Source organism: Nannobrachium achirus, assembly GCF_963921795.1.
Source record: "Nannobrachium achirus genome assembly, chromosome: 9".
NCBI classification, from domain to species: Eukaryota; Metazoa; Chordata; class Actinopteri; order Myctophiformes; family Myctophidae; genus Nannobrachium; species Nannobrachium achirus.
The window spans coordinates 54,446,654-54,510,271 of NC_137818.1; the positions used below are offsets into that span (position 1 = coordinate 54,446,654).

General features: G+C 42.9%; 2 protein-coding genes across 2 annotated transcripts; one reads left to right on the forward strand and one right to left on the reverse strand.

Annotated features, from left to right (window-relative positions):
* Window positions 1-970: 970 nt before the first annotated feature.
* On the forward strand, window positions 971-20,107 carry irf10 (interferon regulatory factor 10; the record flags this gene model as incomplete). Its single annotated transcript, XM_080733909.1, has 7 exons — window positions 971-1,135; window positions 3,356-3,548; window positions 11,420-11,470; window positions 12,176-12,280; window positions 14,510-14,896; window positions 18,852-18,970; window positions 19,985-20,107. 7 exons carry the CDS (start codon window positions 971-973, stop codon window positions 20,105-20,107), a joined length of 1,143 nt encoding a protein of 380 aa, XP_080590035.1.
* A 4,295-nt stretch (window positions 20,108-24,402) lies between these two features.
* On the reverse strand, window positions 24,403-30,722 carry LOC308291777 (uncharacterized protein; the record flags this gene model as incomplete). Its single annotated transcript, XM_080733910.1, has 3 exons — window positions 24,403-24,540; window positions 24,616-24,936; window positions 28,959-30,722. The coding sequence occupies 3 exons, from the start codon at window positions 30,720-30,722 to the stop codon at window positions 24,403-24,405; spliced, it is 2,223 nt and encodes a 740-aa protein (XP_080590036.1).
* Window positions 30,723-63,618: the final 32,896 nt, after the last annotated feature.

Below are 63,618 nucleotides of genomic sequence, written 5' to 3' on the forward strand. Positions count from 1 at the left end.
AAAGCGACTGCACGGTCTAGCCGCTAGAGAAAAAGTGGCGGAAGAAAAACATGATGAAGTCCAATATCAATGAGTGGCCATTTGCCACTTCGTGGCCTTGGCCACTAATAAACATTGGTAATTGTTGGGCTAAGACTCTAGATCAGCAGTCCGTCTCTGACATGACATACTTGATAGGCTACATAAACTCCCTGAAATTGGGGTTTCAAATAATTCCCATGATCCATGTGTGCAGAAATGTGCAGCCAAGCACATGCATGTGTGCTTGGCTGCACAGTGCACACATTTGCTTAAACATGCTTAAACATGTTAAACATGGTGACATTCCTGATATAACAGCTGATTACATCATGAGAACATCAGGTGTTGATCTGTAGGCTATTTATCTATTCTCTCTTTCAAGATTATTGCAGGGAATTGATGTTAGTCAAGGTGGTATTAGCCAACAATGGTGGTGAATCATTATTCTATAGCCTACACCTTTTCTTTTATCAATTGCCATTTCCAGTCTGTCACAGAACTGTTAGCCTGCGCCCTGCAATCAATCACCCCACACTGTCTGCTGTTCTGCTCAGCAAGCAACAGCCCAGACAGGAAACTGAAAGCATGAACGTCTGTTAACTTTCGCTTTCGGTTTTTGAAGCGCTCCTATGCATTTGCGACGTTTATGCCACATTTTTACAAAATGCTTTAGGTGAGGGCAGGCTCTTCACTGTATAGCCTAATCTACGAGGAAATTATCTGGTACTGTATTTACCTTTTGGACACATGTATTATAATTTACACTTTAAATGGACAATTCTGCAGGCTATGTTAAAGTATAGGGAAAGTGGTTATTTCTCATTGCACAGATAGTGCGCGGGTTGACAGTGTGATAAATAGATATTGTCAGTCAATATCATATTGTCAGTTTTTTTTCTTCATTTATACCTGGCAAGAAGAGGATCATTGATAAAGTTATGCGCTGAAGATGGAAGCAAAGATGCGCCTGAGAGAATGGCTGATAGCTCAGATAGACAGTGGACAATATGAAGGACTGTGTTGGGAGAATGAGGACAAAACCATGTTCAGAATCCCATGGAAACATGCGGCAAAGAAGGATTACAACCAGGACGAGGATGCAGCTCTGTTCAGGGTAAATATTTGAAACTATATTTACTTACAGTATGTTGCTGCATGAACTCCATGGTAATCAGGAGATATAACTGTTTTAACTGATGGTGTCCCTATTTGACGCAGCTGTCAAATATTATTATTTTAATTATTATTACGTTTTTTTTTTAAATGTAAAAATTGCAGTTGTGAGCGACTTCGTAACGCGACACCTTCTTACAACGAAGTAGTAGGTCTTTAAGGTTATCATGATTATTGTCAAAACGATACTCGGTGAGGGAGTTAGTTAATCAATTTCACAATGAAGCATAGTCACTTACACACTATTGAATGTATCCTAATGAATAGCCTAGGCTAATATAGGCCTACATACAAAGAAAGAAAATAAAACATAATTAGGCTATGATGAGTAGGCCTATAGGGCCTGTCGAAAGTATTTAAATTACATGTTAACCATTATGTAGGCTATATTGAATGTATTTAAATTACATTAACTCAATACTGTATCACTATGCCTAAATAGGCCTAGTTTCTGGATCCGCGGACCCCCAGCAGAGGTCCTTGAGGAGGTTCCAGGGGGTTCCCAATCCCAGTGAAAGGAGTTGCATAAAAATGTGTTCAACCACTTTAACCCAATGTAATACTTTGGTTATTCGGAAATACAAGCTCACAATTGTGATGTGTGATGATGAGTTGCCTAACATTTCCGAAATATATTTTTTTTCTTTTTTTTTCTAACAAATTTGTCATAATTAGGGGGAAATGAACAAACCTTCTCTTATGGGGTCCCTGGCAAAAAAACATTTTCAAATAGGGGTCTGTGACCACTAGGGATGTTAACAATAATTAATCAACTAATTGTTCTGATTTGCAAGAATTCATTATCCCAATTAAGTAAAGGCTACATATTATCTGAGCAGCTCAAAATGTTATTATAAAGAAAAATGTACTTCTTTCCACTGTGTCTGTGTGTCTCACTGTACACGAGAGGTTCATTTCTTAGAGTTGACAATGATTGATGCAACACTAGTTTAGAGGGGGAAATGTGTTTGGTTAATTTAAGCATTATTTTCAGGACACAATGTTTGTCTGTCTCAGGTGCTACTAAGCAGTAACCTATTAGTAAATTAAGGTTCTGAGGAAAATCACAGCTTATCAATTAATCGATGATTCGATTCAATCGATTGATTAGGTGAATTAAGAAATTGGATCATGATTTAATCGATAATTTGCATCCCTAGTCGCCACATACATATCAATTTGGGGGCCCTTGACCTTGAAAATGTCTGAAAGCCACTGCTGTAGGCCTGTGGTTCTCAACTTTTTCAGGCCACGACCCCCAAACTAATCATATTTTAACTGGGGACCTCCCGGCCACCCTGGCGAGCACTAAGAGTTGAGGCGTTGCATTTTGTATAACATTTTGTGAACATAGCAGATCTATGTGCTCATGTATGTAGCATGTAGATCTGCTATGTTCACAAGTTCTGCCTCTAATATTTGACAGTTTGGTCAATGTTTAATTTGTCATTTTAGAGGTATTAAAAAGTCCTTGAATTGTCACTCTAGAAATATGCAGCCACCCTCTATACGCTTAAACTTTATGTTGGTTTGTTTACTGTTGGGAGAGAAAACAATGTTGCACATTAAGTTAATCATCTGAGGACCCCCCCCCCCCCCCCCCCCCCCCCCCCCCAAAATAGTTTGGAGACCCCCACAGGTTGAGCCACTGCTGTAGGCGGTAACTGGTCACTTCGCCAAAAATCCAACTCGCCAAATTGTCCACACTCATTGGGCAGGCTTGTCAATGCTCCTGGATTCGCCAGGAGGATTGGCAATTACATCTACTATGTTAAATATTGTCTGGGGGAGGACCCCCAGATGAGAAGTCATTATTAAGGATGTCTTACTTTGCTTCAGTCATCAAATTTGTACACCTACATTTGGCATTTTAAGGCTGAAATTGTACCCATGCTAGAAAAGCAAGCCTGATAAAAGTATCAAACATGCACAAAATTCAACAGAAAACAGGAAAATATATATCTGTTAAGAAGTTCCGCACACCCCCTAAAAAATAAATCTCCTGGATTCTCCTGGACTGACAGTCCAATGTTGACAACCCTGCTCATTGGCGAGGTGTCCTAGCAAGTTGATTTGGCGAGTTGGATTGTTGGCGAAGTGACTGGTATTCCTGTAGGCTATAATACCAAAAGTGAGTCATTTGTCCTTGCCCCCCATGCAGGCCTGGGCTGTGTACAAGGGTAAGTACAGGGAGGGGAGGGACGTGGCTGACCCCACCATGTGGAAGACCCGCCTGCGCTGTGCGCTCAACAAGAGCACAGACTTCCAGGAGGTGGTGGAGCGCAGCCAGCTGGACATCTCTGAACCCTACAAGGTCTACCACGTCCAGCCGGACACCAGCCTGGTCATAACAGGTATATAGACCTGTCATAACATTAAAGATACAGTGCCATGATTTGTTTCCCCCCTAAAACATGATGATCATGGTATTGTGATTATACTAAAAAAGTCTACAGAAAGTGTTAAAATTGGGTTTCTACCACTTTTTGTGGTCACATGTTCAGATACTGGATTCTGATTGGCTTAAAACAGTGGTAAATCAGTCAACAACCTTGAGTTGGCTCATGGACCCCGCCCACTGTTGTGTTGCAGTTGATTGTAACTAAATAACCTTGCAAGTTACAACTGTGTTTTCTATCATTTATATGGTAGAAGTGGTAGAAAAGCAATTTACCATTCAAGGATTGTGGGTTGTTGGCTGATTTACCACTGTTTCAGGGTTGTTTGGCACTTGGCTTCGCCTCGTGCCACAACCCTGAAACAGGGGTAAATCACCCAACAAACCACTCCCTCTCATGGTAAATGGCGTACTTTTATGTGGCCACACCCACCAGTTCATTAAGTATGCCTGGTTGTCTGTGGTGATCCAGCTGAAGTTAGCCACACCCACAGTGTTGGGTGAATGGTAAAAGGGGAGGGGATGAGTTTATGATGTAATTTAATCTGTGTCATTCAGCTTTCAGGGAGTAACCAAAAATACACAGGGAAGACAGATCTGCACATTATAACCACACCTGGGGGTCTATTAGAGTAAAGTCAACTGCACACACAAAACAGAAAAAGTACAAAACTATGGCACCACCTCTTTAAGATTCTACATCAGTGGTTCTCACACTCTCAAGATTTCTTTATTTTTATTTAAAAAACAAATAGCAGTTGTACACGCTCGCTGATGTGCTGTGAGCTTTTACAACTGCTATTTTTGAATAGGCAACGCTCAAATCTAAAATGACACAGATGCTTTCTCGGTTTTAATGGGTTTTTAAATTAGGCCAATTGGGGACCCTCTGGCCTACCGGTCCAGGCGCATTGAGGTTTTACTCTTACTTTGAGTAATTTAAATACTAAATACTTTACTTTGAGTAACTTGGACAATGAGTAGGAGTTAATTGATTTTTTTTTTACATAATTATGGAAGCATTAGGACTGCTGCTCGCTAACCCCAGCAGGTAGCAGTGGTGCAGGATTATGTGATGAGTCAGACCATGAATATTTGGTTGAGGTTGTTTTAGAATCATTAACAACTCTGCTTTGGTTACCTTACCTCTCAGCTGGAATGTAGCCCATCTAATTAAACAAAACAGGTCTTTCTGAGTTTTCATATTCCATCCTGATTGGCTAAGATTGGCTTCCAAAGTTTGCAAGAGTGCTCCCTTTTGAACAAAATGCATCAAATCAAATTTTGCACGCACATTCCCACTAGGCCGAGGAAGAAATGCCGCTTCAAAATTCTCAAATCAGCCTCATGATGGCACTATAACAGGCCGATTCATGTTTTTATCAATAACCCCACTGATCAGTGTACCGTAATTGCTGGACTATAAGCCGCACCTGACTATAAGCCGCACCTGCTAAATTTAGAACAAAAAACAAATTTTTACACATATAAGCCGCACCTGACTATAAGCCGCAGGTGTCCTTACTGCTTCCTGCTAGAGTGCCCCTGGTGGCCGTTAGCTGTAAAAATCTACATATAAATCCTTGTTAAAGACCATTGTAAAACAAACTAACTGGCCCTTAGCTGTAAAAATCTATATATAAGCCGCACCGTTGTATAAGCCGCAGGTTTCAAAACATGGGAAAAAAGCCGCGGCTTATAGTCCGGCAATTACGGGTAAACGTTTTTATTCACACTCCCTAGACAGGCCAAGGAAAAACCTTTGACCTGCATTTTTCAGATCTGCTTTTTATAGCGCCACCAGGAGGCCGACTTATGTAAAACAATATTTATTGATATTACTACTTCAGATTTATTCCAAAAATCACGCAAATCAGTACAGTATCTCTATAGTCATGTGATCAAGACTGATCTGGCAGATATTTCAGCCCAAATGCCTCAAATCATAAACGCAGCTTGTGATTTCCGTGCAATTTTGCACGCACATTCCCAATAAATAGGTCAAGGAGCCACCATGCAGCTCAACTTTAGCAAAACACATTTTTGGAACAAAATACCTCATATCATGCAGGCCTCAGATGACATGGCACCCTTTTCACATTTGCCTATTATAACGCCACCAGGGGGGCCACAATAACCTACCTGACCTGGCGGAGACCTGTGCTCGGAAGAGCACTGCTTCTAGTTTTATTTTATTTTATTTATGTGTACATGTGCAGGCTATATGTGTGGTTGCCTGGGAGAATTAAAATGTTAAAATAAATGTCATTAACAGTGGTTTTCTGAATAGTATTTTTCTCTTCCTGGTTAACTCATTTGTAGCCGATCCCGAGTATACTCGCGAACAGTGGCGTTTCTGAAAATTGTGGGGCCCCCCTGCGAGGAGGTGGGTGGGGGCCCTTTTGCAAATGATGCGCAGATACTCTACCGACTCGTCGGGTCGAGGGGAGCACATATAAATACACAATTAAGCTTTTAATACCACAACTTTTACACCACCAACAAGCGGAGTATGAACATGATTAGTGCCAACTCTACCAGAGGGAGCTTGACACTAGAAACACAGCTGTAAACACAAAGCAATCTGTTGGACATTGTGTTTGATATGTCCATTCTAAACAACTGTTGCAGTGGGCCGCTAGGCTAGGGGGCTGCCCAGTGGCAAAAAAAAAAAGAAAACATTTTTTTTTTCTCCCCTACGCCATTGCTCGCGAAATATACTCGAGTATTCATAGTGCCGATCCCGAGTATACGCGCGATATTTACTGTATATACAGTAAAGCTGGCAAGGGCTACGTACCGTCCGTTGGCACGGGTGGACTCGCCGATTCATCATCATCGCGCATCCACGTGCACACAATAGTGATCCCTTAACATGGGATCACTATTGGCCTTCAAAATAAGAGACTGGCCACGGACGGAGCAGGCGGCCGGCAGCTTGGTTTTTTAACCCGTTCATTTCTGGAGCACTACTTAATGACATGATTGACGTCTATTGGGACAGCTTAGGTAACAGGTAACGTGTGATATGTATAATTAATGTAAAAAGGGGGGGGAGTACTTTTATTTTTTACTCACAGGGTAGTTTTAAAAAGGCTTACTTTCACTCTTAAGCCCCTTTTTCACAGAGCCAAAGTTCTGGAAGTTTTTTCAAAAGTCACAGAAATTTTGAAATTAACGAAAACGGACACTGATTTTGTGTGGCGGATGTTTTGGCGTCCGAATTTTCTTGGCAAACTACCTAGTAATTTTTGCTGAAAATACCGGGAGAATACAAATTTCCCACCAGTGAAAACGCATATCGTGATTTTCGATAAAATACAGCTTCACCTTGCATTATGGGATTCATTATTTAGGCTAGAGTCGCATTGTGTCCATGGCTGGCTGTGTGTGCAATGATTTCTCAAAGTAGCTCCTTTATCCCTCTGGTATCTCAGAGCTGTGTAGTGGAGGGAGAGGATCCGAAAGGAGCTGTTCTCTTCTCAACGAGGTGCATCATTAGTTTCTCGTCGTTGTGTGATGATTAAAAGTGTTTTACAGAGCAGCGAACGAGTCTGGTTACTGTCCATAGTTTTTGACGGTGCCGTGTGAAAAACCACAGCTAATCTACAAGCCTACAAGTGGAACACATTGGATCAGCGATCCTTTCTGAACCATGTGTTGTTGCATGAAGAATATGTCTTGTAACTTGTTAAATCTCCATTTGTAGGGTTCAGGGTGAGAGAGAGAAAGAGACAGACACCAAACCGAAGCGACTTGAGTAAGCGACCAGTGTGTCGCTGTTGCCATGTCTGCTAATTATAAGCGACTCTGGGCTTGTTTTCTGTGAAGTTGCTTGTAAATATTGATAGCTGCTGGTTGCTTTTTATTTGTTGTGAGCTTGTAGATCGACTATTTTCAAGTAGCTGATGCGGCTATGTGTATAGTTTTAAAGTATGGCCTAGAATAGATAATATAACTTTTTGGAGCTTATTTTTGTACACTTCTGGCAATCTGGCAACACTGGTCTTTACTTTACTGCTATGACATTCATACCGCCACAATGGTCTAATGAAAACGGTGGCTTATGAGGCTGCAGAACTTTTGCTGCCAATGATGGCACGTTATGCTAATAGCCGGGGAGCCACAGGCCCAAAAGCTCAAAGAATAGGGTTTTACCTGTGATGTCATGACATACTTTTTATTTTTGTTTTTTCTATTCATTTGGTCATTAAGGTACACAGAATGAGAGGCCTGCTCTGCCGGAAACTCTGCGAAAAAAAGTTATGGCCATTTGTATATTCACTCCATCGACTTCAATATACAGGAAAGAAACACACCAAAAAAATATGCTTTAAGTAGCATGTGAGGGGTCAAACTAGGGGTTCTTGATGATTCTGAATCCATTGCAAGCATTTGTTTTGCATGAAAAACATTCCTTGGGCTAGAAAACGGACCAAATTAACGGTGAAAAGTGATGACTCATCACTTTTCACAGGTTTGAGAGGCTGAAATCTAGCCCAAGGAATGTTTTTCATGCAAAACAAATGCTTGCAATGGATTCAGAATCATGAAGAACCCTTAGTTTGACCCCTCACATGCTACTTTTTTTGGCGTGTTTTTTTTCCAGTATAGTGAAGTCAATGGGAAACTTTTTTTCGCAGTGTTTCCGGCAGAGCAGGCCTCTCATTCTGTGTACCTTATTGACCAAATTAATAGGAAAAACTAAAATTTGGAGTATGTCATGACATCACAGGTCTTCTCTCATTTTGGCACAGTGGCTCCCCGGCTATAATTATTTTGCATGAAAAATTCCGGAACTGTAATGAAAACATGGCTTTTGAGTAATTTCCAACATGTTCACTAAAGTAATGTACATTTACTTGTGAGTAGGATTTTCCAGTACTCTTTCCACCTCTATGCATACCATATAGGCTCAGTGTAGCATGACAGTGTGTCGCTGGTTTGATTCCCGACTACCTTTGCTGCTTGTCACTCCCCATCTCTCTCCCCATTTCCTGTCAGTCTACTGTCCTATCAATAAATGCATAAAAGCCCAAAAACATATTTAAAAGAAAATAGGCCAATTGATTAGTGACTCGATGAAGTGTACATACAATGATGAAAAAAGATAATATACTGTAAGTTCACATCTAGTATTTAACCTCTTAGCGCTCTTTAATTTGCTCATATAGCATAGGCCCCTACCGTATGTCTTGTTAGTTTATTTAGCGTATACCATACATACACTTAAAGGTGTATTCAGTGATAATGAAAGTGGCCGGGGGTCATCTTGTCCCTTACTGGTCTTACAGCGTGGAAATGTTTAGTTTTTTATAGATTTTTTACACCATTATAATGTTCTCGTTTTGATCATTAGACCCAATCACTGAATATCGGTAGGCCTACGTCTCCAGCTTCAGGATATGTATGATACTGATTTACTACGAGACTGTGGCATTTTCTGAGTTCAGTAGTTTACAATCTAGGCATTTAGCAGACGTTCTTAATTCAGAGCGACTGTGGTTCACAAAACTTTTATTTTGACCATCATAACTAAACATCATAACATAACTACGGCCATACTCTATCCTGATTGGTCGAGGACTGGCTGGCCACCCCTGAAAACCGAATCTAGCTAAGCTCGTAACACGGGCCATGGTGGAAGTCCTTATCTGGTCAGCACACATTCTAGTGAGGAGAAAGAATGGAAAATGTACCAATTATATTTTTATTTGAATTAAATACAATCACTGAATATACCTTTAAGGGCTGTCCGTACTGTCTCCGACCTCTGAACTTTTTCGTCGGAGAGTCAGACCTTTCCGAACTCAAATTCGGGGTAATGCTTTTCAGAAGTTGCGAGTGACGTCATTTTATAGTTGAACCGGACCTTTCAGACGAAAAGTTTGGTGGTCAGAGACAGTATGGACTGCCCTTTATTAGGGCTGTCAAAAGATTAAACATTTAAATCTGATTACGTATTTTATTTTACTTAGATAATCTGGTGGCCATCCAGGCTAGTGGGTCCAGCTCCCCTGCCAGGGGACCCCTGCACCCACAGGGACCCCAGCGCCTACAAGGTCCCACACGCCTACAGGGACCCCCACACCCACAGGGACCCCCACACCCACAGGGACCCCCGCACCCACAGGGACCCCCACACCCACAGGGACCCCCGCACCCACAGGGACCCCAGCACCTACAAGGTCCCACATGCCTACAGGGACCCCTGCACCCACAGGGACCCCCGCACCTACAGGGACCCCCGTGCCTACACGGACCGCCGAACCTAAAGGTAACACGATTATCAGGGATTGACCTGCCAATATAACGCTGAACTTTAAAAAAGTTAAACATTAACTCTTTGAGCGCCTGCGCCCTCTAGGGGCCAAAGAATGCCAGCGCATCTCTCATAGGCGAGCGCTTTAGCTTCCAGGACTTCAGCTTCCAGGACCTGACGTCCTCACGTTCATGCACGGCATGGAAATGTCCCGGATGAAGATGCTAACAGAATGGCTATTCCCATTTTGTCATCTAAAAGATCATTTTTGGGCGATTTCGCCGTAAATAAACCTCGCGCCGCTTTCCTAAAACACAAAAAAGAGATATAAGCCTTTAAAGATGCGGTCTTTCATTGGATTAGGCGGAGATTGGCGATTGCGTTCGCAAATTACGGCCGGCCGGGACGTTGTTAGCTTTCGGCTAGTAGCTACAAAAATCAAGCCAGGCTTCAGAAGGCCTCTTATCATTTTATTCATTTAATTAAATAAAGCCGAACTACTTCGGGATCGGCACACTCGTGTACTCATCGGAAGCGGCGCCGAACATCGGGTGAACATTGGAGAGCTCAAAAATGTATTTTAAACCATTTTTAATGGAATATATCGTCGGACAGAGTAGAACGGCTAGCTGGCTAGCGGCTAGCGAGCCAGGACCACCCACGACTCTACAAGCAGCTCGGGGTAAGTGAATTAATAAAAAAAAGATTGTATTGGATTGAAATAAAGCCGAACTAGTTCGGGATCGGCACCAGATGAGTTAAAGTACTGTATCCAACTTTTTTTAATGTTTTAATGTTGCCAAAGACTGTCCCTGGCTCATAAGATGCGTAAGGTTTCAGCCCAAGCTGACCTTGGTGTATGGGAGTGAATGAAAGACAAAAAAACACAACTAATAAATTATGTTAGTATACATGTTTGTTATTATATATATGTTTATTATACAGAATATAGTAGGTAAATATACAGTATACTAGTCGTCTTGATGGTCTCCTCTTCAAATTGTACGAAATCCTGTGGGAGGATGAGTACCAGATCAACTTTGAACTGAAAGCAGAAAAGTCATTTGTTAAATTGTTAATTACAGCCTGAAATTTAGAAACAACAAAACAATAAATAAAAGAGTTTGTCTAATTTAGTTGTTGGGAGGGTGGGGGGTCGGGGAAATAACATGTCAGATACAGTACAATGTATGTTTACTGTCTGTAAAGCTGGTTGCACACTGCTGCATTTTTTTCTTTGCGCTTTGGAAATCCGAAATCCGAAAAAAAAATTCAGGCCAAGAAGAGAGAGAGGAGAGAGAGAGAGAGAGCAAGGGACCTAGTGGCGACAGTTGCGAAAATCGGAAAAAAAATCACCCTGGTCTAAAAATAAATACGAAACGGGCGACGTGTGCCCAGACTTGGAACGCATTATAACGTGAAGTAGATGTTTTTATTTACATGCTCCGAAATTCGCTCCTATATTCGTCCGAAAAAACAACAACAAACAAAACGCAGCAATGTGCAAAGACCTTTACACATGAGGAAAAAAATGTTAACATGTATTTTTTCTTCTTCTTAACTCTGTCAGAAGGAACCGTTAAATGATGATGAAAATGAAGCCCCAAATGTGAATGGTAAGGAGCAGCACATGTTATTAAGCTAAACACACTGTTGAAATAAAGCTGTAAACAGTAAACTTAATGAAGCATAGCGTTAGTTCATGCAGGACATGTGAGTCTCGCCCACCTCAGCTGTAATCAGCTGTCAGTTTTCCTATATTCCTCATTCACAGATCTGCTGATCATTATCTCACACTGTCATACTCCAATCAGAGCTCTCACTCCATAAGGGAGGCTCCTTTAAATACGGCTTGCATTCACTATAGCTCTGCTTGACTTGGATCCGAGCCACCCCAGCCTCGACCTTTCGATCAGAGTCTGGCATAGGCTCAAATATTTTATGTCTGCTGATTCAAGCTAATATGTCAATGTATAGCTATTGTTCTACTATTGTATCCCTATGGGGTTGCTTTTCTTAGCATTCCCTGATTTTGCATAGCAGCTGCTTGAACCTCTCCGAACGCGGAGCCCTTTAACGCCAAGTTTAACTGTATTCCATTTGTGGCAATAAATCGTTAAATCTACTTTGACGTGAGCGTTCTTGACTAAATTTAAATGAATGAATGGGTGCACACTTTTTTTCAAGTGGCACCCGATCCAGAAAGCGTTGGGAACCACGATCTAATCATTAAGATCACGGCATCATACTGTGTAACACTGAAAAACGGCCTGGCCCAAATGTTTGTATTTACGTGGAGAATTATTTCTGCTCCTGTTCAGATGCTCATATAAGGGAGCACATGTACTGCTGGTTAGACGGAGGAAGACCTCGGCATCACAACTCTCCTCCGCCAACTTTCCTCAGCCCAACGCTGGCTATAACTGGTAAGAACCCTAATGCAGTCATTCTCAAACCTTCTCATGTCAAAGAATCCCCACTTTGGTGGCAGCAGTGTTGATTTCGTCGACTAAAACTATGACGAAAAATGTTTGTCGACTGAAAACGAAATAAAAACTAAACAAAAACTAAGCTGTGGTGACTAAAACTAAGACTAAATATATTGACAATTTCTTCAACAAAATAAAAACTAGACTAAAACGTTAGGGAGGGACTAGTGGAGAAGAGAGTCATTTTATGTTTGGTTGCTCTCAGGTGTATGCATGCATCGCAGATTCGCATGCATGCGGCGTTAGTCAGGTCGCCGCACCGTTGTGAGCTTGTAGATCTGCTATTTTCATCACGCAGCCAAGTGTAAAATCAGTCATTACGATGCCATCAAGGCCTGCCAAAATACATTTTAGTTGACTAAATCAACAGTAGATTTAGTCGCCTAAAAACTTAATGATATTTACAGTATTTTCTGGACTATAAGGCGCACCTGACTATAAGGCGCACTGTCAATGAATGGTCTATTTTCAAACTGTTTTCATATATAAGGCGCACCTGACTATAAGGCGCACATAATAGACGCTACCATTGCGTTATGCATCCAACAGATGGAGCTGTGCTAAAGGGAATGTCAATGTCACTGAATGATCCATATATAAGGCGCACTGGACTATAAGGCGCACTGTAGTTCTTTGAGAAAATTAAAGGCTTTTAAGTGCGCCTTATAGTCCGGAAAATACGGTAGTCGACTAAAATTAGACCAAAACTAAAACTTTTCAGGTGACTAAATTATGACTAAAACTAAATGACATTTTATTCAAAAGACTATGACTAAAACTAAATCAAAATTCTCTGTCAAAAACAACATTGGGTGGCAGTGACTCAGGGGTAGAGTGGCCACTTGGCAACCTGGCAAACGTTCCCAGTTTCATCCTGGACTCCCCCAGAGTTAGTGTCGAATAGGGATGTTAATCGACGCATTATTTGCGAATTGACGCGTCGCGGCCGAAAATCGACGCGTCGATCGACTTTTTTTCACTTTTTTTCTGCTAAGCAGCAGCTGAGAGGAGAGCACAACGGCGCATTACTTTAAGCAACACAACTTATGCAGCTGCACCCATCAGAACTTGCATCAAAGCCCTAATAATAATTGCTCTTCCTTGCGTTAGCAGCACAGAGTCTGTTCTCTAGAGACTAGAAGCGGAGTGACAAAGTCCATGGAACGTAGTATAGTGGGAACGCTCTGGCTGCCGTGGCTGGCACCCCAGGCTGGTGTATCAATGTGGAGCTTTTGTCTGCCCCGCTCTCCTTCCCCGACCGCGTCCACGGGTGTTTCGCATTAACAACGAGTAATGTATCTTGTGTTGTTTTATTGTCAATCTTGACAAAATCACTGCACACGAGGCGACGCTGCCAAGCGAGCTTTCGTGTCAAGCATGCATGCACACAGGCACGTAAACAAAACAAGTCAGCGCGCACTGCTATGACGCGCGCATCAGACCAGTCCAGCAGTGTTTCTCAACCAGTAGTCCGCGGACCTGACTAACGCCGCATGCATGCGAATCTGCGATGCATGCATGCACAACACAGACATGCACTCGTCCCCGACACAGAGACCCACACACCGGTCCTCTCACATTTGGAAAACATTGACGCTTATAACGTTTTTGAAGCGATTAAAACATTTTTGGGGGAAAAACTTTAGAAAAATTGTATTAAAAAAATAATAAAAAAATATTCGTTTTTTCGACTCATACTTTTTGAGTCGCCGTGAGCATGAGTCGATTTTCGAGTCGATTTTTTTCACATCCCTAGTGTCGAAGTGTCCTTGAGCAAGACTCTGAACCCCTAATTGCTCCCGATGAGCAGGTTGGTGTCTTGAATGGTTTCTTCCCCCATCGGTGTATGAATGTGTGTGAATTTGTGTGTGTGAATGTAATGCACAATCTCTGTAAAGCGCCTTGTATTAAGGCGCTATATAAATGCACCATTTACCATTTACATTAGGCCACAGACCAATATAACTCTGACTTACAGACCCATAAGAATTTTTTTTTTCCTAAATATCAATCATTCAAGGACTCCCTCAAGGACCCCTGGGGGTCCCAAACCCGTATAATTTGGGAACCACTGTGTAACCAATATGCATTTAAAAAGCAAACCAAACACTTGTCTTCCACTGGTAGACTAGTAACGAACTGAGAATGCGTGTTGTGTCCGTGCAGACTTCCGTATGAAGGTGAGGTTGTTGTACCAAGGCCGCATCGTAACGGAGGTGTCCACCAGCAGCCCAGACGGCTGCTTCATCCTGCAGGGCTCCGTTCCTCTGGGAAACGAGAGGATATACGGGCCTTGCAGTGCCCAGCAGCTCTCCTTCCCTTCCCCAGAGGTGACGTTCAAGGACCCGGCTCTGACGGAGGCCATGGGCTGCCTCCTGTCCCACCTGGAGCGCGGCGTCCTGCTGTGGGTCGCCCCCGACGGCGTGTTCATCAAGAGGTTCTGTCAGGGCCGGGTCTACTGGAGCGGCCCCCTGGCGGAGCACACCGACAGACCCAACAAACTGGACCGGGAACGGACCTGTAAGCTGCTCGATATGCCTATATTTCACAAAGGTAAGTGAAGTGCACTTTGTCCGGGGCCTAGCTTATCACATTCGCTCCTAATAAAGCAGTAACAACTTCCACATTGTGGCTGTTTTTAATACATCCCTGTGAGAGTCAGTCATATCACTGTTGCTCTGGTTAAATTCTGAGTCTTGTTTGCTGTGTATATGTTGCTTGGAGATGGTATTGGGCCAGAACGTTGTCTGTATTTTCCTTAAGGTGCACTCCCACCACAAGATAAAATATCTTTCTAGTCGATTGAATCGCTTCACTTTGGTCGTGGTGGTCAGTGTTGGCCAACGTTATCTCAATTTGGATACTCCAACAGAAGCGAAGATACACAGGCGACGAAATACTGTTCGTTTGTGTCCCCTCATGGGCATGTGTGTGGGGGTGCATGTGCGTGTGTCTGGCTATAGGCTGGCAAGCCAATTATTCCTCATGAGGTGGAGCTGCCTGTACAACTCTGCTTCATCTACTCAATACTCATCAAGCTCAGCGGTTTAAAGCCTGGTCTAGCCAGTTCATTCAGTTTCCAATACTGTGGCTCAGCTCCTCAGTTTTGTTTGTGCTTCAGATGGTACCCAGTAACTATCTATGCCTGCCTGCTTAAGCCACTCATTCTTTTAGGATTTGGGTTGAATTAAAGACTGATTGGATGTTTATTCTGGTTTTGAGCTCTGCTTTTTGGGTCCAAAACACAAGCTCCCTGGCAACTCGATGTAATCACACCACTCTAATTGCGACCGTAGGGAGCAAGTTTACTATGAGAACCGTCACAGCTTGACCGTATCTATGTATGTATACATGTAACGCCTGCCGTTCCCCTGACAAATCACTGTGACATCATAGGTGACATTGCAGTGATGTCAGATACTCAGAGCAGGGATCTCCATATAGGCATAAACAGGTGACATCACAGTGATGTCAGATACTCAGAGCAGGGATTTCCATATATGGGCATAAAGGGATTCTGTTAGGGATCTCCATATATGGGCACAAAAGGGATTGTATCCCAGATGATGCCCTGTTAGGAGAACCACACTGACAGAATCCATATATGGCCAAGACAGATGGCACGACCTCGCCCTAAGCTTTTCGCCCTTTGGCGTCTTACTGGTAATTAATTATTATCTTTTGGTGTGTTTATTATTATTATTATTTTTTTTTTTGTGTGGAAGGCTGACAACTGTGGAGTTGTCCAACATTCTTCAACATTCATAGCCATATAGCAGGGTGAACAGGACACAGATTAAATGAGTGTAATTTGAGACAGGGTAATGAACACTTCATGCGTTGCATGCAAGGCTGCCACCACCATTTGTGTGTGTGCAAACCTAGTATGGCCAAAACAACAAATTGTCATGAAATTAATAAAAGTTATGAGAGTGATTATTATTATTAACAAGCCCTAACACTATTCGATGACCTGATGAAGATGTGTTGACAGCGAAACGTTGTCACGTTATTTTCCTGCATCCTGTACAAAAAAATAAAATAAAACAAATTGTCAGAGTTTGCTCTAGTGCCTCCCTTCTACACATACCAGTCCCGTTCCTGAGATGCACCGGACCAGCCTGAATTTGGCTTGAGGCACGGTGGAACCCCTTTTTGTAAATACATCAAAGATGAGATTATAATCCATTTCTATTGGGTAAAGCCTTGGCCTGGAAGAGAGGTCATCAGGTGGTCCCCAACCTTCTTGGGAGTGTTTGGACCCTTAACCACAACACTCTCCAGTTGGCGGGTCAGCAGTGATTGGCCAAATCACTGCCCCTCTCCAAGTGCGGGAAATTAAGTACATTTTTTTGGAAGAATCGTGATTTGAATAGTTTGATACAAGCACCAAATTTTGCACAAAGTTTCCCCTGGACCTACTTTTTCCAAAAAGCAAGCTAGCCACTCAATTAAAAAAAACTCTCTATCCACAAGTTTCCGCGGGAGTTTACTGGAGACTATCAGGACCAAACTTCCGGGTTTAAAGGACAACTTTAGTTTTTTACAACAAGGGTTCATATTTTAGATAGTAATTAGAGAAAAGAAAAAGTGAGTGTTAAAATGTTTTCATTTGCTTCGTTCTATTGTTTTATTGCGTTTACCGTGATAAAATGTGGGGCATGCGTACGCATGGGGGCATGCGTACAAGTGGCTAAATATGTATTTTTAGACACAATAAGTCAGCTGTTTCTTTATTGCTATTTACAGTAACACTTCTAGCCCCCATAAGTCACATCCAACCATGAAAGGTTGCGTTGTATCTTGGGAAGCCCTTATTCTGTGTAAAATGACATATTTAGCCAATTGTAGGCATGCCCCCAACCACTGAAATAGGAATCTCTAAAACAATAGAAAGAAGTAAATGAAATCATTTTAACACTCATCTTTTATATTCTTTAATTACAATCTAAAATATGAACCCTTGTTGTAAAAAACTAAAGTTGTCCTTTAACAGCAGACATACAAGCTCACGTCGCGTCGCAGAGGCAACCCGTTGTGAGCTTGTAAATCGGCGGCGGAACCTCGGTGCAGACGTTTGCGCAATGCACTATGGGGCGTAGGAAACTCGTGGATACAGTAAAATAATACAAAAAAATAAATCTGCTTTAAGTAGTATGTGAGGGGTCAAACTAGGGATTTTTCATGATCCTGAATCCAATATAAGCATTTGTTTTGCACAAAAAACATTCCTTGGGATAAAAATCGCCCCCACACAACTGTGAAAAGTGATGACTCATCACTAAACCATAGTTTTGTGGGGCCTTTTTTAGCCCAAGGAATGTTTTTCGTGCAAATCAAATGTTTGCATTGGATTCTGGATCATGAAAAAAAAACCTCACATGCTACTTAAAGCAGATTTATTTTTTGTATTATTTTACTGTATAGAAAGTAAATGGGATCCCAACCCTATTTTTTTTTTTTTTTTAAAGTAGGTCCAGAGGAAACTTTGTGCAAAATTTGGTGCTTATAATAATTTCCCGGGCTTTATAGACCTGTTTCTTGTTTACAAACATTGAGACTAAATGCACAGGTGACTGTATCATGTAATCAATTCCTACCAATCCCCAAACCGCTGGTTATTGGCTCATTTGGTACCGAACTGCGCGCGCATCTAGGTTTTTATCAGTGTAACGTGGACCAGAAATGCATTTATTGTCCAATCCCCTATGCCAGAGCCAACAGGAAGCTCTCTCTGCCTTGTGTGTACTTGGGGGATTGCAGGCACATCTCTAATAATGGATTGCATTTTTATAGCGCTTTTCTAAGCAAGTTGCGAACTCAAAGCGCTTTTACAATGGTCCATTCATTCATACATGGGAAATCTCTAAGACTATGGTTTTCTTCCTGCCTCTAATACTATTCATTGGTTAACCACTGCATCTCTTCAAACAATTAACAACTTGTCACATGCGTTGTGTCCTTGTAGATCGGCTGTTTTTGTAAAGTGTGAACAGTAGCATTCGTCTGGAAAAAATACTGTATATATGGAGGGTTTCTACCAGACAGTGTTACTAGATAAATGTAGACCATTTACTACAGGGACGTGCAGAGAATGTTAGAGAGGCAGGGGATGACATTTCTAGCTTGGAGGTCGGCTATTTTCAGTACTTGATACCACACAAAACTAAGCATAAAAAAGGCAATACTGGAGATGTGGCGTAACGGCATGGGTACACAGAGAGGGCAATTCTTTCAACATAAGATGATGCATTCAAGTTCATGAGAGTTTGAACAAGGCAATTCTCTTGAATGCTGCCTTCATGTATGGCATGAAAAGAGGGCATTTAAATTTCTTTCACCATAGTGAAAACTGCATTCATGGTCTGGAGAGGGCAATTTTTACAGAGGGATAAAGGGGCAGGGGGCTCAAGCCCCCTTTCATGTCTATGTGTGCACGTGCCTGAGTTACCATGTTGATACTGTCAATCAGAATCTTGCCTGTCATTTTGTTCATGTCGGTGCACAGAGCTCCAAGACTACATCCATGGCGAGGGCTCCAGACCTCACTATGAGATTGAGCTGTGCTTTGGGGAGGAGTACCCAGACCCCAACATCCCCAAATGTAGAAAGCTAATCGTGGTAGAGGTACGTAACCATGCACGCTGTCAGCGTCTAAGAATAGCTTGAAACTTTTGATACTGAAGTCCAGCCTTATGTTTTCTCTCACTGCATAACTTTTTAAATGTGAAAAGACTTACGTACGTCGTACACACACAAAAAAGACAACCATGGAGTATATCGTCGTTGTCGGGTGGAAACCTTGTATTTACAAAAAATCTGTTCTGCATCTAGCATTTGGTAAGACCCAAATTCAAATTTTTAACTAAAATATTTGCTCTTGGGGTCCGTGGAACAAAATATTTTGAGATGAGGGGCTTGAGAACCACTGATATATGCAGATTCTACTGATATATGTCTACAAATCCTAACAGTTTTCTGCACAACTTATGTTGTTATATCAGTGGTTCTCAAACTTTGTCATGTCAAGGACCCCCAGATTGATATTTGTAGATCTGCTATTTTCACTACTTTTTTTTGCAACACTCTTGTATGATGAAGTAGGTCCTTAATTTCTATATTTCCAGATATAGGAATAATGGTATAAAATATAGATGATGAATTATTGACCTTGGAAATAAATGTTCCTGAATGTATTATTCTTTTTATAGTCCAATTAAAGTATAGTTTACATCAAGTGTTTCTCAAAGTGGATTCCAGGGACTCTGTGTGTTCCTTTAGGGGAGTCTAAATTGACCCATACAAGTCTGTAACTCTGACAGTGTACAAATGGAACCAAATGGACCCTAACGGGTTCATTTGGTTCCATTTGTACACTGTCAGAGTTAAGGGGAGCAATTGAAATTTGAAAGTTTGAGAAACACTGGTTTACACCGCGACATGAGTGTCAAAAATATATATTTCTTTATTCATTTTTTAAAGTTAAATGTTCGTCTTCCCAATAAAACAGTATATTTCTTAATGTGAATGTTCTCAGTAAAGGTTGGTGGACGCTTTTATGAGTCGACCAGGAGAGGGCGCCATAAACCTACTCAATGCTTTTCTCGTGTGTATTCCCCTTGGTGTTATACTTGTGAGCAGGTGGTGCCCTTGTTCGCTGTAGAACTGCTGCAGAGATTCCACAGAAGAGGAGGAGAGAGCGAGGAGGAGAAGAAGCTGCGAGCTCACACCCTCAACACCGCCGACAGGGAGGAGAAGGTGTAGAGGAGCACCCGGGGTACGTGAGGGGATGGATGTCATCACCCCCGGCATCACCACTATTTATGTTCTCCACCCAGCGGCGTTATAGCGTTGACACGTCTGGCTGAAACCTCGTTATTATGTCCGAAACTGTTTCTGTTCAGGGTTAAAATGAATCCTTTTAGGCAGGGGTGGGCAACTTTGATGATGGAGAGGGCCACATTGCATATTGCTACGTCCTACTATCTATCTAAGTATCTCATACAAAAGAAGCAAAAATAGCAGATTTTTGAGCTTGTAGAGCGGCTATTTTTGCTTCTTTTGAATTGGAATCCGGAATAATTTTTTGTTCTTTTTTAATTGGAATCCTGAATGTAACATTTTGATTTAATTTCAAACGCATTTAGTTATATACTCATGTTAACATTATGAACCTGAATACAAAAACAATGGACATAAAAAAATACATTTGAATACTACTATACTAGTCATTAAGCTACTAATAGCCTATAGAGTGAAGGAATTAAAGCAGGTCATGTTTGGAATTGTAACAGCTGAAATCAATAATATATCAGTATTCTGGTATTAACCTGTGGGCCGCATTAAGTGAAGGTGGGGGCCGCATGTGGCCCCCGGGCCGCCAGTTGCCCATGTATGCTTTTAGGCCTGAAAAAATTGTTTTCACGGTTTATAAGAAATAGCAGTTCTACAAGCTCACAGCTTGTAGATCTGCTATTTTTTAATAGTTAAAGCATAAAATAATGGTTCATGTGGTGAAAATCTAACGTAACAAAGCTGCGTTCCTGCTCTTAATGGGTTAAAAAAGGAGCAAAAAAAGCAGATCAACAAGCTCAAAATGTGCCATGTTTTGAGCTTGTAGATCTGCTATTTTTGCTCCTTTTGTGTGACGCTGTAGTATGACAAGAAGGGCATTGATTTACAAAGAAAATACATAAAAAGTACCAGTAAGACTCCCCAATCGGGAGATAAGCGACCATCAGGTCGCATACACAAACTTTAGAAGGCAATGGTAACCAATCAGGAGGGAATATGTGAAATGGGACAGATCCATGTTGATGCCGTGACTTTAGAGATACTGTGTACCGCTTTGCTTGATTTTAGGCCAAAATCTGTAGGAGCAGTGTCCAGGCGCTGGAGATGTAGAGGTTTCTGCCCTAGAGAAATGATAACATACATGATAGAAGTGTCTTCTTTGAGCATGTATACATTTGCTAAGGGAAATGTGAAAATGCTAATTGCAGTGTTGTAGCCATGATTAAAAGTATTATTTTACTGGATGCCATAGAACTAGACTAACAATGATACTGTATGTTCTTAAACTGAGAATTGTATTAAAGCACAGTTATATAATAATCAGTTAAGTAGTGGCATAACAATGTTATTTCTTGATTTATATATATTGACAAATGAATGCAGAGTGGGCCATGGTCACTATCGACATTTTAAATTAATATTCTTTTTAACTTAAATACAGTACATGCTATGCGGAGGAGAATAAAGTCACACCTCGAATTAAATCTATAAAGCCGTTTCTTCCTTTTATTTCTAGCGAACATCATATAATAACAGATTCACAATTTTAAAAATATACATTTTTATAGCTATAACATTTACAAAGAAAAAGAATCAACGAGTAAGGTTTTTTGTTTTTGAAAAAAGAAAATCAAGAAACAAACAAACAGAAACAAAAACAAAAAACCAAAAAAAAAAAAAAAATCACTAAAGTGAGAGAGTGTGCTGAATCAGAGGAGATTAATACCCGTATCGGAGTTTTTTTTTAAAATACTTTCATCGTTTTCCCTGCTTTCGAAACATATACAGTACATTAAAAAAAAAAAAAAAAAAAAAAAAAAAAGAGGAGAAGAAAAAGAAAACGGGAACAGAAGCGTTGGGTACACAGGGGTCAAGAGGATTCACAAAGCATCATGTTTCCAACGTGTTATTAGCACCTATTTCTCTTTCCAGTCATTCAGCTTTTAATGGAAAAACACCATGAAAGTGTAGGAGGCGAGAGAGAGAGAGCTGACACACAGACACTGTCTGTGTGGGCGGGGGATTGTCCGTTTAGAACGCAGTTAGTTTTCATCTTTAGTGTTCTTCCCTTTTTCGACAAAAGAGACAATGTTAAGAACATATTGGAGGATATAATGCCTTGAAGAACAGAAAACAGTTGGACGCGATCGACGACCCCCTCCCCCCTCCTCCCCCGGTGAAGATGATGAGAATAAAAAAAGGCTTTTTTATTTGTATTTTTCTTTTTACATTCACCTTGCCTACCCGAGACCGACAACACGCCGGTCAGAAGCAAGAAAATAAAAACCCGGAAAACGCATTTTGCAAAAAATTAGACAGTTTGCATTAAATCTGTTTTTAGCATATTTACTGTATATATATATAACATCTGTCATGTAATATATATATTAAATATATATATTTATATATAGTCAATATTGTGTGTGTGTGTGTGTGTGTGTGTGTGTGTGTGTGTGTGTGTGTGTGTGTGTGTGTGTGTGCGTGCGTGTGTGTGTGTGTGAGAGTTTACTTTCATAACACTGATTGAAATCGTTACCCTGCAGATAAAACACTGTCAGTAGGCGTGGTGTGGGACGAGCATACAAAATAATAACAAAGAAGTACAAGTGCTTGATTGTCTCACTAAAATGTCTCAGTGTCTCCTGGGAGACCGCGCCTCCATCCTCCATACCTGCTGATGCTGCCGCTGCCTCCTTTAGCTGCGAGAGGACAGGAACGCAAAAGGAAAAGAAAAGACAAGAAAGGGAAAGTAAATAAAAGAAGAAGCAAAGAAGAGAGGAGAGGAGAAGGGAAGAAAAACGTAGTTGTCGGGTGGAAACCTTGCATGTCCAAAACCGTTCGTTTTGTATTTGTCGTTTAAAAAATGAACTAAACTAGTGAAAACAGCCGATCTACAAGCACACAACGCCTCGCACCGTGAGGCGTTGTGTGCTTGTAGATCGGCTGTTTTCACTACTTTTGTGCGACGGCCTTGTATGATGACGCAGGGCTTTACTTTGCGAAAAAAAAACATACGAATATGAAACTTGGAGATACGAGGTTTCTGCCCGACAGTGACGAAAAGCAAAGAGAAAATAATAAAATAAAATGCTGAAATGAAATAAAACACGAGATTAAAAGAGAAAAGAAAAGCAAGAAAACAAGACGTGATGCCTGATTCATAGTTCGCAGCATGACGGTCGTCGCTCCCCCGCCAAAAAATAGCCGATCCGTGTGCTTGTGCTTGTAGATCGGCTATTTGGGCGAAAAGAAAGGAAAATAAAATACAAAAAGGACAAGAAAAGGAGGTGTAAAAGCCTGATTCATACTTCCGCCGTACGGCGGCGCCGCTTGCCGATAACAGCCGATCTACAAGGCTCGTAGATCGGCTATTGTTGGCAAAAGCGCCGCGATGTACAGCAGGTTTAAAAGAAGGACGCGGAGGGCTCAGCCGGGTTCAGACAGTGGGCTGATGGGCAGCAGTGTGGTGGACACCCGTACAGTTTGACAGTTAGATTTATATGATATAAGGTTTTCCTTCCCTGCAACCCTGCCTTTAGGTCTCTCCATTGTGTATCTTGGTTGGGTGCAACAGAGACAAGGAGGGTGTGTTTGTGCTTTGTGTTGTCTGTGTGTCTGTGTGTGTGTGTGTGTGTGTGTGTGTGTGTGTGTGTGTGTGTGTGTGTGTGTGTGTGTGTGTGTGTGTACTTGTATTACTACACTTGTAAGGGCCGAATGTGGAGTAGAATTTGAGAAATATCTTTCAAATAAACTATGGTTTAAATGTTGCTTTTGTTAGGGTCTGAGGTCAACGTTGGATTGTACCTGAGATCTTGATTAGCACGGCAGTGTCGCACGCCGAAGATATCAGATTCACAAGCTCACAAGATGTCGCACTGCGATGTGTTGTGAGTGTGTAGATCGGCTATCTTCGTTGCACGGCACTGGCATGCAACTAAGAGTAAATCAGGCTTTCGAGTTGAGGTTAACTTATATGGCAAAATCTGTCAATAACAATAAAATCACACCTAGTGTGAAATGAGCGGTGCTATTTATGAGTTAATTTCATTAAGCGTCACGCGAAGCTTGGCCAATGTGACCCTGGGCGTACGACAAACTTGGAGCACTTTGTGCCAAGATCTACATTTTGCCAGATGTAGGCCACACTTCAGAGCCCGGACAACTAACTGCTCCTTTGAGCACCGCTCAAAAAAGATATATGTCCTAAAATGTTGACCTCACAAGTATAGTAATACAAACTTGTGTGCGTGTGCATGTGCGTGCCTCTACTGCCACTTCATTTGCTTGGAGCCATGAGGTAAATCCGGGAGGTTCTCGTCGTCGTCAGTCCCGGTCGTCGTCGTCGTCAGGGGGTGGGGCAGGACGTCCGGCGCCGACCAGCGCCGTTTGCGCGGGCGCGCCGGCTCTGGAGCCGAGGAGGAGGAGGAGGTGGAGGAGGTGTCCGGAGGAGGTGGAGGAGCCAGGGGAGTGGGGGGAGGAGGAGGAGGAGGAGGAGGAGGAGGCGCCGGCGGCGGGTGGTGAGGAAGAGGCGGAGGCGGAGGGGGAGGTGGCATCTCGCCTCCCGCGGCCCTGGAGGAGGAGGAAGATTGCGCGCGGTGGGACCTGGAGGAGGCCCCACGCCGGTGGGTGGAGGAGGAGGAGGTGGAGGGCGGCGTGGGGGTGAGGGCCAGGCAGACGTCGCCCTCGGCCAGCTGGCGGCAGGGCAGGCCGTAGAGCTGCGTGGTCCTCTGGGGGCAGCAGGAAGACCAGCCGCGGTCGCGCACGAAGAACGGGTACTCCACCAGGACCTTCAGTAACTCCTGTTGACACAGGGAAGCGTAAAGACACCTTTACAGACCGCGACCTCCAAAATAATGAAGCAATAATCCACAAGAGGCATGTGGTTACCTGGTATTTTATAACGGCTGAGAGGCGTGGTGAGACACCCTATCAGCCGTTATAAAATACAGGTAACCACATGCCTTGCGTGGTTTATTGCTTTTCTAAAACGGTTACAATATGGTAATATGAAAAATCATAGACATGTACCAATTCTATTTCACTAATATTCACTACAAGGTCTGCAAGAAAGTAGTTCCCAGCTACAAGAAAGTAGTTCCCAGCTTTTTTGCCAACAACACAGGTGCAGATAATTGGTGCACTGTGGAACACTGTGGAAAGATATAACGCACCTGGGTTTGATATAAACTGATTCAGGGTGTGGGTTATAGTCTCATATACCACATAAATTAAAGGGAAACCAGCCAGTCAGAATCAGGGAATGGAACTAGCCGTTTTAGAATCTAGAGTTTAACTGGGGACCCCCCACCCTGACGAGCACTAAGAGGTGAGGCATTACATTTTGTATAACATGGTTCTGTTGCATTGTGAGCATGTAGAACGGCTATTTTCACAATTTCTGCCTCTAATATTTGAAAATGTGTCCAATGTTTAATTTGTCATTTTAGAAGTATTAAAAAGTCCTTAAATTGTCACTTTAGAAATGTGCAGATACCCTCTCTACACTGTTTACTGTTGAGTGAGAAGACAATGTTGCACATCTGGGGAACCCCCAGAATAATTTGGGGACCCCCACAGGTTGAGAACCACTGCTCTAAAGAAGAACGGATACTCCACCAGGACCTTGGGTAACTCCTGTAACTCCTGAGCCATATTCTAAAGTAGTCAAATTTTGAGTTGTTGTATTGTGTGTGCTGTAATGTCATGCTGACATGTCATGTCATGTCATGTCATGTCATGATTACATATGTTACAGACTTGTACATTTCTTGAAGTTCATTTAGTTCATTAGATAATTAAGAAGGCAGCCAATTGTATTGTAGGCCAGCTAATTCATGTTGCATTCATAGCAGCTGTGTCAAGCAGCCTTGTTAGTTCAGAGCTGGAAACCTGTGAGCAAACACAGTTTCTTTTTTACTCACCTCAAAAATCACTTTAAAACCAACCAATAAGAACTTTTTGAACACCTTTTTTGGATCTGTATTTCATGTTTTGTTTGTTCTGTCAAAACTCATCAACAGTGTGATTTTTGGAGTCAAGCTGACTGGCTTCATTTTGGAAATTGGAAGGAACAACTCCTGTAACACAGTGAAGTAAAGACACCTTTACTCGCTAAAGAAGAACGGATACTCCACCAACTCCTGCACGCACACAATGAAGACATCCACACCTTTACACTCTGAAGTAGGTACTCATTTTTAACCACTGGTGTCCCTGTTTTGGGCATTTCAATCCCGATCTGACCAATAATGTCTGAGCCATAGTGATTGATTGATTGATTGATTGATTGATTGATTGATTGATTGATTGATTGATTGATTGAAGAATGTATTAGAAGTTTGCAATAGCAAAAAGTACAGTTTCATTACAGAACAAATCACTGGTACATGGTCAACTAAAAAGAGATCCTAGTAAGCTTTACGGCTTATTTATACAGGAACCACTTTATGCATCTCATATAACATTGAAAGACAGACGGATAGAACAGAGTACTTTGCGCATAGGATAACATCATTACAAAAGCAGAAAAAAATGAGAAAAAGGGGGGTGGAAACATGGGGGCTTGGTCTATTTACAAGTCTTGAGTTGCAGCCGCCTGAAGGTGACTTTTCAGGCCAATTTTGAAGGAGGCTAGGGATTTGCACTCCTTTAAGGCTTGCGGAAGGGCATTCCACATGTTGATGGTATAGCTGGAGAACGAATTAGATCCTTTTATAGTGTTAAACCTTGGTTGAACATGATTATTGGCATCCTTGACCTTTAGGAAGTAGTTTGTCAGTTACCTGGGTATGTTTGAGATGTAGTGTACACCAGGCCCATTGCAAGCTGAAGCTGCTGTACTCAGCTACTTTGAGCCACCCCACGCTTTTGTGGTGATAATCGGTAAGGTGGGCCCGAGGAAGGAAGACCAAGCACGACACGATCAGTTTGTTCTTGGCTGTTTGGAGCTTTAACTTTAAGGCAACTGGGGCATTGCGATACCAAACGAGGATTCCGTAATCAATAAGTGGCCCAAGAAGGTTGGGCTTTGTCAGAGTACCTGTCTGTCTGTGTCACTTTTGTGCCCACGGAGATGTCTATTTTTGTCTATCTACCTCTGTCCCACTCCCTTTTATGCCCATATATGGAGACCTCTGTATCTGTCAGTCCCTTTTATGGTCATATACAGTGTGGAGATTCCTGATGTCATATATGCCCATTCATGGACCTTTTGTGTCCATTATATAGAGCTGACTGATTTGTTTCATGCCATGACACATATTGCGGTTAGATAACACACTCCATATTTGGGCGTAGCATTTGGAATTCCTTATACAGTTATGGCTGAGTCATAGTGACATGAGCATGATGTGGCTGGTCCTCCCTTAAGCCAATTTTAATATAGGAAATGTCAAAAATATCTCAAAATTGTGAAAGATTCAGAAAGCTTAGAGAAAATGCCTTGCAATAGCCAGGGGAGATATTGCATGTGTGCTTGAGGCAGCACTAGTAGGTGTGCCGATGTACTAACTGTGGTGTTTGGAGAAGTTGTCAAAAAACATATTCATGCGTACTGGTGAAAAAGATACCAGTAAGATTACATAAATAATACGTTTAACTGAAAAAAGGGACAGTATTACTTCAAAATAAGTTCACTTAAAGGACCATTTCACCCAGGCCATTTCCCCATGCTCATTATAAGATGGCACAGTTCAGAAACCTGCCTACCAATGACCAATGGAAAATAAAGCCTTTCTCCTCCTAAAAAGTCATCATACTGAAATTTAAGCCATTGTTCTTGCATCAAAAAAAATAAAAAATAAAAAAGTTTGAAAATGTACAATTGCCTAGTGCTGATGTCACTGGTAGGCAGGTTTCTGAACTGACTACAGTACACTTATGAGAGCAGACTGAGTAGACAGAGATGACGCCATCTTATAATGAGCATTAGTGAGGACCAATTATTGGTCCAGGTTGGAAATGTGTTAAGACAAGTGCTCCTTTAAGTCACTGGTTCTCAACATTTTCAGGCCTTGACTGCCCCCAAAATAATCATATTTGAACTGGGGACCCCCCACCCCGACAAGCACTTGGAATTGTAGGAGTTGAGGCATTGCATTTAGTTTGACTCTGTGAAAATAGCAGATCTACAAGTTCACAACGCCTTGTGTTGCGAGGTGTTGTGAGCTTGTCTTTTGCCTCTTGTATTATTTTACAATTCGGCCAATGTTTGACCAGTAGTTTGTTGATGCAGTAATGGTCTTTTTTCTTTCTATTAGAAAGGTCTCACAAGTCCTTTAAATTATCACTTCACTGTCATCTGCCTTTGATAGTGGAAATAGCCGATCTACAACCTGCTATTTTCAAACATTTTGTACTTTCTACATTTTTAAACAAATACATTTGTACTTTTACTCAAGTACATTTTGTATTCCAGACTTTTACTTGTAATGGAAGTAAGGAATATGAGTACTTTTCCCACCACTGGTAATAACTGCGACAGAACTAACGGTACGTGCAAGGGCCTTTCTGTGTGGAGTTTGTATGTTCTCCCTGTGTCTCCTAGGGTAGATACCCTCACAAAAACATGCAGTAATCCTGGTCTCTATAATGCCTCCCCCTGGCCAGCCTGATGATGAAATCCCCCCTGTCAGGTGAAAAGAAGCAACTTGGACTCCTCATGTACTGAAGGAAGCATGAGGTCAGTCCCTTGTCTCCCCAGGCGCGGCAGAGGGAGAGCAGAGCCCAGGATTACATAGGCAATTTGCACTGGGTGAAAAAAATGGGTTACAAAATCGTGGGATAAAAAAAAAGAACTACGTGCGAGGAGGAGGAGGCTGACCTGAGTGTTGCGGTCGGTGAGCAGCACCTGCAGGTGGCTGAAGCCCTGTGCGTTGCCGGGGGCGATGAGCAGCACGGTGCAGGTGCTGAGGTGGAACTCGGGCGAGGTGTCGGCGCTCCGCAGGAAGTCCTCCGTCCGCAGCTCCTCCACGCGCTTCAGCCGCCCGCTGGCCAGCTCGATCAGAGAACCCTTGGCGAAGTGAGGTAGGAGCGCGGGGGGGGACGGGCGGCGCTGGGGGGCGGGCGGCGGCGGCGGCGAGGCGCGGAGAGGGTGGGAGGAGGAGGAATGCCGCCCGGGGGAGAACTCTTCCCTCCCCCTGTTCTCTCTCTCGCGCCGGCGCTCTCGCGTCTCGCCGTCTCTGTCTCTGTCCTTGTTGTTGTTGTCGTGGTGGGGGTGGTCTCGCTCCTTGCTGTCCCTGTCTTTGTGTCTGTCCCTGTCGCGTTCGCGTTCCTGATGTTGCTGCTGTCTCTCTTGGTCTCTGTCCCTCGTCTCGCCGCGCTCTCCCCGCTGGGGCCTCGCGTCGTGGCTGTTGAGCGCGCTCAGGGGCGAGTGCGGCGAGGTCCTGGGGGCGTGCGGGGCCCGGGGCCCCCCCTGTGCAGGCTCCCTGTGCAGGCTGTACTGAGGCGTTCCTGAGGGGCCGTACAGAGGGTAGGCCTGGGCGTGGGGGTGGGGGCTGTTGTTGTAGACGGAGCCCAGCGAGTAGTAGATCTGGGCCTCGGACGGCAGGCCCAGCGGGTCGAGCAGCCCCCCTCCTCGCCCCGCCCGGGGGTCCGGGCCGAGGCGATGGGGACTGACGGAGAGCAGGCCGGCGCTGGTCTTCACCGTCCCGTGGTGGGGGTCCCTGTCCTGCAGAGAGGAATGTGTCTCCGGGCCCTCCTGAGCGTGGTGGGAGTCTGAGAAAAACGGCCCTCCCGACTGGACGCGGCCCGCCATTTCCTCCTGCTGCCGCCGGCCGCCGTTGGCGTGGGAGCCGCCGTGCGGCCCCACCGCGTCCAGCCTGGTCCTGCCGCTCTCGGCGCCGTAGTCTCCCGTGAGGGTTGGTCTGGAGGTGGGGACAGCCCTGCTGCCCGGCCCGTCCAGACCGTTAGGCCTCTTCCCCGGCAGGTAACGCGTGTGTCGGCCCTCGGCCAGGCCGGGGTCGGGGGGATACAAGGGAGGGTGGCTGAACAGGTGTGAGGGGGAGAACAGAGCGGAGCTGTAGTCCCGCCGCACGCTGTTGAAGTAGGACCACATCTCCCTGGAGTCGGCCGGGAAGGGGGTCTTGAAGGAGGAGCCCGACGAGGAGGACGTCGGGATGGAGGGAGGGGGCGGCAGGCTGAGGGGCCTCTCTCCCCTGAGGGGCCCCTCTCCCCGGAGCCAGCGGGAGTGGTGCGGTAGAGGCGAGGAGAGCGGGTCCTCCCTCCAGGAGGGAGAGCCCGGGCCCCTCCTCTCTTGTCCCGGGAACAGGGGGAGGGGAACGGAGGGCGAGTAGGCCAGGTGCCATGGCAGGGGCAGGGAGACGCCCGGCGGCGCCGGGGCGGGGATGGGCGGAGGAGGAGAGGGCAGGAGGTGGGGGTTGGGGTTAGTCAGAGCCCTGTCGCCGTCGCCGCCGCCGCCGGCCTCCCTGGCTCCCTCCCCTCGCCCCGAAGCGGACCGGCTCCGGAGGGGCACGGGGGGCTTGAACTCGTCCAGAGGGACGTGCTGCTGCTCCCCCGCCGAGCCTTGCCGAGACTCCCTCTTCTTGGGAGGGAGGCACTCTTTGCCGCGGTCGGGGCTGGGATTCATGGGGTGGGCTCCAGCGGCAGTGTGGGGCCCCCTGAGTGCCGGGCGCAGGCTAGGTCACATGGGCCTCACGCGAGAACGAGGGGTGCGGCGAGAGGGGCGGGCCTCTACACGGCATCACTGTTCAGTCACTGCTGACGTCCCACAACGGAAGCACCGCTCACCTGCAGGAGGGGGGACAGAGAGGCAAGAGATTAGCAAAAAAAATTCACCCAGTGTGAAGTGAGCGGTGCTATTTATGAGTTCATTTCATTAAGGGTCCTGCGAAGCTTGGCCAATGTGAGGCTGGGCGACACTTTACTCGGGACAAGCGGACAAAGCCAGATGTAGGAGTGGTTAGCTCCTTACAGGAGCACCGTTAAAAAAAGAGAGAGCACCATTTAGGAGGTCATGATAGAACAGTAGAACAGTAGGATTCATAGCTTCGACTAAGGTGCATTAAAGTACAAATTTTACTTCCAGTGTTGTCAGAATTCACACCATATCATTTGAATCATTCCACATATTGACACTTGTGAAACTTGCCGTAGCAATAGTTGACTGTGTATTTTCTGCATTGGGACATACTACATTACATTAGATTTTCACATTTACAGTATCACAACAGAACAATAGGATTGACATTAAAGGGATAGTTTGTTTCAATAGATTACTCACTCTAAGGAGATGTGAATTTATGGATATTTCTTTGTTTTTGTCACATTCTTAAGCCAGTAATTTGAGGAGGCTCTTTGTGTCTCCATAGGGAACAAAGCAGGCTCTTTGCGTCTCCATAGGGAAACACTGCCTTTTTACAACTCATAGCCTACTTATACAACATTCAACCTTTTCAGGCCGCGACCCCAAAAAAATCATATTTTACCTGGGGACCCCCCTGACAAGCACTAAGAGTTGAGGCATTGACATTGTACTTATAACGCGGTTCTATTGTGAAAATAGACAATCTACATGTTGTGAGCATGATGATTGGCTATTTTCAAAATTTCTGCCTCTAATATTTGACAGTTTGGCCAATGTTTAATTTGTCATTTTAGAGGAATTAAAAAGTCCTTAAAGTGTCACTTTAGAAATGTGCATGAACCCTCTATAGTATACACTTCAACTTTATGTTGGTTTTGTTTACTGTTGAGTGAGAAAACATCATTGCACATAAAGTTAGTCATCTGGGGAACCCCCAAAATAATTTAGGGACCCCCATGGGGGTCCCGACCCACAGGTTGAGAACCACTGCCTTACAGGACTGTAACTCTGAGAACGTACAAGTGGAACCAAATGGAACCTATGGGTCCATTTGTTTCCTCAGAGTAATGGGCAGCGGTGGAAAAAAAGTACAACATTTTTTTATTTAAGTAAAAGTATCAATACTCCAATATAGAAATCGAGGGCTTGGGAGCGAAAAGGGCGTAAGTGACATCGTAATTCTTGTCACAGGACAATGTCCATTGATTGTAATTATTTAATTAAAACAATATGTTTAAGCAATCTATACTTTAATACAGATTAGGCTTAAAATATACTTTTTTTAATGTTGTTTTTAGTTTATTTATTACAATAAATGAAAAGCCATCCCGTGAAAAACATGTAAATATCACTTAAGCCCTTTTTGCTCCAAGCCCTCGAAATACTCTGTTACAAGTAAAATCCGTAATTCAAAATCCACTTGAGTAAAAGTATGAAAGTGTTGGCAGCAAAATGTACCGAAAGTAAAAGTACAAAATGTTCGAAAATAGCTGATCTACAAGCAACCGTTGTGAGCTTGCAGATAGGCGATCTTCAAATAGCCTTGGTATAACATTAGGGAGATGTAGTGGTGTAGAAGTAAAAGTATTGGAAATTTTAAATGCTCAAGTACAAATACCTAAAACATTTAAGTACTTAGGTAAAATGTACTTATAGTTACTTTACAGCACTGGTTATTGAAATGTGAAAGTTTGTCTGCATTAAAAGTCTGTCAGGACTTGTTGAGACTTAATTGCCCCTCTGCTCAGACACACACACACACACACACACACACACACACACACACACACACACACACACACACACACACACACACACACACACACACACGCGCGTTGGACAGCCAATGACGACCTCAACGTCACTGTCATAGCCTATAATAGCAAAACATTATAAACCCTTCAGTGTTTCTGGTAGCTGCATCAATGTGGATTAGTCATTATCTGCTGTGCAGAACTGAAACCACCACTAGTCCCATTCAAACACGCACACACACACACACACACACACACACACACACACACACACACACACAACTCCCACAAGTGCTCTAAAAATATGCAGCATTATGTGTGCCCAGTGCAGTTCACAGGCAGTGCGCTACAAATACACATACACAAACAGCACACACACACGCACACACACACACACACACACACACACACACACACACACACACACACACACACACACACACACTCTCACGCACCGCACACAGCGGGGCACTTTTCATCTCATATAACTCCCAAAGGGATGATTGCAATATGTAGATATGTTCTAATATGTACTAGATATGTTTTAATATGTAGATATGTGTTTTTCTTTTTTCTTCTTCTTTTTATCACTTTCATGAACCGCCCCCACTGCAGCCCCCGGGGGTACTTTTTCATGTCCTATATAAAAAGCTCACTCTCTCGTATAGCGTTTTTCTCTCTGTCAGATAGACATACAGTAGAGTACGGTGCAGTACGCACAGGCACAAAGGCGGCAGACATCAAAATCCCCCTTGGCAGACATAAACCACGTCTTGCTGCACTCCCCCGGTGAGAGACACAACTGGTCACCACCCACTCACCCAAGAACGCACGCTGTTATTAATGATGCTGTTGACAAGTTTGTGTGTGTGTGTGTGTGTGTGTGTGTGTGTGTGTGTGTGTGTGTGTGTGTGTGTGTGTGTGTGTGTGTGTTATACACGCCACGGTACAATTTGGAGTGTTAATTTAACTGAGTGTACAACTGTGTGTGTGTGTGTGTGTGTGTGTGTGTGTGTGTGTGTGTGTGTGTGTGTGTGTGTGTGTGTGTGTGTGTGTGTGTGTGTGTGTGTGTGTGTGTGTGTGTGCGCGTGTGCGTGTGTGTGTGTGTGTAAACTCCAGCATTTTCTGGTTCAGCGCAGCGTGTGGGGGTGTTCCACTTAATTGTTCCCCAAATGTTCTATAAGTGAACGCGCCTTTGAAGTGATGGTTGCCGCGGCGCCAGGCCAGCTGTTCCCCCGTGGGGCCTACAGATCCCATAGGTCAAAGAGACTGTCCCCCCCCCCCCCATCGGGCCTACAGATCCCATAGGTCGGAGAGACAGTGCCACACTGTCCAACTTTCTAAGGAAAATCACGTTTCTTCGGGTTGAACACATATTGTAAGGGGCTGCGTAAGGATTTTAATTACATTTGGTGGTCAAATATGATCAAATAATACTGTAGTTTAAATGGCTAAAGGGGCAAATATCACACTGCATTAAAGTAGACATGTTTCCATGCTGCCAGAACATGCCATACCAGTAGTTTACATACTGTAGGTACAGTAAATGTAAGCCTATTCCACGTAAGCCCTATTCAATAGCAGATAATATCGGCTATTGGTTTCAATTACGATGTGACACATTGTGAGCTTATTTTATAAGCCCACAATGTGTCGCATTGCATTTGAAAAATTAGGGGGGAAAATGTTTGCCTAATAAAAATAAATGAACATAGGGACTCCAGAGGTAATAGCTGCCTATAGCCTATCCCTCACTGTCATTGCATTTGCTGTATACAGAATAGATGACAGATGATAGAAATGACAGTGGCATCAAGTGCTGATTTCATCCACTAAAACTACAACTACCCTTTTTCACTGATGAAAACTAAATAAAAACTAAGCTATGAATGATGACTAAAACTATGACTAAATATACAGTATTGACAATTTCTTTAACAAATAAAAACTAGACTAAAATGTTAGGGAGGGACTAATGGAGAAGAGATTCAGTAGAACTAAGACAAGTCATTTTATGTTTGGCTGCACGAGGTGTCACTTTCTGAAAATCAACTACTCAACTAAAACTAGACTAACTCTAAATCATTTCAGATAACAAAAAAACTTTTCGGCCATTTGAAAATAGCTGATCTACAAGCTCACAATGCGTTGCAGTGCACATTGTGAGCTTGTAGATCGTCTATTTTCCAAATATTAGCATAAATTTTAAAACTTGAAAATTGAACATTCTGCATAATGAATACTTTGTACTTTTGGTGCTTCAATTCATTTTGATACCAATACTCTTGTACTTTTACCCAAGTACATTTAGAATTCCGGACTTTTGCTTGTAACAGAGTATTTCTACATTGCAGTAATGATACTTTTACATAAGTAAAGAAATGTAGTACTTGTTCCTGGGGCTGTCGCGATTATGACATTTTACATGACGATTATTTGTCACTCAAATAATTGCGATTAACGATTTAATTGTGTTTTTGTCGTTGACAATTACATTTCTGCTTTTAAGTTGCACGTGGTAGATATGACTTCTGACATATTTGACAACTTTATACTTAAAAAAGAAAATCGATAGTGGAAATAGCCGATCTACCAGCTCACAACGCGTCGCAATGCGACGCGTTGTGAGCTTGTAGATCGGCTATTTCCACTATTTTTGACCTTTTATTTAAATATCTGAACATTTTTCAACATGGAAACGATTATGACGATTATGACAAATAATCACGATTATATCCAAAAATCACGATTAGACGATTATGTGATAATTGTGACAGCCCTACTTGTTCCACCACTGCACTCTACCTTATTCACCCTGGTCAGCAGCACCCCATGTGCCACCACCTCCACCACTGTGCCAACACCACTGTGCCAACACGCAGGGCCCGGCCACACTCAACCCCCGACGTCTGTCTGACCAGACTGCACCTTTTAAGGCTTAACCGCCTCATCTCTGCCATCTAACTCACAGCCACACAGTCGCCATGGTAACTGGATACACACACACACACACACACACACACACACACACACGCACGCACACACACATACGCACACACGCACAGGGTTAGTTGGGGATAGTCTTTGGAGAGGCAGGCAAAGCGGTCGACGCGCTCGCTCCAAAAAAAGCACAAGTGTTGCGGAGGGACGGGCGGTTTAGTGCCGTCTGAGTGGATTCCAGTGGGTGTGATGCTCCTTATCGTCCACACCAGAAACACTAATTCTCCCCGACTGCCTACTTGTCTCCAGACACAGACGACGGTGAAGTGAGTTCAAATTGCTAGGATTTTATCCAATCAGATCTCTCTCCAAGTAAAGTGCTGCAATCAGTATAGTCCGGAATATCAACTTCAAAACATGCATCGTGCTGTTGGAAGATTTTGAAAGTTATGGGTTCGAGGGGCATCAGCCTCAGCTTCCTCTCGCGTTATGCTCTTGTCTAAATACAGAAGAAACTGAAATATATCGTCACTGTCGGGCAGAAACCTTGTATCTCCAAGTTTCAAATGTGTACGTTTTTTCACCAAGTAAAGCCCTGCTTCATCGTACAAGGCCGTCGTACAAAAGTAGTGACAGCCGATCTACAAGCACACAACGCCTCGCACCGCGAGGCGTTGTGTTCTTGTAGATCTGCTGTTTTCACTAGTTTAGTTAAGTGTGTGTGTGTGTGTGTGTGTGTGTGTGTGTGTGTGTGTGTGTGTGTGTGTGTGTGTGTGTGTGTGTGTGTGTGTGTGTGTGTGTGTGTGCGTACGTGCGTAAACCTTGACAGGCACTTGAGCAGAATAATCGTTCTTCTCATCTAACTCATCATGACATCACTTTGATGTCATATTGTAGAGACAAAACGAAAACAAGGAGTTACCATCATAGCAACAAGATGGTAATAATGGAAAAAGGAAATCATAAAATGACTCACAGACATGATGCAAACTATCTCCACTTGGTCTCTCTGATTGTAATTATATGAACAACAGTCACACCAAGTGAGTTGTTGTACAACTTCGTTTTTGCTCAACCTTTGATTCCAGCCGTTTCGGTGCTTAAGATCTGGAAATTTGAGATGATGAGTTAAGTTTTTATGATTTCCGAAATTTCAGGCTCAAATACCTTTTTCCACTGCAGATATTTTGATGTGCTGAAGTTTACAGCATGTATTTATTCTGAGTGTTAATTGAATTCTCTTGAGAACCAAATTAATTTAACAGGACTTTACGGTGCACAGTAGTGTCAACATGCTGGTAAACAGAGACGCCACAGAGAACCGACCACAATGTCACAATAATAATCCTAATGTCCACAACGCTGTTGTCCTCAGCTGTTCTGTGGCACGTCCTCACTTGCATGCTGCGTAAATCTCAACCTGGCAAGGAAAGGCGAGAAACTAAACAACATAATAGTGCATGTTGGCACAATACCTCCCACACACATCATGCAACCTTAATTTAACTCTGGGAGAGTGTACAAATGAAAAGATGTTCTGTCTACGGCCGCGCTGAAGCTGGAACTGCTGTGTTGTTTGTAACATCAAGACAAGTGCTGTCAAGCAGCTGTTTCACACAGATGTGGGCGATTTGTATTATTGTTTTGCCTTTTGTTCGAGAACGATCTCCAGCGCTATTGATCGCCGAAGGAATTCTTGTGTTGTTTTCTTTCGCCAAGGCCTGGACTGGATTGCATTCCTGTCAATTTAACTTGCAAGAAAAGATGCACTCTTTGCACTCTTCTTCAGTTAAATGAAGACGTTAAATGAACACTGAGTTAAAAGGTGTCTGCTCGTTTTCATGGGCTTGTTTTTCTTTCTTCAGTTATCTTACGCAACTGATATAAATCAACAAAATATTAGCCTCGGGAACACAAAATATCAGCACCACTCCTTTACGCTATCCTTTTGCGCGCGCACACACACACACACACACACAGACATGCACGCCTGTTTCATAACTTTTCAGACTTTTTCAGAATCCCGCCTCAAAGCCAAGTCAAACCAAGTGAACACACTCATCAGCCAAATTAAAACCATAACTTTAATTAACCAACCAACCTACCCATCCTCCACCACCACCACCAACACCACAACGACATCACTTGATTGGCCCGCGCAAATTCAAATGACATGACGAGGCGGTCATTAACTAGTCGGTAAGCCGTAATTAGGACTCCTACAGTGTTTCAGAAGACATGAGAGCTTGCATACGGACAGACAGAACTGACTGACTGACTGAACTGCAGGAGCTGGTAGCATTTGTGAGGCGACGTCCGGTAGAACTGACCTTAGTCGTGGCTGAGCGGATGACCCAGTGTTTCCATTCATATTCCAGTGTTACTGCTCCCAGAGGGTCAACCTACTCCTCAGCCCCATCACTGGCACACCACTGCACATTGCAGTGCAGTACAGTGCAGTGCAGTGCAGCACTGTTACTTCCAGACTCTGTACTTAACAGCTGCAGATACCAGCAGCTCCAGCAGCGAACTGCCCCTGATCTCTGTGTGAAAAGACACGACTGAAAACCCTCTAAACTGAGGGAACACGCTCTGAGTGACAGCCTGCTATCACTCTCCCCTCGCCTATCTGTCTCTCTCTCTCTCTCTCTCTCTCTCTCTCTCTCTCTCTCTCTCTCTGTGTGTGTGTGTGTGTGTGTGTGTGTGTGTGTGTGTGTGTGTGTGTGTGTGTGTGTGTGTGTGCGTGCGCGTGCGTGTGTGTGTGTGTGTGTGTGTGTGTGTGTGTGTGTGTGTGTGTGTGTGTGTGTGTGTGTGTGTGTGTGTGTGTGTGTAAAGGGCTGAGGAAATGAGTAATATCTTGAGAATCATGTCTGCTGTGTGCAGAGCCACACAGACCAGTTGCTGCTGCCGCCCACTTGCCTTATGCATCATGTATACTACACAGTACCACGGTGTCGACTGAGGCACACATGTCACACACACACACACACACACACACACACACATATAAAAACACATATTTATACATGCAACACACTCGCGGGATATTGTCCGATTATATTTGTCCATTAGACACTATATGCTCTTGAGTTCCACCTACTAAAACAAACATGAAATCCATTCACTCTCGCCGCTAACAGAACATAAGTGCGGTGTGTTTTCAAAAGACAGGAAAGCAGATAAAAGAGAGGGAAGAACAGAAGAGAGGGGAGACAGTGAGAGAGTTGAGAGAGAGAGAGAGAGAGAGAGAGAGAGAGAGAGGGGACGAGTTTCATCCCACACACACTCTCGCACACATGCAGGCTTCTGTTGCTGCCTCTGACTCAAAACCAAACCTCTCTCTCTCACACACTCACACTATCACACACACGCACGCACATGCACGCCGCGCACATGCACACACACACACACACACACACACACACACACACACACACACACACACACACACACACACACACGCAGATGCCTGTTTTTATTCTTTTTATCCACTTTAAACCCCTTTTACTCTCAGTAAAACTCCATTGAAACAAACCTGCTAAAAAGCATCTTGGAAATCCATTTTGACTTGACTTGCACACAGGGAAGATAAACTGCGCGTTCCGTCCCTCAGAAGAGCGTCTGCATCGAGAGCTCTCTGAGACATGGCTGCAGTCGTTCAGTCGGCGTAAATTAGGTGTGTTTACATGGCTGGGACTGTATTGTTTATACCAGGGGTCTTCAACGTTTTTTCCAGGCCAAGGACCCCTTAGCTCAGCGGTTCTCAACCTGTGGGTCGGGACCCCAGGGGTGTCCCCAAATTATTTTGGGGGTCCCCAGATGATTAATTTAATGTACAACATTGTTTTCTCACTCAACAGTAAACAAACCAATATACAGTTGAAGTGTATTGAGGGTATCTGCACATTTCTAACGTGGCAATTTAAGGACTTTTTAATACCTCTAAAATTATATACCTCTAATATTTGACCAAATATTAGAGGTATACATTGTGAAAATAGCAGAGAAAATAGCAGATCTACATGCTCACAACGCCTCATGTTGTGAGGCGTTGTGAGCATGTAGATCTGCTATTTTCACAAAAAGAACCGTGTTATACAAAATGTAATGCATCAATTCTTAGCGCTTGCAGGGTGGGGGGTCCCCAGTTAAAATCTGATTATTTTGGGGGTCGCGGCCTGAAAAGGTTGAGAACCACTGCCTTAGCTGACAGAGAGATGAAGCAGAGACCGCCACTACAAAATATTATTGTATAAAATCAGGAGTTGCAGACTTATTCATATATTCATAGATGAGCTTCATATACTCATTTGACAACACTATGATCATGGTTGTGTATAAATTAACTTTTTATTTTCTCTCTTCTTTTAATATGATGAATTCATGTTAAAACAGCACTATGTAACTATCCTCTTCTACCCCGGACTTGAACCTAAGTCCTGATATGTTTATCATTGAGCTAATAGAGACGTGCTGCTTGCTCAGGTCAACATTCATGTCAGATCCCGTGTCTATATAGCTGAGACCTGACCTTTGACATGATATAAATGTCTCAATAGAAAAGCAGGGAGACAAAATACAACCACCCCTATTGTATACTGTAAGTTGTATTGTATTAACATACTCTCTACCATACAGATTGGACATAATTACATTTTATTCATAAAAAAAAGCTTTAATGTTTATTTTTAGATATTTAACCACTTACACACTCAATACTTTGGCTCCGTACTTGTCTTGATCTGTTCTTTTTTCCATCTACCTCAAACCTCATTGCCGAAAATGTAACAAGAGCTTGTAGATCTGCATTTTTTGGAAAAAGAGTCACATTTATTTGTATAGCACATTTAAAAAAATAAGTTGAGTGCTTTCCACTCAAAATAAAATAATACAAACAACATAGTAAAATAAAAACGCAATACCTCATATGAATACAACCAAATTCACACTTTGGTGGCCCCCCCTTCTAGAAATCTGAGGACCCCCGGGGTCCTGCCCCCCCCCTGCACCCATAATGGTTTATACGGCTGGACTCGCTTCAGGCAGTCCAGTGGCTTATTGACTGTAAGAAGCCAGAAACCTGCAGCCAGAGAAGAAACTATTTACAGAATGCTAAATAGGGCCGAGGTTGAAAATATAACAGCGTGCAAATTAACACCCTATACTACTACCCCGAGAAGGGCCAGGGTCAAGTCAGGCTTTCATACAGCCTCCTTTTCTATTTCCGCCCCCAATTGAGCATGCAGTGCAGAAACACGCAAATATACCTGTCCAAAACCGCTGTTTTTTTTTTATTAATATTTTAAAACTTTCTTTAAATAGTGAAAATAGCTGATATACAAGCTCACGCATTTTGAGCTGCTTGTGCACCTGGCTGCTATTTTCACTGCTTTTGTGTGACAATGTTGTAGCTAAATCAACCAGCTAAATGATGGATTGTTGGTAACCAAATGGACCCGTTTGATTCTTGAGAGCTTGTAGAACTGCTATTTTTGGAAAAATAGTGAAAAGTTGTGCAAGTCTTTGAATATTTCAAATCCTTCTAAGGTTTTTTGTAAAAACCTATGTTTCTGTCAGTGGTGCTCAAACCTTTTCATGTGAAGGACCCCCAAAATGATATGTATTTGGCCACGGAGTTGAAAATATTCACTTAAAAAATGCATATATTCAAAGATTTGCACACATTTTCACAACTTTTCAAAAATAGTAGATCTACAAGCTCACAGTGAGCTCACATGCTTGGTTAATGCCACGAGACCGCGTGCATCAACCAGGCAACAACTTAATTAATCTCCTGAACTGAACAGTGCGACGCAAATTGAAAAGCTGAAAAAGTACATGCAACGATATGACCTTCAATGTGTGTGTGAGCACAGCGACGGGGGACTAGACATCACAGGAAATAAAGAGACGCATGTGGGAGAGCATTACCTTTATTAACAGCTGTGGCATTCACCGAATGAGTGTGTGTGTGTGTGTGTGTGTGTGTGTGTGTGTGTGTGTGTGTGTGTGTGTGTGTGTGTGTGTGTGTGTGTGTGTGTGTGTGTGTGTGTGTGGGTGGCATGATGGCACTTTCAAAATGAGACAATTTAATTTGCCTCTGACCACAGCCAAAGTACTTTGTACTGGATATGCAGTATGTGCGTGGGGTTGTTAGAAACTATAACCAAACATTTGAGGACAGGCACGTGCACACATAGACATCAAAGGGGGCTTGAGCCCCCGCCCTTTTACCCATCTGTAAAAAGTGCCCCCTCCGGACCGTGAATAAGTACTGAAAATAGCCGACCCCCAAGCTCACAACGCGTCGCAGTTTTGATATTTTCAACAAAAGGCCCTTTTAGAAATTTCAGCCCCTGCCTCTCTAACATTCTCTGCACGTCCCTGTTTGAGGACACACAACACTAGAGGATTGATACTCCGAGACGTTTGTTTTCTTTTGGTTGGCATTTGTGCTTGTTTTTTTGTCGGCATTGTCACATGAAGCATAAGTAAAAGTAGCCTACTGTTATACCCACACAATATACAAATACTCTGAACTGACGAAAGTAAGAGGCCTATTCAAAAATGTACTTAATGTATTGACATCAAAATATGGGCTACTTACAGTACCGAATAAAAAGTGATCACATTATTCAAAATGTGTAAAACCTTTTCAAAAATGGCGAATCTACAAGCTCTCAACGTGTCACACTGTGATGTGATGTGAGCTTGTAGATCTGCTATTTTCAAACTAATGGCTCTATTTTCACCCTAAAACTCTTTGCCCATTTTTACTATTTTGAAAAATATTTTTAAATATTTCAAATAGCTGATCTACAAGCTCACAGTGTCGTTGTAGATCGGCTATTTGAAGTATTTAAATTATTTTCAAAATAGTAAAAAAAAGGCAAAGAAGTTTAGGGATAATGCTGAATAATTGGGTAATACCTCAAAAGATAATTGTAGAAAAGGTTAAAATTATTTCTCTGAGATGTAGTGGAGTAAAAGTATAAATTTCTCAAAGAAAATGAATGACTAAATATTAAAAGTAAAAAGTGCTAAATTTTATTGTGTCAAAAATGGGTTTGCCAACGCTAACTAATAAAAACAAATAGGTCACGTTTTTTGGAAACCATGATCTGTTCTTAATTATATTCATTTATGTTAAATAAACCATCAGTTAGTCATGGCAAGTACAGCTGACTTACACATGATTTATGACAAGTAACTGACACAAGTTATAATTATGTTTCTGCATAATTAGTTTTGTGAAGACTTTAATTAAAGTGCTTGAAACAAATACGCATACAGTGGGAGAGCAAGTCAACTTTGTTAACAAGTTTGAACAAATCCTGCACACTCACAGTATTTACATAATGTATCCTGTGTGTTAATTTAATTTGTACACTCTTAGTTAAATCAACACTCAGGACACACTACTGTGGGCGCGCTGTATATAAGAGAGCAAGTCATTAGTGACAAGGTTCCAGAGTTAATTTGGCTAACCCAGGATTTAGCAAATCATTAAATACATTTTCATTTAAATACACTTAAACTTGAAGGTCAGTTACGTAGATCTATTGCTAAGTGCTACGGGTAAATAGAAGTAATTAAATGAAAGTGGAGCATGTTTTCTTTACACTCTGTGTGTGTGTGTGTGTGTGTGTGTGTGTGTGTGTGTGTGTGTGTGTGTGTGTGTGTGTGTGTGTGTGTGTGTGTGTGTGTGTGTGTGCGTGTGCGCCTACTATTTCTTTCCATTTGATGTATTGATGTTGATGTATTACCTTGCTTATTGTAATGCTTAAATTGTAAATTGTAAAGTAATGTGTTTTCTAATTAATTAATGACATCAAAACCCGGCGACGCACATCTTCGATATTGTGTGATGGTGTATATTTAGACACACTGTTGGTACAGTCATAATGAAATGGAAAGAGAGAAAACACGTACTTTTATCAAAGTACACTTACTACAACCAGGACACACACACGGCTATAGAAATGACTGCCAAGTGCCAAGCTCCGCTTATCGTTGCTGTCGGGTGGAAACCTTGTATGTCCAAAACAGTTCGTTATGTATTTATCTTTTTAAAAATGATCTAAACTAGTGAAAACAGCCGATCTACAAGCACACAACCCCTCGCACCGCGAGGCGTTGTGTGCTTGCAGATCGTCTATTTTCACTTGTTTTGTGCGACAGTATGGTGAAGCATGGGGGCTTTACTTTACGAAAAGAACGTACGGATTTGAAACTTGGAGATACGAGGTTTCGGCCCGACATTGATGATATGTACAGTAGCCTACAGTATACATATATTTATGATATTCATCTGCAATCTGAACACACACACACACACACACACACACACACACACACACACACACACACACACACACACACACACACACACACACACTGTCAATCACTGCCAAGTGCCAAGTCACCCCCCTCCCCCTCCCCCTAGGCTTTGAGCTACTTAAGCTGTCAGTCAGACACACACACACACACACACACACACACACACACACACACACACACACACACACACACACACACACACATGCACGCACACACGCACACACACACAAGAGTTCCATGTGGAGACGAGAAAGGTCAAACGAGTCAAACTACACCAAACACCGTACACAGGAACAAATGCCGTGCAACACAACGGGGCAGAGAGAGAGGCAACATACTGGGTCAGAGGATGCTATAGATGAAATATTAGACAGCACACAGCATACGAGACGCGTGCCCAGTCACCCCTTACACCCACCCACGCACGCACGCTCGTGCGCACACGCAAACACACACACACGCACATGCATAAACACACACGCGCGCGTCGCGCGCATATACATGGATACGCACACACACACACACAGTGATGGAAGTCAAGTAGTAATATTTTTAAAGTAAAACAGAAAGTAAAGTAAGTAATTCCCGGCTATTTTCAAATAGCCTAAGCATAGGAGAATCCAAGTGATTAATTTATGTTTTAGTAATACTAATCTGAAATCTACAAAGTAACTGTTAGGCCTAAACTGAAGTTTTCAAATAATTATAGTGTAGTAAAAAAATTTACTATATTTCCCTCTGAGGTGTAGTGGAGTGGAGTGGAAAATTGGAAATAATCCACTAAGGGAACGATCACACCAAAGTATGGTTGCCAGCTGATAAGTGGAATTCTGACATTGTATTTCAATGGGAATGTATTTTTGGAGAAATCCGCAAATGGCAGAAATCCGCTCCATTACCATTGAAACACATTGGCAGAATCCGTCGATCAGCTGGCAACCATACTTTGGTGTGACCGTGCCCTAAAGAAAAAGAATACCACTGTGCACACACGCACACGCACACACACACACACACGCACACACACACACACACACACACACACACACACACACACACACACACACACACACACACACACACACACACACACACACACACACACACACCCTGGACAGGAACCACATTCCGTACTCCGGGTACTTTTTTTTTTTTTTTTTTTTTCATGAGAAGGCTGTTTTGTGTTGGTTTTTCCGCCGGCCTCGTAGCCCTGGATCAGATGTCTGATCACATTTCAGCTCGAGTGGAGATCTATGATGGACGTCTGATGCAGCAGAAATTTGTTGCTGAATGTAACGGATCTGCACCGGGAGAGGAGAGGAGAGGAGAGGAGAGGAGAGGAGAGGAGAGGAGAGGAGAGGAGAGGAGAGGAGACAGCGAATGGAGAGGTAGAGGGCATGCTAAAGCCAAATGTATGCTTTGCCGCCGCTCGCCGATAATGTGTTATCATTTTTTTGTCCGGGACGCGAGACGTGGCCTACTGTACATCTTGGCCTACTAGGGATTGGACGATAAGCGATATTATCGTTTATCGCGATAAAAACACTCACGATAATCGTATCGTGGAGATTTAATTTATCGTGATATCGTCCTCCGTCATGCACTGGGATCAATTCACCTTTTATTTGTCGAGCTGCATATCCGGTACCATTTAAAACCCTCTATTGGTAAAACGTACTTTCGCGACTTCTTTTGTCACAATAATCGTGATATGAAATGTTCATATCGTCCCATCCCTACATCTTGGCACAAAGCGCTCAGTGTTTGTTGTACGCTCAATGTCCAGGCTCTGAAGTGTGGCATGCAACCGGCCTGGGGGGGCAGACCTCCATTCAGAAACATCCCCATTCCGAAACCCCCCCACTTATAGAAACAGGGATTGAGCATTCACCAGTTTAGCATTCACCAGCGTCGGCAGGTTATAGCATTTCACCAGGTTAGCATTCATGGCACAAAGAAAGTGCTCAAATTTGGTTCACGCAGGGTCACATTGGCCAAGCTTCGTGGGATGAAATTAACTCCCTAAGCATGTAAGTCTGTAACTCTGTGTGTGTGTGTGTGTGTGTGTGTGTGTGTGTGTGTGTGTGTGTGGGGGGGGGGGGGGGTGAAGGGATGAAGTGAGTACTACAGGAGCCTACTTTCCCTGGCCGCAGGGCTTAGTCGATCAGCCAGGTTAAGCCGGTCAAAGGACAGGGTGATATGGGTGATCTGAGTGGAGGGCCGGGTCAGCCTGCCTGCAAGCACCTTGACCCATTCTGACACTGTTAGGATGATCCAGCACATATCCCGCCCGGCAACCAGGGTGGACAGTTAGCTATAGGTACATTTACTTGGTAGGTTATTTGTTATAGAGCAAGGGTCTTCAACAGGGGGTCCGGGACCCCTAGGGGGTCCTCGGAGTTACTACAGGGGGTCGTCCAAATCTTTGTGTGATAGAAACTTTTTTTAGTTGCGAGGCATTGTGAGCTTGTAGATCGGTTATTTTTGGCATAGACGTTTGGTGTAGAGGGGGGAAAAAGAGCAGACTAAGTACAGAGTGAAAGGTCAAGTTAAGTATTGACGGTTCAAGTGGTTAAATATCTGAAAAAACAAATTGACATGAATCCAAAATACACGGATGATTGTGCTGTCAAACAATGAAACTATATGGAATCTATGAAAAGGTTGTGTGGGGGTCCCTGCTCCATCTCTCTCTCAACTAAGGGGTCCTTGGCCTGAAAACGTTGAAAACCCAGAGTCAAATGTCTTCTATCTATCAGTGTCTTCTATCTGTGGCGATTTCCTTGAGATATGTTTTGTTAAAGGAGCCTTTGTTGTGGCAGATTGTATTTGTCAAGCTTGGGAGAGGAGACAGAACACTCTGTATAATTGCGAGTTGTAATTAAATGTATGACTATATTGTAAAACATCTTGCTTACATCAGCTTAAAATGGTGTCTTATAAACCCATGAGGTTTGGGCACAAAAATCAATCAATTAATCAATTTAAGTCTATTTTTGGAGATATTTTTTCTTTTTCTTTTTTTGCTGTAAAAGTGGCATTTGCCCACTGCATGTTTATTGCTGTAGCCTAGGTAAATGCAGAGGACAAATTTCAACGTATCCCAAAGGGGTGGGCTTCATATTATTATCATTTTATGATATTATTGGAGTGGTGAAAGCACTCCCAATAGACAGGTATGTCTGTGGGTGGCTATGTGGCTGGCTGGCTGGCTGGCTGGCTATGTCTGTAGCCTGGCAATACCTCTAGTGGCCACACACAACACACATGTTAAAGGAGGGGTGCTGTTTAGCAGGCCAAGGCCAGGCACACTCAACACGCACGCACGCACGCACGCACGCACACACATGGTATAGCTGCTCAGATTCACCACTCCACTTCGAACCGAGGTTTGATTTTTATTAATGTGAACTGTAGTGCACTAAACAACAATGCACTTATAGGCTCATAGGCATAAGTCATCACAGATGTTTTATGAACGATCCACGCACATTCACATATTTTTATAGTACTGTACACATCATGCTCGCGCAAATGCTCCCAGGAGAGCTGTTACCGTGGCGTGCACACAGTGATGCGGTCCAGTGGTAGGCAACCTTAGGCACGGGTGCCAACATTGGCACAGGGGAGGGTGATCACTGGCACACTGGCAGAAGTTTGAGAGAGAGGATTTTTATTTTAGAATAAAATATTGTCACTGTCTGGCCAAAACCTCTTAACTCCATTTTTGAGATTTTTTTTGGCATAAATCAGGGCTATTGAACAACCTTTACATCTGAGTGTTGGTTAAAATAATATTGAACCAATGGAAAGAGGTAAAAAGTGCTTGGGACAAAACCTCCTAACTCCACACTTTCTGCCAAACCAGCTAACTCCACACCGATTGGCCCTCTCTTTTTTCATAAATATGTGCTATTGAACACAGGGCCCTATTATGATCCAGGTCTTATGCCTTATGCCTTAACTTCTTTGCCTTTTTTTACTATTTTTTTTTAGTTTTTTAAATATTTCAAATAGCTGATCTGCAAGTTCACAACGTGCAGATGTAGATCAACATTTGAAGTATTTAAAAATGTTTTTCAAAATAGTGAAAAAAAGGTAAAGAGGTTAAGGCATAAGGCATAAGACCTGGATCATAATAGGGATCTGTGTGTTGGTTAAAATAATATTGAACCAATAAAAAGTAGTAAAAAGCCCAAAACCTCCTAACTCCACTTGAGCTCATTTTCCCAAAAAATTACAATTTTGGAGTTAGGAGGTTTCGGCCTGACAGCAGAGAAAATGTGGTCAATTAAATGAAGTCACCTAATTTACAGCTAATGACATCCTGCACATAATTCTACATTCATTAAAACCCTGACCTCTGTCTAGGGCGTCTGGGACATAGGATTATTGCTCCCAGTCTAATGATCGTCATAACAATGTCCTGCCAATCAAAAATGATGTCCGAATATTTGATGGCGGGTCATTAAAATTTATGTCGACGCGCCACACTGACTATTTAGAGAATAAAAACATGGCACTTCGTTTCAAAAAGCTTGCTGACCCCTGCACTACGATGTGGACATGAATACACCGCAAAAGTGTTCATTTAAAAATGGGTGAATCACTATTAAAATTTAGGATTTTACCGTGTAAACACATTAGACTAGGGATGGGACGATATGCAATATTATCGTATATCGTGATAAAAAACACTCACGATAATCGTATCGTGGAGATTTAATTTAACTTCCTCATCCCCTTCTAGCCATGTTCTTTAGCTCTGGACACGTTATTGCCTCCTCTCAGTTTTGGCTAAGTGTTCTTCTTTTTGGCCTTTGGACCATTAGTTGCGTCCTCTGTTCGCGTTCCCTGTTTGACTTGTCTTTAGTCCGGTTTATTTTATGCCTAGTTTCTGTAGTTCTATGTTCAGTCGAGGTTTCTACAGTAGGTCTTGTGGTTCTGTTCTGTCTTCCGTATGGTTGTCGTAGGTTCCGTAGCCTATTCCTATGGTTGATTGTCTTTGCGTTCACCTGTGTCTAGTTAGTCCATGTCTATTTATTCTCCCCTGTGTGTTCAGTTCTCTGTCGGTCAGTTAATGACTGACGTGTTGTTGTGATTCTTGTGTATTCTCAGGATGTTATTCTCCTCGTATATATTCCAATATATTTTTCTCTTAGTGCAGTCAATGGTTCTCAAAGTGGATTCCAGGGACTCTGTGGGTTCCTTTATGGGGGTCTAAATTGACCCATACAAGTCTGTAACTCTGACAGTGTACAAATGGAACCATATGTACCGGGTTCATATGGTTCCATTTGTACACTGTCAGAGTTAAGGGGAGAACCTTCCTTGTTGTGTTTTCTCGTTTTGGCTTTGTGTGTGTGTGTGTGTGTGTGTGTGTGTGTGTGTGTGTGTGTGTGTGTGTGTGTGTGTGTGTGTGTGTGTGTGTGTGTGTGTGTGTGTGTGTGTGTGTGTGTGTGTGTGTGTGTGTGTGTGTGTGTGCGTTTGTTTTTGGTAATAAAACCCCTTGCATTTCACCTGCTATGCCTCTTGTCCTGCCTAAAGGTCGATTCATACTCCACTTTTAGAGCCTAATTTATTTCGGTTAGGCTCTGTATAAACTATGATATGGTGTCATTCAGAGCCGAATTAATAACGTTACCCGCCCCATCGATGCTCTGAAATGACGCCATATCATGGTTTAGACAGAGCCGAACCAAAATAAATTAGGCTCTAAAAGTGGTGTGTGAATCGACCCTAACCCTAACCCTGACTCACACTGTCTGTGACACCCAAACTGGAAAATAAAATAAAATATGGATCCAATGTATATATTTAGGCACAAGCTCTTGTTAATACTTTTCATTGATTAAATGTTTATGAGACCCACAGACAGACTTCGTAGCTTTCTCCTCCCAGATTTCTTTATAGTGAAAATAGCAGACTCGACTATTTTCACTACTTTTATGCGTCACTCTTGCATGACTCTTGCAAAGTAGGGCATTCATTTACAAAAGGAAAGTGGATATATGGAGACCAGACAGCGACTATATTATATCATTATCTTTTTTATTATGATAGTGAGAAGAGCAGTGGTGTAAAGTAAGTAAGTACATTTGCTTAAGTCCTGCACTTATGTAAAATTTCGAGGTATTTGTACTTTGCATGAGTATTTTCCAATACTTTTACTTCTACTCCACTACATCTCAGAGGCAAATATAGTACTTTTACTCCACTACATTTATTTGAAAACTTTAGTTACCAGTTACTTTGTAGATTTAAATAATTTGTAGACTATATACATTTCTACATCATCATCTACAAGCTCACAAATCGCAACGCATTGTGAGTTTGTAGATCAGCTATTTTCTAAATAGTTTCATATATTTGAACTTGAAATAGGACGTTCTGCCTAATGGGTACTTTAAGTACATTTTGATACCAATACTTTTGAACTTTTACATTTTTAAATGTTGAATTCCGGACTTTTACTTGTAACGGAGTAGGCCTATTTCTATATTGCAGTATTGATACTTTTACTTAATTAAGTAAAAAACGTGAGTACTTTTTCCAACCACTGGAGGATACAGACCATATCTTGTGTCATACAGTGTAGGCTAACTAAACCACACTGTTTCACATCTCAGTGCACTGAGAAACTGAAACAGACTCAATGCATTGCCTTGCATGAGCTAATCTCCGTGAATCCTCATTTGGTACGGCCTAAGGCTGGCTTAGTACAGTCCTGGAGAGGAAATCGCTCCCACACTCCCCCCACCCCCCTAGGAGTAGTGGTACAGGCCGTTAGCCCCTGGGGTATAAATAGGGCAGCTATGGCTCCTTAAGCTGGCTTTTACGCAGTATCAGTTAAAAATATGACTTGACTAATTACATCCAGGTCAGCCACGCAGCAGAAACAAGACTTCCTCCTGCCTGCCTGGCTGCATGGCTGCTGCTGCTGCTCTTAGCTCTCCAGCTACTACACCCGTTGGTTCCCAGACGATGGGTCGGGACCCATTTGTCGGTCGCGAAAAATATTCCCTTTATTTTTTTTTTTCGTTTCCTACATTTCGTTTTTTTTGCCTTAGTTATTATCATTTAATTTTTTAATAAATAAAAAATCTAAATCTTTCATGTTTTTTTTCTTTTTTAGAATTGATTGATTGATTGATTATTTTATTAGACAAAAATGGAGAATTCCATAAAGAAATTGAAATGTAAAGATATCAAAGAAATGCCATAAGTTACAAAACAAATATTTTAGAAGGAGCGAAAATAGCCAATCCACAAGCTCAGAACGCGTTGCATCGCAACACGTTGTGAGCTTGAGGATCTGCTATATTCACGAGTTTGGGTCTTTGGGGGAGACTTCTTTTTGGGTCTTGAGCTAATAGGTTTTGGAACCAATGTAGGCTACTACACGACTGCTGAAGACAGTTACACCAGCACACACACTCTCTCTCTCTCTCTCTCTCTCTCTCTCTCTCTCTCTCTCTCTCTCAGCAGGCTGGCAATGGAACAATTACAAATCTTTCTGCAGAACTTGCAAGTGACATTTAGCCGTTGTTTTGTTTCATTGACATTAAAGTGTTCTCCTGAAGTTCCTACACTCAACATAACCCACATCTGCACGGATTGTACGTTAAACCACAAAGAGCGAGTGGGCTTTGGTTTCCATTTTGCATGCAGCATGCAAATAAATGCTAGAATGTAAGAATTAAACATGAAATGTGCCACCCACTGGCGAGGAGACAGCCTACATCTAATTTGTTCACATTTGAAGTGGTTGCATGTGACGGCTCAGTGGTAAGAAAGATGACAGCTGAGGTTCTCAGATCAAAGTTCTGTTCGCACGACTGCTCGCAATGCTTTAATTGTACCATAGACAGCTAGGGGTGTCGCACCAAATCATGGGCCCTGGGTACAAGGATTCACTCACATTTTGTGCTTTAACTGTTGAAAAATAGCAGATATACAAGCTCACAGCGCTGCGAGCTTGTAGATCTGCTATTTTAGAAAAATCGTGAAATGTCAGTGGTGCTCAAACCTTTCCATGTGAAGGACCCCCAAAATGGTATGTATGTGGCCACGGACCCCCATCTCAAAATATTTAGTTCCAGGGACACCTCGGAAGCAAATGTTCGCTTAAAAAATACATATTCAAAGATTTGCACACATTTTCACGACTTTGCAGTGCCGTGCTGTGAGCTTGTATATCTGCTATTTTTCAATAGCTAAAATATAAAATAATTAAGGCCCCTCCACCTTGGGCCCTAGTAACTCAGTCCCACTCCCCCCCCCCCCCCCCCCCCCCCCACGCCTCTGTAGACAGCATCTCTCTCTCTCTCTCTCTCTCTCTCTCTCTCTCTCTCTCTCTCTCTCTCTCTGTCTCTGGTGAGAGTAGGAATAGCAAGTCTATCATGTGTGCATCGATTAGCTCGATGTGCAGGTGTCGTCGCACTCTGCTAAGAGTCCAGTTAGTATGACTCAGGCCCAGGTGTGACTGCCACCATCACCCACACACACACAGTGCCACTGAATGAATTACTACTCTGCTCCTCATTTTCCATCTCTCTTGGGGCCTCCCTGCCTGCGCCATATAAGTGAATGTAAAATTAGTTCAGTGCTAATGTCTCTAATGTAGAGACTGCTTCCAACCAGCGGTCCTCCTCCTCGCTGGTTTAGGATCCAGGGGCGTCACAGGGGGGGGGCCAAGGTGGAGGGGCCTTAATTATTTTATAGCTATTTAGCTATTGAAAAATAGCAGATATACAAGCTCACAGCGCAACACCGAGTGCCGTGCTGCGAGCTTGTAGATCTTCTATTTTAGAAAGGTTGTGAAAATGTGTGCTAATCTTTGAATATATGTATTTTTTAAGCCAACATTTGTAAGTCAAATTTTGTTTCTGGGGGGGGGGGGGGGGTTCCTGGAACTAAATATTTTGAGATGGGGGTCCGTGGCCAAATACACATGAAAATGTTTGCGCACCACTGACATAGAAACCTTAGAAGGATTTGAAATATTCAAAGATTTTCACGATTTTTTAAAAATAGCAGATCTACAAGCTCGCAGCGCGGCACTCGGTGCCGCGCTGTGAGCTTTGTATATCTGCTATTTTTCAATTGTTAAAGCACAGGGGCCCCACAGTGAATCCTTGTACCCAGGGCCCAGAATTTGGTGCGACACCCCTGTTAGGATCACTGCCTATCAGACCAGATTAGCCCAACTCCCAGAGCCCTTGTGTGAGTTGTACTTTCATGCTATGAGATCAGTGGCATAGGCCTACTGGTGGGGTACAGAGAAACAGAGAGGGGCCATTAGAGAAGAGAGACAAGAAGAGAGTGCATCCACACATTTTCAACATCCCATCTTGCATTGCGCAGAAGGCGTGCGGCATTTCCGGCGTTGCAGCCGAGTGTGATCTACTAGCTCACAACGGTTGCATCTGCGACGCGACGTGAGCATGTTAACCGGATGTGTCCCACAAATAAATCTACTGTAAATTCTGGCGGAAACAGCTACTGTTGTTTCCTGTTGAGATTGGCACATTTCACCCAGTTGTTTTCATCTCACTCACGTCATGCTGTCAGCAACAAAATAAACAGAAAATAAACACAAATTCAAATAAAACAACTCACAGGAGGCAAGCAGTGATCACTGTGCACTGCAATGTAGTTTCAAATGCACTACATTGCAGGCGCTTTTTGAGAGTGAAAAAATAAGAAGACACGTGCGACATGTGTGATATGGGCAGCTTGCCCCGGGAATTGTGCCAACCTCAACAGGAAACAACGGTAGGTGGATAGATAATTACCAGATTCGATTTCTGTCATTTCTTTGATTTAGCTGAAAACCTTAAGCAAGCTATTAGCCAACAAACAACAGACGTCAGGGTTACAATACAACTGTGAGCAGTGCTAACGTTTACTCCAGACGTTGTTTGTTGCTGATCTGTAACCACTGCCAGGTGTCATTAATATATCCCTACATATGTCCGTGGTAAAGAATAGGCCTTGTCTGTGAAAAATATTTCGATTTTCTGTTTTACACACCATTATAATGTTCTTATTTTGATCATAATACCAAATGAATTAATGTCAGTCTCAAGGGTTTCTTCGGAATATGTCTGACACTGATTTACTACGATACTATGACACATTATGAGTCCACTCTAGTACTAGTGGTTGTCAAACATTTTATTTGCAAGGACCCCCATAACTTGAATGGTCCATTTGGTTCCATTTGTATAGTCTTACAGACCTGTTAATATGGTCATTCGGGGCTATCTCTTAGAGCCTTTCTGCTAATGTTGTTGTCTGTTATATGTCCGTGGCAAAAACAGAATTTTGTCAAAAATGTCCCTGTCTGTAACTTGTGTTATCATCTGTCAGCCACTTTATGTGATGATCATTATTTACCCGACCCTACAGCACCACAGAGCTGCACAGCGCCATACAGCCATTGGCCGGGTTTCCCAAAGCGATCGTAGCTCACGCATGGTCGTAGAGACCAAGCCCCAATCGTCATGTTCCTGTGTTCATATGGGTTCGGGCAGAGCGACTTATTTACCCCCCCTACAACTACACCATCATTCAGATTTCACAAACAAAGTGCTTAATAAAGTCTCACACCTGTCTAAATACGGTACGGCTTTCTATAATTACCCGTATCCTCTGTTTTCTTTAATAAGAAGCCTTTTTATCCGATCACTGTCTGTTTATCTCAATGGGGTTGGTGTGCATGGGCACGCCAGGAAATACATGGGTTCAAAACAGAACGCGATCGGATAAAAAGGGAGGAAGGCTTCTTAGAACACGGAGGATAAAGGTAATTATAGAATGCCGTACCATATTTAGACAGGTGTGAGACTTTATTAAGCACTTTGTGAAATCTGAATGATGGTGTAGTTGTAGGGGGCTAAATAAGTTGTACTTCCCGAACCCTTGTAAACACGGGAACATGACGGTCGGGGCTTGGTCTCTACGACCATCTGTGTGTGCGTGTGTCTGTGCGTCCGTCCGTCCATCCTTCTTTTACCAGCTAATCTCGGCCAAACTGTGCACATACACTCCCTGGATGCCAATTCCGATCCTTTGCCCCACATTTTTCACATGGGCCTTTTATAGCACCACCATGAGGCCAATTTATGACACAGTATCTCCATAGTCATGTGATCAAGACGCATCTGTTCGATTTCCAATATTCCATCCTAATTGCCTATCATTGGCTTCCAAAGTTTGCAGGATTGATCTTTTTTGAAGCTTTTGTGAGCTTGTAGATTGACTATTTTCAAATGACCGAAATGTATGGCTGAAGTGGTTAAGGTATGTGTTGCAATAATGTTCAAAATATACAAAGTAACTCGTAACTGAAGTTTTCAAATACATATAGTGGTAAAAGTACAATAATTGGATATGAGAACCCCCATTGATTCCGGATGGAGACCCAAATGCATTTGGGTCCCCATCCGGAATCAATGAGCCTACAAAAAGAGTCTCCTCAAGTTATTGGCTTAGGAATGCAACAAAAACAAAAAATATTACTGAACTGAAAAGTCTCCATGAGTGAGTAATCGATTTGGGGGTGAACTACTCCTTTAAGGCCAAAATTATAACACAAAAACATCCTGCTGGGGGATTATTGTGGTAAGACAGAGGGAGCTCCAAATTCTAGAGATTTTTTTGTAGGGTCCCAATTCCACTTCCACCACACTGAACCACTCAGCCATATAATATTATTATAGATGGCGCGACCCATAGAGCACCTGAATCAGATTACACTTTGTGTACAGTCACTGTGTGCACAGTGTGCATGGTGGCTATTAGCCATGCACTGTAGATTTGAGCCAGCAGAGCGTGCAAGTACTGTGAGGAAGGTAGGTAGGTAGTTAGGTACTGTAGGTAGGTACAGTAGGTACAGTAGGTAGGTAGGTAGGTAGGTAGGTAGGTAGGTAGGTACCGTAGGTAGGTAGGTAGGTAGGTAGGTAGTCTAGGTACCGTTGTTTCCTATTGAGCATGGCACATTTCCTGGGGCAAGCTGCCCATATCACACATGTCACACGTGTCTTCTTATTTTTTTCACTCTCAAAAAGCACCTGCAATGTAGTGCATTCGAAACTACATTGCAGTGCACATCATGGGGTGATTACTGCTCGCCTCCTGTGAATTGTTTTATTTTAATTTTTTGACGTGAGTGAGATGAAAAAACCTGGGTGAAATGAGCCAATCTCAACAGGAAACAACGGTAGGTAGGTTGGTGAAGGAAAGAAAGAAGGCAGGCTGTCTGGCAGCCAAGTAGGTAGGCATCAGTGTTGTTTTTGACAGCAAATTTAGTTTTAGTTTTAGTCATAGTCTTTTGAATAAAATGTCTTTTAGTTTTAGTCATAATGTAGACACCCAAACAGTTTTAGTTTTAGTCTAATTTTAGTCGACTAAATATCATCAAATATCAAGATGTATTTTTGGCAGGCCTTGATGGCGTCATAATGACTGATTTTACACATGGCTGCGTGCGTGCTGAAAATAGCCGATCTACAAGCTCACAACGCGTCGAGATGCAACACGTTGTAAGCTTGTAGATCTGCTATTTTCAGCACGCAACACCTGAGAGCAACCAAACAAAAACAAAATGACTCTCTTCTCCACTAGTCACTCCCTAACGTTTTAGTCTGGTTTTTATTTTGTTGACAAATTGTCAATATATTTAGTCTTAAGTTTTAGTCATCAAAGCTTAGTTTTTATTTAGTTTTCGTCAGTGAAAAAAAAGTAGGCGACAAACATTTTTCGTCATAGTTTTAGTCGACGAAATCAACACTGGCACTCTCAGGGAGAGAGAGAGACAAGCAGGCAGGCAGGGAGAGAGAGAGAGAGAGAGAGAGAGAAAGAGACAGACAGACATGCTGGCAGAGAGACTTGCAGGCAGGCAGGCCTGACGAGGTACTAGTGGGAGTATAGATGGTGGGAGGCAGGGTTGAGGGGTCAGTGACTCTCATCGTAGATGAGGAGGAGGTGGACACTGTGCTCCAGCGCACACGGGGGTTACCCGAGTCGATGGCAAAGACAACAAATCCATACAGACATAAAGATCCACGGAAAGAAGAAAAGAAAAACTAAACTAGAAGAAATGAACTTGTTGAACCAGCCGTTTACGCTCGCGCAGCGCGGTGCACGTTTGGGAGCACGTGCACGTTTTCATGCCCTCTCTCTGCCTTTTTTCACACACACACACACACACACACACACACACACACACACACACACACACACACACACACACACACACACACACACACACACACACACGCTCGCGCGTTCGAACACATACGCCAGCAAATGGTGGTGACTGTGAGGGTAAATACACACTGTGTGCCACCACTCCCTACAACAGATTCTTAAGGGACACCCAAGCGACAGGTGTGTCTGTCACTAGTCTGACATGATGACAGGTGTTTTTCTACACCTGGCTCTGTTTGGTAGGCTCCTCTGTCTCTCTGTGCTACACAGCTCTTATCCTAACCCAGATGTCATATAAGGTGGCTGACAGTGACTGAGTTCGAGTTGCCTAAATCATCCTCTAATATGGAAAAAGGTACGGATTTGTAACAGTATAGATAATTCTTGACCAGCTCAAGAAACTCAAGTTCACGCATATTTCACTTCATAAAGGCACATAAAACCCTTCATATTTAGCGACTTCTCACATATTTCGCAACTTTTTGCTTATTTCACGACTTTCCGCAATTTGACTGCATAAAATCACATAACATCAATGATTTTAGCCCGCATAATCAGGGATTGTTTTTCTGGAGGGTCTAATCTAAGTATATGAGGTATCAGGTCCTAATCCTAGATGATAAACTGGAGCAAGCTGCGCTGAACGTTCTGCATGTATTGATTGTTTCACGGCTGGGTTCAGGTTCACTTTGAACAAACCAATCAGCTGTGCAAAATAAATAGTCTATTATATATCGTCGTTGTCAGGTGGAAACCTTGTATCTCCAAGTTTCAAAACGTTCTTTCGCAAAGTAAAGCCCTGCTTCATCGTACAAGGCCGTTGCACAAAAGTAGTGAAAACAGCAGATCTACATGCACACAACGGCTCGCGGGTGCTAGGCGTTGTTGCTTGTAGACCGGCTGTTTTCACTAGTTTAAATCATTTTTAAAATGATAAATGCAAAACGAACTGTTTTGGACATACAAGGTTTTCACCCGACAACGATATGTTATATACATAATATAACTATTGTCCCAGTTTACAGAAGGTGGCTTCCTCAATTTCCCCTAGTGCCATTTGATTGGCTCTGTAGCAATCAATCCATTGAACTAATCAGATCAGCCAATCAAATTAAGCTATGGGAAACTACAGTCAGATACGTCACCTTCATGGAAACTCAGGACTACAGTCATGTGCGGATGCATTCAGCTTATGAATTCTATGCAAAATTCATGTGGCGGGAAGTACTTATGCTGCCCAATATATAAATATGCATATTATTATATACAGTTTGATTGATTGATTGATTGATTGATTGATTGATTGATTGTATAGTCAATACAATTGAAATGTAGTACAGTACAAGTACAGTTAAACACCCTGCCTAAAAGGAACATCTAAAATAAGACTTTTTACGGTCTTTTTTACGTTAAAAGCCCTCTGTATTTAATTCATGGACAGTATGGGGACAATCTGTGAATATAGTGATTGTATTGATATTGACACAATGTTTTATTGGAATAGACTGTTCTTTAAAGGGCAACTTTGTTTTTTTACAACAAGGGCTCATATTTTAGATTGTAATTAGAGAAAAAAAAGATGAGTGTTAAAATGTTTTCATTTACTGCTTTCTATTGCTTTAGTGATTTTAATTACTTTGATTTCAGTGGTTGGGGGCATGTGTGCAAGTGGCTAAATATGTCTTTTTAGACACAATAAGCCCATTCCCAAGATGCACCACAATATTTCATGGGCAGATGTGACTTATGGGGGCTGGTAGTGTTACTGTAAAGAAATCGCCGGCTTATTGTGTCTAAAAAGATATATTTAGCCACTTGCACGCATGACCCCACCCACTGAAATCAAGGTCAATAAAATTGCTAAAACTATAGAAAGAAGTAAATGAAAACATTTAACACTCATCTTTTGTTTTTCTAATTACAATCTAAAATATGAACCCTTGTTGTAAAAAAGAAAAACAATCCTTTAATATAGCTAGCTTAGTTAAATTAACACTAATCCTTTACTGTGTGTGTAATGTGTATATCAAAGAACAAGTAATTTGTCACAAGGTTCCAGAGTTAATTTGACTTATCCGTGATTTAGCAATCATTTAATACAAACACACTTAAACTTGAAGGTCAGTTACATAGATCTATTGCAAAGTGATACGTCTAAATAGAAGTAATTAAATGAAAGTAGAGCACGTTTTCTTTATACTGTGTGTGTGTGTGTGTGTGTGTGTGTGTGTGTGTGTGTGTGTGTGTGTGTGTGTGTGTGTGTGTGTGTGTGTGTGTGTGTGTGTGTGTGTGCGCGTGCGTGCGTGCGTCCGTGCGTGCATGCGTGCGTGTGTGCGTGCGTTACTGTACATACATTCACAGAGACACAAAATGCCCACACAGGTTTATTTGGCTGTATAACTCTTATGAATGTACATACATTAATATGCAGCCTGCTCTCATCTCTGTTCTACAGCATTATACTGTACGTCAACAGTAATACACCACCCTCTTTCCCTCTCACTGCTATGGCAAGGTGTTAGAGAGCACGTGCACGCAGTCACACACACACACACACACACACACACACACACACACACACACACACACACACACACACACACACACACACACACACACACGCACACACACACACATTGTTAGTTGTTGGAGGGCACACTCCTAACAGTGGCTGAGAACGCTAGACTGTGTGACCCTCGACACAATGGGCAGGGAGAGTGTGTGTGTGTGCGTGCGTGCGAGTGTACACGTTCCTGTGTGTGCGTGCGCCTGCCTGCCTGCCTGCCTGCCTGCCAGTCTGTCTGTCTGTGTGGCTGGGTGCTCTTGTAGGTTGGAGGAGGTACGTTGGGGTGTGAATGAGCTCTTTGATAATGACAGCCATACATTATATAACCAACGCAGATTGCATAAGGCGCGATGATTATTTTAGGTGCAGATATACAGTATCGTTGGATGGATGGTAATGGAGGAGCATTCCTCCTGGTGTATACACAGAAGGCTGCCGGGGTGTGGGAGTATGCATTTGTTTGTCTCGTGGGTTTCTCTCTCTAACCATGAGCGTGTGATTGTGAAGTCCAACTAAAAGTGTACCATGTGTTTGTGAGACGGGCGGCAGGAATGCTTTCCGGATTCCTTTCATGGGCATATCAAAACAAATTATATGTATGTGTACTGTGTGTGCGCGTATACGTGAAAGAGCGAGTGCATTGCAAGCTATAGTGAGCAGCACTCTCATGCATATCGGCGTTGTCGGGCGGAAACCTTGTGTGTCCAAGACTGTTCGTTTTGTATTCATCATTTTGAAAATGAACTAAACCAGTGAAAATAGCAGAGCTACAAGCTCACCACCCGCGAGGCGTGGTGTGCTTGTAGATCGGCTGTTCCGCGAGGCGTGGTGTGCTTGTAGATCGGCTGTTTTCACTACTTTTGTGCGACAGCCTTGTATGATGAAGCAGGGCTTTACTTGGTGAAAAAACGTACCAATTTGAAACTTGGAGATACGAGGTTTCTGCCCGACAGTGACAATATATACAGTACTCTGTATGCACGCCACACGCATGCACACATACAGTACATTACAGGCGAAGAAATTGGGGGTATATGCACTGTACAATAATCAGTCAGTCAGTCGGTCAGACACGCACACGCGCGCCAACACACGCGTTAAATTCCTGCAGGATGATGGGAGTCGCACACACGCGAGTCTCTCCCAGTGCCACCGCCTGCCCGTGTGCGCCTCGCACCATGCATGAGCGTGTCCCTGTAAAAATAGAACTCTTAAAGGGCCAGCAGCCGCGCTCAACCCCTTTGCCATGAGAGACAAGGTTCTGCTCCAACGGAATGACAGTACACTTATGCTGGGGGGGAGGGGAGGGGAGGGGGGGAGAGGTGGGTATGACAGCACACTCGGAGACAGGGGCGTCGCACCAAATTCTGGGCCCCGGGTGCAAGGATTCACTGCGTTGTGTGGTGTTTTAACGATTGAAAAATAGCAGATATACAAGCTCACCTGCGAGCTTGTAGATCTGCTATTTTTGAAAAATCTTGAAAATTTGTGCAAGTCTTTGAAGGTTTTTATGAAAAAAGTAAACCTATGTTTCTATGTCAGTGGTGCTCAAACCTTTTCATGTGAGGGACCCCCAAGATTAGATGTATTTGGCCACGGAACACCATTTTAAAATATTTAGTTCCAGGGACCCCCCAGAAGCAAAATTTGAGTTACAAATGTTCGCATAAAAAATACATATATTCAAAGATTTGCACACATTTTCAGACAAAAATAGCAGACCTACAAGCTTGTAGATCTGCAATTTTTCAATAGCTAAAGTATAAGATAATTAAGGCCCTTCCACCTTGAGCCCTAGTAACTCATTCCCACTCCCCCCCCCCCCCCCTTGTGACGCCCTTGATGACAGCACACTCAGAGAGGGAGAGGGAGTGAGGGGGGGCAGCCCAGAGAGTCAAGTTGTGATGATGATTTATTTTATTATCTATAATTGGATTACAATCTGTTGTTGTTGTTTTTTGGGCCATCTCTGCATGCATTCATTAGTGCAGGTCAACGCTTTCTCCACGAGGCCCTATATTCCTACAAGCTCACTCACAACTTGTTGTGGCTCTGCCAATTGTGCAAATTGTGTAAATGTTGAGATAAAAATAAATAAATTGAGTAACACTCCCACACTATGAAGCCCATGTTAATAATGCATCATACGCATACTCGTCATGCATTATAAACGGCTGCTAACGCTGTATAATTATAAGCATATCGTCGTTGTCGGGCAGAAACCTTGTATGTCCAAGTTTCAGATTTGTACGTTTCTTGGCAAAGTAAAGCCCTGCTTCATCATACAAGGCCGTTGCACAGAAGTAGTGAAAACAGCTGATCTACAAGCACACAACGCCTCGCGGTGCGAGGCGTTGTGTGCTTGTAGATCGGCTGTTTTCACTAGTTTCAATCATTTTTAAAATGATAAATGCAAAACTAACGGTTTTGGACATACAAGGTTTCCAACCGACAACTACGATATATAGCTCATAACTACTCATATCACTTTATAACGGTAGCCTAGTTGTAACACATTACAGTGAAACGCAGTTTGTTTTGACATTTCGGGGGACGTTTGGGGAAATGACTCAAAATGACCATTGAGTGACCTCTAGACCTACTGTAAATGTAAGAGCTGCAACCTCTAAGCGCATTTTAAATCGCAGGTTTTTTGTGCAATTAAAATCTTTTTGAGGAAAAATGCAGCTTTTTGTCCGAAAGCGACTGCAAAAGATAGCTGTTATTTGTTTCAAAAAGCTTTAAACCCTGCTTATCAAACATGTACGGTATATCGTCGTTGTCAGGTGGAAACCTTGTATGTCCAAAACCGTTCGTTTTGCATTTATCATTTTAAAAATTATTTAAATTAGTGAAAACAGCCGATCTACAAGCACACAACGCCTCGCACCGCGAGGCGTTGTGTGCTTGTAGATCTGCTGTTTTCACTACTTTTGTGCGACGGCCTTGTATGATGAAGCAGGGCTTTAATTTGCGAAAGAACGTACACATTTGAAACTTGGAGATACGAGGTTTCCGCCCAACAACGACGATATGAACGACGAAATGCGACACAGCTCTGTTTACACAATGCTGTACCCAGTGGTGTGTTCTAGACTTTTTTTGAGGGTATACTATAATCTATGATCCGCGGCTATTCGTGTGGCCAACGCAGACGCCAGTGCATAATGCCTATCAAATACGTTACTTTGAAAGGTTCATGAGGGCAGACGCTTTAAAAAAAAAGAAATGTCTTCACAGCATACTCCGTGTACCCGTGTGACAGGTAGAACACAGCACTGGCTGTCCATCTGTATATTATGTTCCCCTTTTTCAACTGCTTTGATTATATATTATGACACTTGCTTTGGCAATGTAAATCGTGCCAATAAAGTATAGTGATGGGCGTTTAACAAAAGATTTTCTTTTTTTTTTAATTTCACTTTAATTAGGGTAATTCTGGTACGGATCTCACTCATTAGAGCACAGCACAGGGCAAAACGTCCACAGCCCGGTCCTCCTAACACACAAGGTTCTGCAACATAATAAGCGAGTCCAAAAAAAAAAACATATTTGATTGCATTTTTTTTAAATGAAAACAACATTTTTGAAACAATATATTCATTTTACCAAAAATAAATAATCGAAAATCGACTCTTCGGAGAAATAAATCGGGATTTTATTATTTTTAGGCCGAATCGAACGGCCCTATACAATAAAGCTTCTTTGAATGGATGGAAACGGGATGGCCAGGTTGAAGGTGTTTAAATAATAGCATTACAGCAGACGGACCACATCACATCGGGTCGTGTCACAGGAGTCAGGGTTGGAAATAAAGCCCCAGGCCAAAGCCTGCAGCTTAGCA